Source organism: Apodemus sylvaticus, chromosome 1, assembly GCF_947179515.1.
Source record: "Apodemus sylvaticus chromosome 1, mApoSyl1.1, whole genome shotgun sequence".
NCBI classification, from domain to species: Eukaryota; Metazoa; Chordata; class Mammalia; order Rodentia; family Muridae; genus Apodemus; species Apodemus sylvaticus.
In genome coordinates, this window is record NC_067472.1 from 181,422,522 (window position 1) to 181,494,610 (window position 72,089).

The following is a 72,089-nucleotide window of genomic DNA, read 5'->3' on the forward strand; positions in this document are numbered from 1 at the left end:
GATGAGGTAGTCTCTGGATGATCTTTTTTTCAGAATATGCTCCACACTTTGTCTCTGTATCTCCTTCTGTGGGTATTTTATTCCCCCTTCTAAGAAGGACCAGAGAATCCATACTTTGTTCTTCCTTCTTCTTGGGCATCATTTGATATGTGAATTGTGTTTTGTGTATTTCAAGCTTTTTAATAGCTGAGTAGTATTCCAGTGTGTAAATATACCACATTTCTGCATTCATTCCTCTGTTGAGGGGCATCTGGGTTCTTTCCAGCTTATGGCTATTATAAATAGGGCCACTATGACCATAGTGGAGCATGTGTCCTTATCACATGCTGGGGAGTTCTCTGGGTGTATGCCCAGGAGGGGTATAACAGGGTTCTTTGGTAGTATTATGCCCAGTTTCCTGAGGAATTGCCAGACTGATTTCCAGAGTGGTTGTACGATCTTGCAATCCCACCAGGAGTGGAGGAGTGTTCCTCTTTCTCCACATCCTTGACAGTACCTGATGTCTCCTGAGTTTTTGATCTTAGCCATTCTGACTGGTGTGAGGTGAAATCTCAGGCTTGTTTTCATTTGTATTTCCCTGATTAATAGCGATATTGATCATTTCTTTAGCTGCTTCTCAGCCTTTCGATATTCCTCAGTTGAAAATTCTTTGTTTAGCTCTGTACCTCATTTTTAATAGGGTTATTTGATTCTTTGGAGTCTAACTTCTTGACTTCTTTGTATCTATGAGATATTAGCCCTCTGTCGGATGTAGGGCTGGTAAAGATCTTTCCCCAATTTGTTGGTTGCCATGAATCCTGAATTATCACCTGCCTGCTGCTTCTCTGTGGTTCAATGACTGAATCCTTTTATGAAGTTACTGTGAAAACACCAGAAATATAATCTGACATTTTTGGAGTTTTGTCTAGATTTTGAGATTTCCTCCATGTGATTGATCCATGTGGTGCTTGGCAATTGGGTCAGCAGTGTTGTGCAGTTTGGAGGGCTGCTGGAGGAGTAGGATGTGTCTTGGGTCTTGGACATTTCAGATCCTTGGATTGGGCCCATCCTACTCAGAAGTTACCCTTATGTCATGGAGGAGACAGCAACAGCCATGACTCAAGCACTGTAGAAATCTGAGAAATCCAAGTATCACTCACATGTTTTTGGCCTTTGTTTTACTATTATCCTCATGGTGGCCTGTTTTGGCTATGCTTTCCTGGTTTTGGGAAAGCAGAAGCAGATATAGATTTTATCCAAGGACAGCATAATGGTTAGAGAAGTGGATTTCCTGAAAATAGTTTATGTGTCCAGGATGTTGTATTTTCAGTTGAACATAATTGTACCCAGCAGGATAAACACCACCATACAGACTCCTTGGCTGGCTCCCATTGTGTCGGACATGACTGTGTAAACTGGAAACTTGAACCAGAAATTCAGAATGTCACTGTTGGGCTATTTGTGTTTGCCATAGGAGAATACATAGCCTTCCTAACCGTGTTCCTACAGACCACAGAGATAGACTTCATGAAAGGACACAGAGTAAAATACTATATTTTCACTGACCAACCAGGTAGCATTACTACCTTGAAGCTCTTGAAGGCAGATGATAATTCTGGAAACTGAGGCCTTTACCCACCAGCTGGACCTTTAGGTATACATAATGGATATAATCTAATCAGCCATTTCCCCCACCAGTGCTTTGTGAAGTCTGTGGTCTGCCTGGCCTGTACTCATGAGAACATCATCTTCTGCAACAGTGTGGGTGTGGATATCCTGTCCTCCTTGCTAGGCATGCTGTATTCTTCCCTCATTGGATTCCCCAAAAAATCCTTGGTCTATGAAAGGCAACATCAGTCACAAGCCTACATTTCTAAGAATGAGGGAGACTTTTGCTATTCAGGAGCCTTCTTTAGGGGAAAGGTACTGGAGGTTTACAGGCTCACCAAGTTCTGTTACCAGGTGGACTGGCTGGTTTTGTGTGTCAACTTGACACAGGCTGGAGTTATCACAGAGAATGGACCTTGAGTTGGGGAAGTGCCTCCATGAGAATCCAGATGTGTGGCATTTTCTCAATTAGTGATCAAGTGGGGGAGGGCCCATTGTGGTTGGTGCCATCCCTGGGCTGGTAGCCCTGTGTTCTATAAGACAGCAGGCTGAGCAGGCCAGAGGAAGCAAGCCAGTAAGAAACATCCCTCCATGGCCTCTATATCAGCCCCTGCTTCCTGACCTGCTTGAGTTCCAGTACTGATTTTCTTTGGTGATCAACAGCAGTGTGGAAGTGTAAGATAAATAAATCCTTTCCTCCCCAACTTGCTTCTTGGTCATGATGTTTGTGCAGGAATAGAAACCCTGGCTAAGACGCCAGGCCATGATATTGGAACAAGCTCATCCAGGCCATGCTACCTGATGAAAGCTCCTTGAAGAAGAATCTTCTATACAACAAGCCCACAAAACTACTATCTCCTGAGTATATGTGGCTTAAACAACTTTAGAATAGACACATTTTCCAAAACACATTGATAAACTGGGACATGCATGTGAAAGTCAGCAAAAATCTATGTACTAATCCCAACCAAGTCTTCCAGAGAGACTTCAGACAGGGTTAGTGGCAGGGATGTTCAGTCTTTTCATGTGGTGCCTGATGTCATAACCACTTTGCACTCGTGTAAGAACCTGCTTCGCATTTCCACATGGTTGGGAGAAAATGTTCTGGCATTTTTGTATCCTGAGTTCATCTGGACTACTTCACATTCTGTTGCTTTGATAAAACCCACCAAACCCAGTTTTGAAGGAAAGCATTTATTACTGCTTGGAGGTTACAATCTTCTGTCACCAAAGGAACTCCGGGCAGGAATTCAAGTAGAGACCACAGAGGAACACAGCCTGCTGGATTGCTTCCATTGGCTTGTTCAATTTTCCTTTTTATACTTGGCTTGATGGCACTGCCCACAGTGGGCTGAGCCCTCCTAATGCATTGTCAATTAAGAATATACCCCACAGAATAATGATGGAAACAATTCCTCCATCGATATCCATCTTCGTAGGTGATTCTGTAATGTGTCAAATGACAGCTGATGCTAACTATGACACAATCAGCTGCTTCAATTCATGAGACACAATGGCACCCCACCTGCAATCACATATAGGAAGTTGATTTCTTAGGTTAGTCCCATGTTTGTCTTCTTTTAACACTGCTTTGGGTTGAATTATGCTGGTGGCTTCATCTTTTCCTGGTGAGCAAAATATTCCCAAAAGAACTTTTCTAGGAGTATTGAACTTCTCGTTCATACAACACCACATTGCATGGCACAGTCATACAGGACCTACATTGGTCTTCAGCCAAGATTAGCTAGGTAAATCACTTCCTCTTCAAATTTGTTGTGACAGTTGAAGTGTTCACTTGAATGCTGACTTAGAAAAGAGATGTGATGTTAGATGAGAGCTTTTTTTCCTCATGCTGGCGCCTTGTGGATCTCAGAACACTCAGTTGACTGACAGCAGTGAACATGTCTGCTAGTTGCTCACAGCCCCTGTTTTCAGTTTTTCTATGATTCTCTAGTGGATGAAGATGACTTCTTGAGAAAAGAATCTTTTGTCTTTCTTTTACTTAAAAGTTATTTCTGTGCTCTTTAGGAAGGGCAGTTGTTCCATAAATCTTAGATTTTGTGGCTTTGTTTTAGTTTTTCTTTCTTTTCCCTATCCAGTGCAAAATTGGTGAGTGTCACACAGGAGTAGCCTTTGGTTTTATTCTGTGGGTGAAAAATTACTTAATTATTTGTCCTTACTCTCTTAAGTTTCCAAATTTAAGAATTGTCTTTGTTGTTGTTGTTGCTGTTTGAGATAAGGTGTCACACTATAGCCCTGGCTGGTCTAGAACTCCCTCTGGAGACCAGGCTTTCTTCAAACTCAGAGATCCTCATACTTCTGCCTCCTGAGTGCTGGAGGATTATGGGCATAATCCACCATGCCTAAGCTTGTAAATTGTTTACTTCTCTAGAGGCAGTGGGACCTGGAGAATGGAGTCAATAAATGAGGTATACCAAAGTCTCATACAATAGCCAACTTTATTCAGAACATCAGACAATTTACCAGGGCTAAGATGAATCATGAACACTGTGCACAAGTACAGGGGTGAGATGTATGGTGCTAAAACACAGTTTTCCATAGAGGCATATAAACAAATAACAATTGCCAGTTGTAATGAACAATCTGAAGTAAATTTACTCATAACTGCTACACCTGGAATGGGCACAAAAGCACAGTCCAAGAACAATTCAATCTGTGGTTTTGAAGAAACTGATGTCATAAGACTTTGTCCTGTTTTGTTTTTTTTTTGAATCTTTTTTTTATTCGATATATTTTTTATTTACATTTCAAATGATTTCCCCACTCCCAAAGAGTCCCGTAAGCTGTCCTTTTTTTTTTCCTGAGGTTTTCTCATACTCATAATTCTCCACACAGGACTCCATTCTTAGATTGTTCTGACAGCAAAATACATATATATTTCATATCAGTGCTGAGAAGATATTTATACAAAAGAACAATTTAGCAAAGTGTTGTTCCTCCTCCCCCCTTTTTGAGACAGCATTTCTCTGTGTAACACTTGCTGCCCTTGTATTTGCTCTATAGATGAGGCTAGCCTTGAAATCACAGATATCCACCTGCTTCTGCTTCCCAAGTGGTGGGAAGAACAAAATACACTATCGTCACTTGGCCTGTTATTTCCTTTATAGTGAAAGTTTATAAGTGAAAATATAGTCTTAGTATTCACAGTGGTCCAGTGGCCAATCAGCAGCACAGTGGGCCCTGAGGCCTGGATCATTTCTTCTCAGTTCCCCATAAGAGTCATAGCTTTGACTTCAGGCCCACTGTCGAGCCAGCTTCTCAGACTGTGCCATGCTCCCTCTCAGCAGGTGCCATTCCAGTGCCTACAACTGAGCAGTAAGAAGACTGTGTGTAGTTTGTGTCATTTCTAGGTTTTCCTGTTGGGTCTTGCATGGTGCTGTACTTCTTCATGGACCTGTAAAGCATGGTCATCTCCAAGTCATGATCTCTATTTGCTGTTGGAGAATGCAACTCCTAACTTCATTTAGCATGTGGGAACCCTGGGTTCAGTTCCCAATGCCACAAAGAGAAAAGTCTCGCTGTTTAAAGATAATGGAGCCTATACAAATGTGGCTTCTCTCTGTCATGGGTCCCATGGGATGTTTTAATTTGAAAAGATGCTCTGAAGATCATTGCCTATTAGGTCAAAGTTGTGTTAAAATCTTGTGGACCAGAGCATTAGAATGTGAATCAAGGACCTATGGCTGCTCTTCTGAGAGGATTGAGAAGGCCTTCCTGTAACCTAGTACATATTAGGAAGGGCTCTAGAATCCTCAGTATCTTTCGATCACTTAAACAAAGTAACAGGGAAAAAAACCAATTTATTTTGGATCACGGTCTTGTAGCTTCCATCCTTTCATTACTTGGCCTCATTGCTTCTGTCCCGTGGAGCATGGTAGAACAAAAACAGCTCTTCAGGAATCCTTTCCAACAGGATTTCTGATTTTAGTCAGAAAATCCATTGAGAGCAAACACAGGTTTTTGAGAATCATTCAAATCTTTTTAATTTTTTTCTCATAGGATTTTACTAAAAGATCTGACACAGGTCTTTTAGAATGTTTTCTGACAGATATCCCAAAAAGTCTGTCTTAAGAGCTAAAACTATCCAGTGGAAAAAGAGATAGCATTTTTTTCACAAATGGTGCTGGTTCAATGGGTGGTCAACATGAAGGAGAATGCAATTTGATCCACTCTTATCTCCTTGTACAAAGCTCAAGTCCAAGTAGATCAGAGACCTCCACATAAAGCCAGTACACTGAATCAGTAAATTAAACAGAAACACAGAAATTAAACAGGGACACAGTGAAACTAATTGAAGCTTTGGACCAATTAGATTTAACAGATATATATGGAACATTTCATCCTAAAGCAAAACAATATTCCTTTTTTCTCAACACATGATACCGTCTCCAAAATCGAGACTATATAATTGATCATAAGACAGACCTCAACAGGACATCGGTACAGGGAGAAAGTTTCTGAACAGAACACCAATAGCGTATGCTCTAAGAGCAAGAATTGACAAATGGGACCTCATAAGGTTACAGAGTTTCTGTAAGGCAAAGGACACCATCAAGAGGACAGATCGGCAACCAACAAATTGGGAAAAGATCTTCACCAATCCTACATCAGATAGAGGGCTAATATCCAATATATATAAAGAACTCAAGAAGTTAGACTCCAGAAAACCGAACAACCCTATTAAAAAATGGGGTACAGAGTTAAACAAAGAATTCTCACCTGAAGAACTTCGGATGGCGGAGAAGCATCTTAAAAAATGCTCAACTTCATTAGTCATTAGGGAAATGCAAATCAAAACAACCCTAAGATTTCATCTTACACCAGTCAGAATGGCTAAGATTAAAAATTCAGGAGACAGCAGGTGTTGGAGAGGGTGCGGAGAAAGAGGAACACTCCTCCACTGCTGGTGGGGTTGCAAATTGGTACAACCACTCTGGAAAGCAGTCTGGCGGTTCCTCCGAAAACTGGGCACCTCACTTCCAGAAGATCCTGCTATACCACTCCTGGGCATATACCCAGAGGATTCCCCACCATGTAATAAGGATACATGCTCTACTATGTTCATAGCAGCCCTATTTATAATTGCCAGATGCTGGAAAGAACCCAGGTATCCCTCAACAGAAGAGTGGATACAAAAAATGTGGTATATCTACACAATGGAGTACTATTCAGCCATTAGAAACAATGAATTCATGAAATTCTTAGGCAAATGGATGGAGCTAGAGAACATCATACTAAGTGAGGTAACCCAGACTCAAAAGGTGAATCATGGTATGCACTCACTAATAAGTGGTTATTAACCTAGAAAACTGGAATACCCAAAACATAATCCACACATCAAATGAGATACAAGAAGAAAGCAGGAGTGGTCCCTGGTTCTGGAAAGACTTAGTGAAACAGTATTTGGCAAAACCAGAACGGGGAACTGGGAAGGGATGGGAGGGAGGACAGGGGAAGAGAAGGGGGCTTACGGGACTTTCGGGGAGTGGGGGGGGGGGCTAGAAAAGGGGAAATCATTTGAAATGTAAATAAATTATATCAAATAAAAAAAAAAGACAAAAAAAAACAAAAAAAAAAAAACAAAAAAAAAAAAAACAAAAACAAAAAAAAAAAAAAAAAAAAAAAGACAGACCTCAACAAATATAAGAAGATCAAACTAATCCCATGCCTCCTATCAAATCACTATGGAATAAGAGTGGTCTTCATTAGCAACAAAAACAACAGAAAGCCCACATATTCATGGAGGCTGAACAATACTCTACTCAATGATACCATGGCCAAAGAAGAAATAAAGAAAGAAATCAAAGACTTTTTAGAATTTAATGAAAAAAAAGGCACAACATACCCAAATCTATGGGGCACAATGAAAGCAGTAATAAGAGGAAAACGCATAGCCCTGAGTACCTCCAAAAAGAAAATGGAGAGAGCATACACTAGCAGCTTAACGGCACACCTGAACGTTCTGGAACAAAAAGAAACTAATTCACCCAGGAGGAGTAGAAGACAGGAAATCATCAAACTCAGGGCTGAAATCAATCAAGTAGAAACAAAGAGAATGATACAAAGAATCAACAGAACCAGGAGCTGATTCTTTGAGAAATCAATAAGATAGATAAACCCTTAGCCAGACTAATCAGAGGATACAGAGACAGTGTCCCAATTAGTAAAATTAGAAATGAAAAGGGATATATAACAACAGAAACTGAGGAAATTTAAAAAAAATCATCAGATCCTACTACAAATGCCTATACTCAACCCAACTAGAAAATCTGGAGGAAATGGACAATTTCCTAGACAGATACCAAATACCAAAATTAAATCAGGATTGAATAGATCATCTAAACAGTCCCATAACCCTTAAAGAAATAGAAGGGTTCATAGAAAGTCTTCCAACCAAAAAAAAAAAAAAGAGCACAGGACCAGATGGTTTTAGTGCAGAACTCTCTATCAGACCTTCAAAAAAGACCTAACACCAATACTCTTGAAACTATTATAGAAATAGAAACAGAAGGAATACTACCCAACTCATTCTATGAAGCCACAATTATGCTGATACCAAAACCACACAAAGATCCAACAATGAAGGAGAACTACAGGCCAATATCTCTTATCTTATATCAATATCTCAATGCGAAAATAATCAAATTCTTGCCAACTGAATCCAAGAACACAAAAAAATGATCATCTACCATGATCAAGTAGGCTCCATCCCAGGAATTCAGGGATGGGTCAATATATGGAAAACCATCAATGCTATACACTACATAAACAAACTCAAAGAAGAAAACCACATGGTCATTTTATTATATGCTGAAAAAGCATTTGACAAAATTCAGCATCCTTTCATGATAAAAGTCTTGGAAAGAACAGGAATTCAAGGCCCATACCTAAACATAGTAAGAACAATATACAGCAAACCACTAGTCAACATCAAACTAAATGGAGAGAAACTTGAAGCAATCCCACTAAAATCAGGGAGTAAACAAGGCTACCCTCTCTCTCCATATCTTTTTAATATAGTACTTGAAGTTCTATCTAGAGCAATTTGACAACATAAGGAGGTCAAAGGTCTACAAATTGGAAAGGAAGAAGTCAAACTATCACTATTTGCAGATGATATGATGTATACTTATGTGACCCAAAAAACTCCACCAGAGAACCCCTACAACTGATAAACAACTTCAGCAAAATGGCTGGATATAAAATCAACTCAAGCAAATCAGTAGCCTTTCTATACTGAAAGGATAAACAGGCTGAGAAAGAAAGTAGAGAAATGACACCCTTCACAATAGCCACAAACAATATAAAGTATCTTGGGGTGACTCTAATCAAACAAGTGAAAGATCTGTATGTCAAAAACGTCAGGTCTCTGTTGAAAAAGACCTCAGAAAATGGAAAATTCTCCCATGCTCCTGGATTGGCAGGGTTAATATAGTAAAAATGGTCATCTTGCCAAAAGCAATATACAGATTCAATGTAATCCCCATCAAAATCCCATCTCAGTTCTTCATAGAGTTAGAAAGAGCAATTCTCAAATTCACCTGGAATAACAAAAAACCCAGGATAGCTAAAACTATTCTCAACAATAAAAGAACTTCTGTGGGAATCAGTATCCCAGATCTCAAGTAGTACTACAGAGCAATAGTGTTAAAAACTACATAGTATTGGTACAGTGATAGGCAGGTAGATCAATGAAATAGGATTGAAGACCCAGAAATGAACCCACACCGATGGTCACTTGATCTTTGACAAAGGAGCTGAAACCATCCAGTGGAAAAAAAGATAGTCTTTTCAACAAATGGTGCTGGCTCAACTGGAGGTCAGCATGCAGAAGAATGTGAATTGATCCAAGCTTATCTCCTTGTATTAAGCTCAACTCCAAGTGGAACAAGGATCTCCACATAAAACTAGACACACTGAAACTAATAGAAAAGAAACTGGGGAAGATCCTTGAGGACATGGGAAAAAGGGAAAAGTTCCTGAACAGAACACCAATAGCTTATGCTCTAGGTTCAAGAATTGACAAATGGGACCTCATAAAAGTACAAAGTTTCTGTAAGGCAAAGGACACTGTCAAAAGGAAAAAAATGGCAACCAACAAATTGGGAAAAGATCTTCACCAACCCTACATCTGTCAGAGGGCTAATATCCAATATATACAAAGAACTCAAGAAGTTATACTCCAGAGAGCCAAATAATCTTATTAAAATTGGGGTACAGAGTTAAACAAAGAATTTTCACCTGAAGAACTTCAAATGGCTGAGAAGCACCTTAAATGTTCAGCATCATTAGTCATTAGGGAAATGCAAATCAAAACAACCCTGAGATTTCACCTCACACCAGTCAGAATTGCTAAGATTAAAGACTCGGGAGACAGGAGTGTTGGTGAAGATGTGGAGGAAGAGGAACACTCCTCCACTGCTGATGGGAATACAAGTTGGTGCAACCACTCTGGAAATCAGTCTGGCGGTTCATCAGAAAAGTGAGCATGACACTTCCAGAGGACCCTGCTATACCATTCCTTGGCATATACCCAGAGGTTTCCCTGGCATGCAATAAGAACACATGTTCCACTATGTTCATAGCAGCCTTATTTATAACAGCCAGAAGCTGGAAAGTACCCAGATGTCCCTCAATGGAGCAATGGATACAGAAAATGTGGTATATTTATACAACGAAATACTACTCAGCAATGACAAACAATGACTCCATGAAATTCCTAGGCAAATGGTTGGATCTGGAAAATATCATCCTAAGTGAGGTAACAATTACAGAAGAATACATATGGAATGCAGTCACTGATAAGTGGATATTAACCCAGAGGCTGAATACCCAAGACACAATTCACATATCCAATCAATCCCAAGAAGAAGGAAGTAGAGGACCCTGATCCTGGGAAGGCTTGATGCAGCATTGCAGGGAATTTCCAAGACAGAGAAGTATGAAGGGTTTGATTGGAGAACGGGCAGAGGGAAGAGGGCTTATGGGACTTATGGGGAGGGGGAAACTGGGAAAGGGAAAATCATTTGGAATGTAAACAAAGAATATAGAAAAAAACAAAAAGAAAAATAATAATATGTACCCTCAGAAATATCTCCATAATAAGGAGGATTTAAGTATACAGAGATGCATAAAATATCGTGGCTTTTTATCATAAGTTATAAATCAAAAAGCAGGAAGAAAAAGCACAGTCTCAATGGTTAATATTTGTTTAGCTTACTTTACTTGTTTTGTTTTATTTTTTAGTCATCAAAATGTACGTGGTAATGAGTTTGGTGGCTATATTAAAAATCTTCTGGAAGAGAGGTCTAGCTGTACCTTTAATGATTTCTAGTTACTGGACCAATGACATGCTATTTTTAGAGAGAGGCTTTGTATTTGTGTTGACAGGAAAGGAGGAAAGGCTCTGAACTCCTTCCAAAGTGATGTGGATCAGATATGACTGAGGAAGACCACGAGAAGACCTCCAAAAACTCAACAAAATCAAACAAGTCAGGTAAATTGATCTGCTTATTTCTCACCATGGGAACAGTCCAGTAACTGGCTTAGATATAAAAATGTCTCCAGCCAAAACTTCTGCTAAAAGAAGACAATAAATCTTATTGGTTATGTAATCCTTAAGATTCTTCATGCATAAGATTCTTTCATATGGCACGAATGAGGATTTATTATAATTTGTTATTGATTGAAATAATTCATAATAACACAGTTGTCTTTTTTCTGCCCAAACAAGGAGCAAAATTTCATCCTTAACTGATCTGTACACCCTGAACAATCCATACAATTATCTTTTTTGTAAAAAAAAAAAAAAAAAAAAAAAAAAAAAGATTTATTTATTTAATACAAGTGAGTAAAGTGTTGCTGTCTCCAGCCATACCAGAAGGGGGCATCAGATTTTATTTGTTAGTCATTGCTGGAAATTGAAATCAAGGCATCGGGAAGAGTAGTTAGCACTCTTAACCACTGTGCAATCTTCCCAGGCTCCATACGAATACCTCAATGGTTCTAAATTTTTGACTGTGAGATTCATATATTGGAGAATGTACAGCTTTGGCAAGATCTATCCTCAGGGATGCTGAACTCACCTGCTGGTCCAGCCCCCTGCTTCCTGATGCTGCCCACACACTTGCTTCCAAATGAGCTTCAGAAATTTCTACTGATTGAAGAGGACTTTGCCTCATCCAACCTTTCAGGTGTATCCAGCCAAAACTTCAGTCAAGCCCTGAGCATTCGAAGCATACAGAGACTGAATTACAAATGCTAAAGCTAGGTTTCTAAAGTCTAACCAAGTTTATAATTTTCCTACCCCTTGCCACCCCTTTAAAATTTTCTCATCACCCCTATTCAGCAGGAAAAATCCATCAAGGGCTTTCAGCTCAATTCTCTGTGTTTGGAGGTCTGTTAATAGTTATTTTACAAATTATAGATCGGTTGTCATTTTAAGGAATAATTTGGAATGGTCATAATTCTGAACAGGAAGGAAATAGATGGGATTGATTACTAAATTTATACTTGAACAAAGCATTGTATAACCATAATCTTTGCAATTGATGTAAAATTGATGTTATACTCTCTTACATTGGTACAGAATTTATATATTGATGCCATAGGGGCTCCAGAAAACTCTGTGAGACAGCGTTTTACAGACTGAGGCAAGAAATGTCTCCCGGAGCTCTCTTGAACACCTCTATTCAGAAACGGAAAATCTCACTTGGCAATTTGTTTTGCTCCTCAACTCTCCCCCTTCTTAGTATCTGGGACTAAGAAAAACCAAGCAAATTAAGATGTAAAAGAATCCATCTTGAAGTAAGTCACTAGCCAGAAAATTCTGCAATGCTTTGCTCCAGTCGTTTACATAATTACATTTACCTCCCAACAGTATATAAATGAAGTATGGTTCTGACACTATGGTATGAAAAGCATTAATTAGCACAGTGGTATAAATATATTTCACATGTCTTGACTGTATATTAGCTTATAAGTCATTGGACATAATTGAAAAGATATAATTGTTATTAAGAAGAGTTTAGTTTAACCAGAGACACATGAAAAATACAAGTTTCTTTTGTTTTTTTGACCCTCATAGTCACCCCAGCAGGACAGGTGGATTTGAAACAATTGGCCCAGACTAGAAGTTATTTACATCTGAAGAACCTTATACAATGTCCTAGCCGAACAGGTGGGTGTTGGGCAAATTAGAAAGAATTTACATTTTAGTTGGTACAAAGCTCAGAGCTGCCTCAATGGAAGCTTGTGAGGAACTGCTTTTGTCTTGCAGACCCCACCTAGGGGGTCTTTGGCCAAAACAACATTCTTAACTTATCCAGGTGTGATTCAGGATGCTTATTACTCAAGGAGACTCATTTAGACTCAGGGAGTTTGACAAAATGTCCTTTAAAGTCTCTTTAAATTTTTATATCAAGAAGATTGATGTTGTCTGTGTTTGAGCTTCTAAATTTGTTACATGGAAAAATGTTTTACCTGGTGGATTTTATATTTCCATGTGCCAAATGGTTATGCTAATTGTCCCTTGTGCCAATGGATACATCATTTGATATGTAAATGTCAATCCCTCATGCTTAAAGGCTCATGCCCCAAAACAGGAAAATACATCAGATTCAAACCGCCTCTGTGTGTGTGGTTGTGTATGTCTGTCATCTCGCCAAACCTGTGCCTTTTCCTGAAATCCAAACGTTCCCCCTCAGATCTGAGTTTTCCTGGCTGGGACCATCTGCGGCATATTGATATAGAATTGAAGTTTTCATTGGTTTGAATTTGTATGTTGATACAAAATTTGAAATTGATATTGTGACTGTTAGATAGGTACTGTGCCCTTGAAACACTTTAAGAACAAGATGATTAAGTGAGGCAAGTTAAGGGCCAGATAGTAAAATTATGATTAGGTTAGATTCTAATTTAATTATAATAAGGTGCTTTCAATTTAGTCAAATAGAAATTGCTAAGAATAGCTAAGGTTTAAGAGTTCAAATATACTTTATATAGACAGAGTGTCTTCAAAAACATCAGAAATCCACAGAATATGACAGTTAATGTTATTTCATTTTTAAGGATCATTTGACAATGAGACATGTCTGCACCTGACAGCTTCCCCATTCTCCTTCAGAGAAGACTTGAGCATCTACACCTCCAGGTGAGGTTGCTTATCATGGCAAGATAGTTATGGCACAGGAACTGCCTATTTCATCTTCAGAGAAAAATATTTTCCAGAAAAAGGGCATACTATGTGGAATAGTGGATTGATAGCTCTGCCAAGCAGGGTAAGCAGTCCTTCATAGTTCTGCTTTGCAATGGTCTCTCAGATGACCCTGGGCTCAAAGGTTGAAGACAGATGCTCCAACATCCTGCACACTCAACTAAGAAATTAGCAGAGTGTCCAGGTATTCAGCTGTCTCTACAATTATTTAAGTTTGTGAAACTTTGTTTGGTACTTCCTATATACCCAGGGAGTGTTTCATTCATTCTTAGATTTCTGACCACATTGAAGACTAATTATAGTCCCATAAGGAAATCTAATCTGTGTGACATTAAAGATATGATATAGAATTTAAAACATGGTTTTCAGATGGTATTACAGCCTAAATCAAAACTTAATTCAGATATAAAATTATAAGCTCTTTAAATTAAAAGTGATGATGGAATAATTTATCTAATTGACAAATACAATGGACTGAATGCTAGATCAACCTCTATGATTTACCTAATTGTTATGGTTGCACTCAATTTATATCTGAGAGAAGAGTTTTTTTTTTTTTATTTAACTGAAAAGGTGAGATGTTGGAAATTGGTGCTAATGTTTTGAATCTGTGTGTCCAGACCCTAGAGGTCCTTGCCGCCCATTGAATTTTGCTGTATCAATAAAGATACCAGTGTCCAATGGCTGGACACAAGGAGTTACACTTAGAGTTGTGGATATAGGATGCAGAGAGAAGAAGCAGGACTGGGAGAAGAAGGGAAAGCAAAAGATAAAGCCAACCAGCTTTGGGCCTGGGTTGCCAGGGGAAGATTTAGGAATGCTCAAACTTTGAGGTAGCCAAGGCATTTTAAAATTAACTAGTATATGTGTGTGTGTGTGTGTGTGTGTGTGTGTGTGTGTGTGTGTGATTTCCATTTGAAGATTCAGAGAGCTCTTGGGTGTGTGCATGCATCTGCCCAGCTGCGAGCACAAACCGGTACATCCCAAAATTCCCACAACAGACTTACTTTTAGAATTTTTCTAACAGTATTTTTGATGAGATATCAAGATCCAAGAATTTTTCTATAGCCACTTTTCTGTATTTGGTCAGAAAACTCATGACCTCTCCAGAGCCTTTTTAGAGTTCTTACTAGCAGAGAGATCTTTCACAACAATAGAGTTTTTATAATATTATAATACCAAGATAAAGTTTTCAACATCACAGCAACACCCACTACACATGTGCACGTGCACATGCACATGCATGCAGAGAGAGAGAGAGAGAGAGAGGAAAGCCATTTCTCCTGGACCTAGGCTGCCAGATTAGACAAACAATTTGACTGTGAATCCATTGTTTTCACTGCCCCGAAACACCACTTTCTCAGGAACACAGACATAGCCATGGGTGCTTCTTGGCAGTTTAAACACTGAAAAAAATGGGCATGCATATACAATAGACTTCTGTAGAATCATGAGGAAGAAAATTTTCTCATTTGCAGAAAATGAGTAAAAGTAAAGATCACACAGTATTTGGCAGGCTGTTTTATCTTTCTAGTCTGTTACTCATTTGTAAAGTAGGCTTTTGCATTTTTGTCTTTATTATTTTTTAAATTAATTTATTTTGTGTGTATTAGTCTTTTCCCTGCATGTATGTTTGTGCACCATTTGATGCTTGTTGACTCTGGAGGACAGAACAGGCCATCAGATCCCCTGGAACTGGCGGTACAGTTGGATTAGCATATTTTGCTCTGCTAATTGAGGTCAAAGTGTACCAATCTTCAGATAAACTTCTGGTGCTCTGTGCAATATGGAGAAATCCCCTTCATTGGCAGGGCTTCTGCTTCTCTAATTACATGTCTTTCAAAAACATATTAAAACTTTTACATACCTCTACTTGCATAATGTCACACAGCCTTGCATAAGATTACAAGTTCAATTTCCTTCTGTTAAGAACCCATTCAGCTGGTACTAGCTGGTACTAGCTGGTACTAGTTCTGCAATGCTTCCCAAATTAACGAGGCATTTTGGTACCTTCAGCCTTAAACCAGTGACCCTTGCCCATTCTGGATGTTTCTAGCCCCTATTCCACAAAACCATATAAGCCTTAATTACCCCAAGTAATGTTGATCTGCCTCTCTGCATCTGGTCCCAGGGAGTCTTCACAACTGGGCATACTCACAAGGCTTCTGAACAGTCCAGTCTGTTGTCTCTGCTCTGTTTGCCCTTCTGGAACAACATCAGCCAAGGATCCCCAAGGGCAGGGAGGGTCACAATTATGTATTATCTGTTATTGTGTATTATGATGTTTTGTGGGTTGTGAGATGCCATGTGGGAGCTGGGACTCAACCTGTGTCAGTGCTCTTAACAATTAAGCTATCTCTTAAACTCCATAAAGTGAACATTTTAAGAATTACTATTTTTTTTTTATGACAGGGTGCTCTGTAGCCAAGGGTGGCCTCAACTACTATGTGGCTGAGGATGACTTTGAACTTCTGATCTGTAGATAGATACCCTTCAAGAAAGTATACATAAAAAGTCATTAGCATTTTACAAAATCCCAACTAACCAAGTGGAGCTGTGCCCCAGATGGAGAAGCTCTGAGGTTTTTTAATCTGTAGAAAGAAGCATGGTAGAATAACCTTCTGTGACCCACATGTGTAGCGAGGAGAGTTAGGTAACAGCATTTTCATAGTTCCTAGACCACCCTTAGCTCCAAATAGTCAGGAGGCCTCCTTCAGAAGCAAGCTCTGGCTACACACTGGTGAGTTGGACTGGGTCAAGACATCAGGCTTCAGTCTATGCAAGATGGCCTCCTAATGTGCTGTTTGGTTTGAATCTGGTTCCTTGAGTCCCTTAAGAGTTCCTGTGCAGGAAATACAGTTTCCATCTTAGAGTCTCAAGATATGATGTGATGGAGAAGCAGAAGACAAGTGGAAATGTGATTAGGTCTCTGGGGTGTTGCCACTGGAAGGGACAAATGCTAAAGACTCTGTGAGTGCTGGAGATAACCCATGCAATGACTTAGACATGTGACCCATTCTATTTTCTGTCTCTCTGCTGGTGAGCAGGTCCTCAACGGAGGCTAAAAAGTGAGGCTACAGGACTTTGGACCTGGAAGCTAATCATATTAGCTTCAATATGATTAGTTTTTCTTTGTTTTATCACAGCCCTATGAAAAAATATAATGTTCAACATTTTTAGTTATCAGAGAAATGCAAGTCTAAAAAACTCCAAGATTTCACCTCATACCAGTCAGAATGGTTAAGATCAAAATCTCAGGTGACAGCAGGTGCTGGCAAGGATGTGGAGAAAGAGGAAAACTCTTCCACTGCTGGTAGGATTGCAAGCTGGTAAACCACTCTGGAAATCAGTTTGGCGGGTTCTCAGGAAATTGGGCATGATACCACCGGAGGACCCTGTTATACCACTCCTGGGCTTATATCTAGAGGATTCTCCAGAATGTAATAAGAACACATGTTCCACTATGTTTATAGCATCCTGATTTACAATATCCAGAAGCTGAAAGGAACCCAGATGTCCTTCAATGGAGGAATAGATACAGAAAATATGGTATATTTACACTGTGGAATACTACTCAGCTATTAAAAATAATGAATTCATGAAATTCTTAGGCAAATGGGTGGAACTGGAAAATATCATCCTAAGTGAGGTAACTCAATCACAAAATGAAACAGATGGTATGCACTACTGATAAGTGGATATTAGCCCAGAAGCTTGGAATACCCAAGACACAATTCACATATCAAATGATGCCCAAGAAGAAGGAAGAACAATGTATGAATACTCTTGTCTTTCTTAGAAGGGGGAACAAAATACCCACAGAAGGAGATACAGAGACAAAGTGTGGAGCAGAGTCTGAGGGAAGGACCACCCAGAGACTATCCCACCTTGGGATCCATCCCATATACAGTTACAAAACCCAGACATCATTGTCGATTTCCACAGGTACTGCTGACCGGAGCCAGATATAGCAGTCACCTGGGAGCCTCTGTTAGTGCATGACAAATACAGAGGGGGACACTCTCAGCCAGCCATTGAACTGAGCACAGGGTCCCCAATGTGGGAGCTAGAGAAAGGACTCAAAGAGCTAAAGGGGTTTGCCATAGGAGGAACAACAATATGAGCCACCCAATACTCCCAGGAACAAAACCATCAACTGGATAGTACACGGTGTTACCCATGGCTCCAGATGCATAGGCAAGAGAGCATGGCCTTATTGGACATAAAAGGGAGGAGAGGCCCTTGGTCCTGGAAAGGCTCAATGCTGCAGTGTAGGGGAATACCAGGACAGGGAAGCAGGAGAGGGTTGATTGGGGAAAAGGGAGGGGAGGTGGCTTATGGGATATTTTGGGGGATGGGAACCAGGAAAGGGGAAATCATTTGAAATGTAAATAAAGAAAATATCTAATAAAATAAAAAATGAAAGATTTGTACAAAATTTAAAAAAGAAAACAAATATAATACTCTTTACTCTTTTCAGTGCATGCCCTATAATGAGAGAGCCTGCAACTTCCTGGGTACAGGAAGAAAGCCTGGGCCTTCCATAAGCCTCTGCATCACAAGGAATGTATATCTATTCTTCTGGGTATGCCAGGTGGTGTGAAGCCTGGAACCCATGTGAGGATGTGGGTCATTAATGGAGCAGTAAGGCACATGGCCTTAGGACTGGCCACAAGGCAACTGTTTGCTGACCGGTGTGGGAAAGGACTTTCTGCCATGTCCACAGAGCAGAGACACAGGACAGGTCCTAAAACTCTAGCACCCTGGGTCCCACTCCGTGTAACACCCAGTGGGGAAGTAACTGAGTTAAGAACTGGGTAGCTGATATTAGGATAAACTGAGTTCTGATTCTGGCCAGGTTCCACACTGATTTCCAGGCTGAACTTCTGTTCACTGTGATGGGTGAGAAGCCTCACCACAACCTTGGAGATAGTTTTATTTTTGTCATCTAGATGGGGCACAGAAGCCAAGACAACCACAGATGCCCAGATTCATGCACACACTGCACAACTGGCTCATGTCCCCACACTGGGGAGCAGGGGCAGAGTCTACTGCTTAGAGCCTGTGCAGTCCTCAACAGACTCTTGGTGTCCCTGGTCCTACTCAGTTCCATGTTCCTGGGGAGTTCATTCTGGGAGGTCATGTATGTGCCCTGTGGATCCGTTTCCATGAGAGTGGCAGACACTTTGGTGTAGTGAGTATGGTCTCTTAGCATTCTCCAATGCTAAGGCATTTTGTCAGCACCACAATTGAGTGATGGCAATTCAAAGTCCCACTGCTTGTCCCTGCAATATCCTTCAACCCAATCAGACCCAAACTGGGATCCAAAAATCCAGGCTCCCCTGTGAATTGCAAGGATTTTATTGTTGGATTCCTGTTTTTAGACACCTGGGGGAGAAGGGGTAGGGCTTGCTGTATCTATTCAGGCGAACAGGCAAGTGGCCTCCAGGAGAACAGCGATGGACCCATCAACATATTGGGCTCACATCTACTTTTTCCTGCAAAGAGAAAGCCAACTGAGGTCTCAGAAGTAAAGGAAACCTCATGCACGTGGACACCTCCTGGAAGAACCTGCAGTCAGTCTACAATTGCTCTCGTGTCTGACCAGGACAGGGGAGACTTGTCCCCAACCAGTTGAGACTAGCTCTGTAAAGTGCCTTCAATCCAGTCAGATGGGTGAAGCCACCTTGTGTGATACCATAGGCACCTGTGGGACAGGTAGGGGAGGAGCTGACAGGGATCCATGTGGGCCTGTGGGAAGCTGGGGTCCCACAGGGAACTGACTCCTGTCACATGATGATGATGACCTTCTGAGTTCTGCAGCTTAGGCAGTGACTTGTTCAACCAGTTCTAAGGACAAGATGGGTTCACTTTAATTCTATCCTCGAATGCCCCAGGCCTGGCATCCACACAGTGGCCTTGGAGGTACAGAGAACAGGAAAACAGAGGACTGTTTTGGGGCTGGGATGGTAGGTTTGAAGGGTTAGGATAAAAGACCCAGGCTGGGGAAGGGTGACAGGCCCCAAGCTTGTGCAGCTAGACTTGGGAGGTTGTGTCAGGAAGACTGATGGAGGCCACACTTGAGCAGGGATCTAGTGTGGCTTTTCTGAGCTGAGCAGCCCGGCCCCATTCAGGCAGCCTGAGAGTCCCTTCCTGCCCCATCCTCCTCCCTTCCTCAATCAGGTGTGTTACATTTCTGTATCCATAGAGAAGCTTCAGAGGTGGGGAGGACCACAAGGCATGCCCCAAGTCAGACAGAGAGACTCACAATGAAGGTGGTTGCATTTGCCTTGTCTTCCTCAGTCAACTTCCTATCGATACATATCTTGAGTTTTTTAGTATTTTCCACTACGAGAGGGTCATCATTGTATGTTTTCACATAGTCAGTATACTCTTCTGGGGTCCCGTAAAGAAATAGATGAACATCCGCTTTTATAGCTGGGCAAATGCCACAATCTGGAACACAAAGACAAGATGACCCTCCCTTGAAAGACAGGCATCAGCATTGCCCAGGGAATAGAGGGTGTGAGAGCCTGGAGAGCCGGTATCCCTGCCCCCCACATAGCAATACCCACCTCCCTCTGAAGTCAGGAGTAGGGCAGCCCCGAGGAGCACCAAAGCACCAGCGAGCTTCATGGTAATGATGGTAGGTGCTCCCTCCCAGCTTGGCATCCTTTAATACCTGCCCTGGTCTGCTTAGTGCCCAGGTTTGACCCCCTCCAGGCTCCTCCCAGGACACATCTTGGGTCGTCCCGAGGATGTGTGTTTGTATAATTGGGAGATATGTATTTTGGCAAGATCCTGGTCAATAACCTGGTTCAGCTTATTCCCCTTCTTCTTAAGGTCATTTGTCATTTGGCAGCCAAAGGAAAAGATGACAAGGGAGAAAGTCCAATGTCACCTCACTCAGACCACCAGAGTGAGGCCTGGGTTCCTTTGTCATATTGAGGACTTCAATGTTTAGTTAAGAGCCTTACTCACAGTCAGTTTCTAAACAAGGCAGACTTCAGAACACTGACCATCTTATACCTGCCCTCTCTTTGTACTGCCCCTGTCTTCCATTTGCTTTGAGGCTTCTCTTGAACCAGTCTCTTCAACCCAAGCTTCTCCCACTGTTGTAGGCTTCCTTCAATTCGACCTTTTTGTTGTTGGTTGGTTTTTTAAGATAGATTCTCTCTACACAGCCAAGGCTGTCCTGGAAATATGTAGACCAGCTTAACCTTGAATTCACAGAGGTCTTTGTGCCTCTCTCTCATGTGAATGCCAGAATTAAAGGCAACTACTGCCACATCTGCCTAAATTTGACTTCTTAAACCTGTGGTTGAGGTTTTCTGTTTTTGTGGGGTTTTTGTTTTCTGCTTTTTGTTTTTGAAAGAGGATCTTGCCCAGCTTGGTCTTGAGCTCATAATCCTCCTGAGAAAGGTGTGTGTGTGTGTGTGTGTGTGTGTGTGTGTGTGTGTGTGTGGTGTGTGTGTGTGTGTGTGTGTGTGTGTGTGTGTGTGTGTGTGTGTGTTGGATTCAGCTTTCCTTGGGGATGGTGGTTAAGAACTGTCAAACTCTCTTAGCAATGGCCAGCTATGGTGATTCACACCTTTGATCCCAACTCTTACGTGGCAGAGAGAGGTCTATCTCTGTGATTTAGAGGCCATCCTGGTCTACACAGCGAGTTCCTCACCTGACAAAATTACACAGGAAGACCCTGTTACTAATCATCATTAGTGTGTTCATAAAGTTCACACTGTAAGTGCCTGGTGTTCATTGTCTCATAGCTAAAGTTATTTCAGTTTGGAGTGACCTGGCCCTCTAATTGGCCACTGCAAGACTTTGCATTGCTGCTCTAGCTACTCTGTCTCCTGGTCAAAAACCTAGCATGACAGCCATTTTGATTATTCAACAGTACCCTGCTAAAACTAGAATCCAACCTCAGCTGGTTACCCTGGCTCAGCGTCAGTCCATCTGTGCCAGTGTTTCTAGCTATGTTGTGCTTCTACAGAATTAAAGATGACCCTTTAACTATCTCTGCCTTGCTCAGAAGGGAAGCATCCCCCACTGTATGGGCATAGTAGAGGAACTATTATGAAGGGTGCTAAGAGCCAAGGCTATGGTAGGCTCCCACATGTGGAAGCAGATGGCTTAGGTCCATTACTCAGCCAGGAGACACATCGCAGCTGTCTCTTCTGGCATTGCCATTTTAGGCCTCATGAAAAGCTTTTCTTGGTAGTCCCTTTGTCCTTCTTTAGGAACTATGGGCTGAACAGACAGTGATGTGAAAAATAAGTGAGCTGAGCTGTGAAATAGGCCAAGCATTTGTTGCCCTGTGGTAGCTGAAGCATTTGACAGGCATGCAGGGCAGGAGACAGAAGGGTCATTATAAAGAAGAGAGGGCAGAGACAGACTCTGAGGAAAGATAAATGGGATCCAGAGGACAGAATCTTTAGGCCCTGTTTGTGAGAAGAGGTCTGGGGAGCTGTACAGTCTTTGGAGACTCCACCAGGGTCTAGAGCCATCTCACTGCAGAGTGACAGGGAGGCTCGGCTTCCTGTCCATGCTGTGGAGGATCTGCAGCATAGGTAGGCCTCAGGGTTCCATGCTAGTGTAGGACTGCTCACCCTAGGGTAACACTGCTGCATCTACAACCTCCAGCTGTTGGGGTTGATCTCCTGCTTCTTGTGCATTCAAATGCTAAGCATGGACCCTATAATCAGTATGTCCCCACCCTCTAATTCTTTGGTAATCTGGTAAGCAAATTCTCATATACACCAAATGCTGCTTTATAAACTCTGTTCATCATAATCTCTGACTGGTTAAAAATATGTTTCTTCCTGGAGAGAAGAGGGGCATTCTGGGTTTTGTTTTTTCACTAGGTCGGGGGTCATAGGTAGGCATTAGAAGACAAGAGAAGAGGAGAGAGGGGGAGAAAGAGGACAGAGAGAGAGGAAGGATGCCATGAGGCCTGATGGCTCCAGAGCACATGACCAGAAGCAGCAGGCCACGAGGACAGGCTGATGGAGCAGGAATAACAGGGAGCAACACTGAAAGAGCAATTAACATGGAGCCTATGAATTGGATGTAAGTTAAAATAGTACAGAACCTGCCCAATGTAGGCTTACAGTTCTTCAAATAATATACCAAGTCTTTGTGTCCTTTATAGAGGCTAGCTAAAATATGCACTTCATTTACAGCCAGCTTCTACTCACTCTTGCCAAACATGGAGGACAAAGAAGAGGCAGAAGCCGGCCCCAGAGGGAATCCCCCTACCTTATCACAATTTCTATCTTTGTGCTTAAGGGGATCCCAGACTGTTAACTGGGACACACCTGCCTCAGCTTCCCACAAGTGTGGATCATAGGTGGGAAGCACCATGTCTTCACCTCATTTCTTTGTACTTTTCAGTCATCTGACTGCTCTGTGTACACATGAACCTGGAATTTACCATGTTTGTCATTTGCAGAGTCTCTATACTAGTTAGGACAACATTTCTCCATAAGTATGACTCTAGCAAGGACCAGGGCCTTCATATGTTTTGCCTTCATTGCCTGAAATGCTTTCCCTTTACCTGCCTGGGAAATTAGTCACCTAAATCCCAGACTGCATCAAAACCCAGCATATCTGAGGGAGAGCCAGGTATGGTTTCAACATGTGTAGGGCACACACAAAACACCTGTGTTGAGCCTTGGTCCCCATTGTGGCAGGGCTGAGCACAGTATGTTGGGTGCTTGAGAAGCAGGGTGGAGCCTCTGCCCTCTGTATTCCACAATCCCCTGTTGCCCTTCTGCTGTGCACCCTGTGTACAGACAACACAAGGTCCTGGCTATCTGAGTTTCCTCTATCTTGGACTTTCAAGAATCCAGACCATGAAGCAAATTAACTTCTTGTTACCTAGTCTTGTGTCTTTTGTCATAGCAACATAACACAGATTAGAACCTGCAGTGCATATGGGTCCCTTGAGTATATGAACACACCTGACTTCCACCACATTGAAGTCTCTGAACCCTGATTCCTCTTCCCTGGCTCACCTTGTATTAGCTTACTTTTGGTGTTCTTCAGATGTCTGAAGGCTCAGAAGAGCAAGGTCTTCCTCTCTCCCAGGGTCAACACACATAAGAGGTCTTCACAAATGCTAGATAGACTAGTCGAAGGGCTATCTCATTTCTCAAGTCTATAAACAAGACCCTTTTTTAAATGTGCAACACCATCTTCCCATATAACTCAGGCTTGGCTTAATCCCTCCCCCATGCATTTATTATATAAGTGCCAGTGTTTATGTAATTTGGCTGGTATTTAATTTTAAAAGTAAAGATTATACGTGTTTTGATAAGTCAGTTTGTTGTAAAAGGCACTTGGCTGTCACTTTCTGTACATCGCCTGATGACACAGTGAAGTTTGCTTAAGACTTAGAAAGACCTAAGCCTTTGACTTTTACTGGTTAGCTGAGCCAAACAGGATTTATATCTGGTAACTGAACAATTAGGTGCCAAGTACTGAGATCTATTTTTGAGCCCTCTGCTGAGTCCACTGGTCTCTGTTTCTATGACCTTGCAGGTCATGAGGGCTGTGGAGGCCTGTAGAATGTGCCCACTGGGGGCTTTTCCCTGCTGTACAAGATTGGGAATGAAGACAAGGGCACAGTGTGGCTAAGCAAGTGTCTACTGCCGGTTGATCCCACACTACTCTGCTTTTGGTCATGGTGTCTTATCACAGCAATAGTACTCTTAACTAAGACACAGAACACACATATGTGTATGCACAAAGTGGCCAGAGAAAGATAGTGAGTTGCCTTCACTTGTTCTCCACCATATAGATGTATGTGTATATACATTACATGTGTGTGTATATGTACATAAATATATGCATAAGTACATGCTTATTTGGCATTTTATTTAGTTTTATTTTGTGTGTGTGGGTACTATGCCTGCATGAGTGTTTATGCAGTCACGTTTGCAGTGCCTGTGGAGGTCACAGGAGAGCACTGGATCCTCTGGAACTGGAATTACAGATGGTTGTTAATTGACCTGTGGGTGCTGGTAAGTGAATCTGTGTCCTTTTATAGCCGAGACCACCTTATATTTTTGAGACAGGGCCTCTTACAGGAGCTTGCTAATTTGGCTAGATGGGCGGACCAGTGAGTCCTGGGTGGGCTCTCTGGTGCTGGAGTTAGCAGGATGCACTTTGTGCCTGGCTGTCCTCATAGTTTCTAAGGGCTGAAACTCATGGATTCAAGTGTGTGCACCCAGCAATGCTTCACTGACTGAGTCATTCCCCAATCACAGTCAGCTGTTTACATGAGAACATGTAGTTCACACTGGAGGACTGAAGGGAGGTAAACTGCCATGGGGAACATCTACAGATCCTCTGGACTTCTTCTGTAAGATGCAAAAACACTGACTTTCATCCATGTTCATTTATCTGCCATGCCACATTTCACACCAGAATGGGTTTATAGGTGATTTCACTATTACAGTACAATCCAATATAATGTTATTTAGTTTTTTGTACAAACTGTTTGATATGCATCCACTAAGACCTTGTTGGAAACAGTATAAAGTATCTTGGGGTGACTCTTACCAAACATGTGAAAGATCTGTATGACAAGAACTTCAAGACCCTGAAGAAGGAAATGGAAGAAGACCACAAAAAACGGGAAAACCTCCCCTGCTCATGGATTGGCAGGATCAATATAGTTAAAATGGCCATTTTGCCAAAAGCAATATACAGATTCAATGCAATACCCATCAAAATCCCAACTCAATTCTTCACAGAGTTAGAAAGAGCAATTATCAAATTCATCTGGAATAACAAAAAACCCAGGGTAGCTAAAACTATTCTCAGCAACAAAAGAAATTCTGGGGGAACAGTATCCCTGACCTCAAGCAATACTACAGAGCAATAGTGCTAAAAACTGCATGGTATTGCTACAGTGACAGGCAGGCAGATCAATGGAACAGGATTGAAGATCCAGAAATGAACCCACACACCTATGGCCACTTGATCCTCGACAAAGGGACTGAAAACATCCAATGGAAAAAAGATAGTCTTTTCAACAAATGGTGCTGGTTCAACTGGAGGTCAGCATGCAGAAGAATGCGAATTGATCCATCCCTGTCTCCTTGTACTAAGCTCAAATCCAAATGGATCAAGGACCTCCACATAAAGCCAGATACTCTGAAGCTAATAGAAAAGAAACTGGGGAAGACCCTCCAGGACATCGGTACAGGGAGAAAGTTTCTGAACAGAACACCAATAGCATATGCTCTAAGATCAAGAATTGACAAATGGGACCTCATAAAATTACAAAGTTTCTGTAAGGCAAAGGATACCATCAAAAGGATAAATCGGCAACCAACAAATTGGGAAAAGATCTTCACCAATCCTACATCAGATAGAGAGCTAATATCCAATATATATAAAGAACTCAAGAAGTTAGACTCCAGAAAACCAAACAACCCTATTAAAAAATGGGGTACAGAGTTAAACAAAGAATTCTCACCTGAAGAATTTTAGATGGCGGAGAAACATCTTAAAAAATGCTCAACTTCATTAGTCATTAGGGAAATGCAAATCAAAACAACCCTGAGATTTCACCTTACACCAGTCAGAATGGCTAAGATTAAAAATTCAGGAGACAGCAGGTGTTGGCAAGGATGTGGAGAAAGAGGAACACTCCTCCACTGCTGGTGGGGTTGCAAATTGGTACAACCACTCTGGAAATCAGTCTGGCGGTTCCTCCGAAAACTGGGCACCTCACTTCCAGAAGATCCTGCTATACCACTCCTGGGCATATACCCAAAAGATTCCCCAGAATGTAATAAGGATACATGTTCTACTATGTTCATAGCAGCCCTATTTATAATTGCCAGAAGTTGGAAAGAACCCAGGTATCCCTCAACAGAAGAGTGGATGCAAAAAATGTGGTATATATACACAATGGAGTACTATTCAGCTATTAGAAACAATGAATTCATGAAATTCTTAGGCAAATGGATGGAGCTGGAGAACATCATACTAATTGAGGTAACCCAGACTCACAAGATGAATCATGGTATTCACTCACTAATAAGTGGATATTAACCTAGAAAATTGGAATACCCAAAACATAATCCACACATCAAATGAGGTACAAGAAGAACGGAGGAGTGGCCCCTTGTTCTGGAAAGACTCAGTGAAGCAGTATAGAACAAAATCAGAACAGGGAAGTGGGAAGGGTTGGGTGGGAAAACAGGGGGAGGGAAGGGGACTGATGGGACTTTCGGAGAGTGGGCGTCCAGAAAAGGGGAAATCATTTGAAATATAAATAAATATATCAATAAATTAAAAAAAAGAACAAAAAAAAGACCTTGTTGGAGCTCCCTCATTCCAGTTTCCACAGACATTTGTAGGTGTGTGTTCATGTGTTTGTGTGCTTGTGTGTGCGTGTGTGTGTGTGTGTGTGTGTGTGTGTGTGTGTGTGTGTGTATGTGTGTGTCTGTGTATGGGCAGAGATGCTAAGGTATGTATGTATGCACATGAAGGTCAGATGACAATTTCAAGGAGTTAATCCCTTCTACCAGGTGTGTTCTGGGATTTGAACTCAGGTCTTCACCTTTTTTTTTTATTCGATATAATTTATTTACATTTCAAATGATTTCCCCTCTTCTAGCCCCCCCACTCCCCGAAAGTCCCGCAAGCCCCCTTCTCTTCCCCTGTCCTCCCACCCACCCCTTCCCACTTCCCTGTTCTGGTTTTGCTGAATACTGTTTCACTGAGTCTTTCCAGAACCAGGGACACTCCTCCTTTCTTCTTGTACCTCATTTGATGTGTGGATTATGTTTTGGGTATTCCAGTTTTCTAGGTTAATATCCACTTATTAGTGAGTGCATACCATGATTCACCTTTTGAGTCTGGGTTACCTCACTTAGTATGATATTCTCTAGCTCCATCCATTTGCCTAAGAATTTCATGAATTCATTGTTTCTAATGGCTGAATAGTACTCCATTGTGTAGATATACCACATTTTTTGCATCCACTCTTCTGTTGAGGGATACCTGGGTTCTTTCCAGCATCTGGCAATTACAAATAGGGCTGCTATGAACATAGTAGAACATGTATCCTTATTACATGGTGGGGAGTCTTCTGGGTATATGCCCAGGAGTGGTATAGCAGGATCTTCTGGAAGTAAGGTGCCCAGTTTTCGCAGGAACCGCCAGACTGATTTCCAGAGTGGTTGTACCAATTTGCAACCCCACCAGCAGTGGAGGAGTGTTCCTCTTTCTCCACACCCTCTCCAACACCTGCTGTCTCCTGAATTTTTAATCTTAGCCATTCTGACTGGTGTAAGATGAAATCTTAGGGTTGTTTTGATTTGCATTTCCCTAATGACTAATGAAGTTGAGCATTTTTAAGATGCTTCTCCGCCATCCGAAGTTCTTCAGGTGAGAATTCTTTGTTTAACTCTGTACCCCATTTTTTAATAGGGTTGTTTGGTTTTCTGGAGTCTAACTTCTTGAGTTCTTTATATATATTGGATATTAGCCCTCTATCTGATGTAGGATTGGTGAAGATCTTTTCCCAATTTGTTGGTTGCCGATTTGTCCTCTTGATGGTGTCCTTTGCCTTACAGAAACTTTGTAATTTTATGAGGTCCCATTTGTCAATTCTTGCTCTTAGAGCATACGCTATTGGTGTTCTGTTCAGAAACTTTCTCCCTGTACTGATGTCCTCAAGGGTCTTCCCCAGTTTTTTTTCTATTAGCTTCAGAGTGTCTGGCTTTATGTGGAGGTCCTTGATCCATTTGGATTTGAGCTTAGTACAAGGAGACAAGGATGGATCAATTCGCATTCTTCTGCATGCTGACCTCCAGTTGAACCAGCACCATTTGTTGAAAAGGCTATCTTTTTTCCATTGGATGTTTTCAGCCTCTTTGTCGAGGATCAAGTGGCCATAGGTGTGTGGGTTCATTTCTGGATCTTCAATCCTGTTCCATTGATCCTCCTGCCTGTCACTGTACCAATACCATGCAGTTTTTAACACTATTGCTCTGTAGTATTGCTTGAGGTCAGGGATACTGATTCCCCCAGATTTCCTTTTGTTGCTGAGAATAGTTTTAGCTATCCTGGGTTTTTTGTTGTTCCAGATGAATTTGATAATTGCTCTTTCTAACTCTGTGAAGAATTGAGTTGGGATTCTGATGGGTATTGCATTGAATCTGTATAGTGCTTTAGGCAAAATGGCCATTTTAACTATATTGATTCTACCGATCCATGAGCATGGGAGGTTTTCCCATTTTTTGAGGTCTTCTTCCATTTCCTTCTTCAGAGTCTTGAAGTTCTTGTCATACAGATCTTTCACATGTTTGGTAAGAGTTACCCCAAGATACTTTATACTGTTTGTGGCTATTGTGAAGGGGGTCATTTCCCTAATTTCTTTCTCAGCCTGCTTATCCTTTGAGTATAGGAAGGCCACTGATTTGCTTGAGTTGACTTTATAACCTGCCACTTTGCTGAAGTTGTTTATCAGCTGTAGGAGCTCTCTAGTGGAGTTCTTTGGGTCACTTAGGTAGACGATCATGTCGTCTGCAAATAATGATAGTTTGACTTCTTCCTTTCCAATTTGTATCCCTTTGACCTCCTTATGTTGTCGAATTGCCCGAGCTAGTACCTCAAGTACAATATTGAAAAGATAAGGAGAAAGGGGGCAGCCTTGTCTGGTCCCTGATTTCAGTGGGATTGCTTCAAGTTTCTCTCCATTTAGTTTGATGCTGGCTACCGGTTTGCTGTATATTGCTTTTACTATGTTTAGGTATGGGCCTTGAATTCCTGTTCTCTCCAAGACTTTAAGCATGAAGGGATGCTGAATTTTGTCAAATGCTTTTTCAGCATCCAATGAAATGACCATGTGGTTTTGTTCTTTGAGTTTGTTTATGTAGTGGATTGTATTGATGGATTTCCGTATATTGAACCAACCCTGCATTCCCGGGATAAAGCCTACTTGATCATGGTGGATGATCGTTTTGATGTGTTCTTGGATTCGGTTGGCAAGAATTTTATTGAGTATTTTTGCATCGATGTTCATAAGGGAAATTGGTCTGAAGTTCTCTTTCAGGTCTTCACTTTTAATCTCAACACCTTTAATCACTGAGCTCCCTCAACAGCCTTCCACCTTATTTTTTTGAGACAAGGTCTCTTATTGAATCTGAAGCTCATATGGGATTAGGCACACACACCGCCACTCTCACAGGTGCTGGGGATCTGAACCCAGGCCTTTATGCTTGCATAATAAAAAATTTGCACACTTATTCATCTCTTTGGCTGCCCCTGTTTATGTGTGGGGTGCTGTGGGATAGATAATTAAAGGGCTTTGCACTTGCTAAAAAAATACTTCAGCACTGTTGTAGGGAACTAGTAGACAAAATGCCAGGGGAGAAGTACCTTTCAGTTCACAGTTTGAAGAGACACAGTCCATCACGGTGAGCTAGGCACAGTGAGGAACTTGAGGTGGTTGACCATATCTACAATCAGGAAGCAGAGAGGCACAAATGGTTGTGCCCAGCTTGTTTTCCTCTGTCCACCCCTTCTATGACCATAGTCCATGCTGACACATGAAAGTCAGTCTATGGTCATCAATTGACCAATATTTAAAACTCCCACACAGAGCTGTGTTTCCATGGCAACTCTCAACCCAGTCAGGATGATCATCAAGATGAACCATCACACTGCAAGCAGGGTGAGCTTGGACTGAAGAGCTTCCTGTCTAGAGAAGCGTGTCCTACAACACACATCTGACACCTCATTTGTGCTGAAAATGTCTTCCTTGGGGTAAGTAGGTTGTTCTGAACTTGAGATAGTCTACACACACAGAGCACTGCCTGTGTCCTGTGGAGCACTGTAGTTTACAGCCAGGCAGTCCACACTAGCCCGTGGGGTTGTGGACAACTAAGAGCTCATGTAGAGGGGTGAGTCCCTCACTCTACCACTCACTGCTCTCACCACATGGACTCTACTGATCAAACCTCTTAGAGACATGGTTCCTGACAGAGCTGAGAGGGGACAGGGTGAGCAGGACAACAGGATTGAACTACCATGGAGTGAAGCCAAATTGGTGATACAAAACTATCATCAGCCCCAGAGGATACCCACATGGCCAAAGAGCTGGGGATTATCCTGGCTGAGAGTCACCAAGAGTAAGATGGTAACTTCATGTCCTCAGGGATCCAGTTCAAAGGCCTCAGCAGCTTGGACAATAGGAGCATGGAGAGGTGAGGATTTGACCAGGAAGCACAGGTGACAAGTAGAACAGGACCACAGGGCATTTGGCTCAGCACTCAAGCTGGTAACAAAGGTCAGCTCTAACCCTGTTTGCAAAGGTACAAACAACTTCTCTCCAAAAACTGATGAAATCAGGCCTTCTCAGGCTGTTTGTTCTTCAGAGTGGGAGGGGCCCCATGCTCCTGCCTCTGTGCAAGTGGGAAGGGAATTCATAGGTGCTAGGTTCTTGCCCAAAGGTATTTGGAGCTCCTGGATGTAGGGTTGGGGGTGGGGTTTGCTCAACTCAGGGCTATAATGGTTTATAAGGAAGAGTATCTGCTCTGAGCAGTGCATTTAGCACTCTCCACCATGAAGGGGGCACTTCTGCTGCTGGCCTTGCTGGTGATTGGAGAGTTGGGCTTCCAGACAAGTGAGAGTGGGACCCTCACTCACCCCCATCTCAGTCCCATGTAGATCTCTATGTGGGGCCTGAGACAGACTTAGGGGTCTTTAGGAATCCACAGGCAAGGAACTGTAAAAGACCCTTGACGCTTTTTGCTCTGGGTTACAACAGTTGGGGTGGGTGGGATGGGGAGGCAGAATGGTGCTGGTGGTGATGCTCATGATGAGGGCCCTTAGATGCACAGTTGCAAGTGTGGGGCTTATGTGAAGCTCAGGTATGCAGGCCTGTCCACTCATGTATCTTTTTCTATTAGAAGTGTGTGTCTCAAGGAAACCGTGTTGTATCTGGGAGGCTGCAGCATTTGGGAGGGTGGGACTGTGGCCAAGGTTAGTTAAGACATTTGTAGATGAGGCAAGGTAATATGAGCCTCTAAGTCAGTCAGCCTAAGCTCTCTGTCTGTCTCTCTCTCTCTCTCTCTCTCTCTCTCTCTCTCTCTCTCTCTCTCTCTTTTCTCACCCCCTCTCTCTCTCATGATGTAGTTGTTCATTTTTACATATATGAGTACATTGTAGCTGTCCTTAGACATACCAGAAGAGGGGATCATATTCCATTACACACACAATGTTATTGCTGGATATTGAAGTCAGGACCTCTGGATCTTTTTTTTTTCTTTTTTTTTTTTATTCGATATAATTTATTTACATTTCAAATGATTTCCCTTTTCTAGCCCCCCCACTCCCCGAAAGTCCCATAAGCCCCCTTCTCTTCCCCTGTCCTCCCACCCACCCCTTCCCACTTCCCCGTTCTGGTTTTGCCGAATACTGTTTCACAGGACCTCTGGATCTTAACCAATGAGCCGTCACTCCATTTCCCAACTTGTCATCTTTTAACCATGTTTTACTGTGTTTGCAGCAGAAGCATGCATTCCCTTCTTTGGTATCTATGTCGGCCTTGTCTCTGGAAACAGGGATTTGTTGCATGTGGAACTTTCTCCATTCCATCCTACGGATGAAGAAAAGGTAGCCTTTGAAAAAATCCAGGACTGCTATGAGGAATCAGGACTAAAAACTACAATTCAGGATATGAGACTTATGGTAATGTTCTCCCCACCTCCACTCAACCATGCATCAAATGATAGAAAGCTTTGTATAAATGATCAATGCAACCATTGATACATGTTAGGCAACCAGCAACTAAAAACTCAAACCCTTATGCATACTAGCACATATTAAAGCAGCATGCCAGGTACACATCCAGCCTGTTGCATGCATGATCCTGCAATTCACTCGCACATGCTGGGTAAACCTTGGGTTCTCGCCTATAGTAGGAACAGGGGAGTCCTTGCTCTAGCCTCTGCACAGATTTGGTACCCCAGCTCTACTCTAATGTGCTTGAAACTTTTGTCTACTGTTCAGTGTCTTCTTTGTAACCTCCCTCAACTCTACTCCCATGCCTCAGATGATTCCCACTTCTGCTGGTATCAACTGAGCTATAACCAAAATCTTCCTGCATGACTGAAATGCCACCACAACCCCAAGGGTGTGCCTGCAGCTGCTCACCAGAGCTGTCTCCTGCTGCTTCATCTTTCAAGCATAACTGGATTGTAGAAATGAATATTTTGAACAGTGCATTTCTTGCCCTGTCATCAAAGTACTTTTAGTTGAGTGTCAGGTCCTGCAAAACCACAGTGCTAGCCAAAAATAAATTTATTCGAACAAACCCACACAGGAGATGTATTTTTAACATGGCCATACAGTCAATGTGCCTGGAGAGATGTGCTCAGGTATTGGAGAAATCACCAAACTTATACTTAGCTATCTTGTCCCTATTTAGACCTAGCACCCATCATGCCTCCCAGAACCTTCTCCCCTTCTTCCCTGCCTGGGTATGGTGGCTTTCAGGTTTCCTCCTGAAGGCTGTGGGTGGGCTCCAGTTACTTTGAGGCAGAGTCTGTTGCTGGAGACCTGAATCATTGCAGGGGATTTTCTTTCCTGTACATGAGGAGTGGTCTCATCCTTGGTGCCTGGGGAGCCCTGCTAAGGTCTTGCCCCTTGCCTGTAGTCACCTCTGTCCATGTCTGCCTTTTTGTTTTCCAGACATCCATACTCACCAGCCCAGAATGCCTGCAATACTATGGCAGTGATATCGTCTCGAAAATTGTAGAAAATTTCCCCAAGTTTAAGGCCGTTACAGACTAATGGTCTTAAGCAACCCATGTTTGCACCATGTCTGATCTGAGTGCCATCTTGCTGACCTGTCCTCTTTCTTGAAGTTGAATTCCTGACACCTGTGCCCTCATCCTTCAGTCTCTTTGGCTGATTCTAATAAATGCTTGCAGCTCTGTTCTGTGCCCAGTGTCTGTGTGCTGAATAGGAATCCTGTGAGGTCTTCAGAGGATCTGGGAGACAGTGAGAGTAATGACTTGTGTGGTCACTCTGAGCAGAGTGACAGCCCTTGATTATCCAGGTGATCCTGGGAGAGCCATTGCAGCCTTCTTTTTATGTTGCTATGCAGTCCAGGCTGGCCTTGGACTCACAGAGATCCATGTGACTCTTCCTCCCAAGTGCTGGGATTGTAGGTGTGCTCACCCATGTTCAGTTTACTGCAGCTGTGTGAGACTGTGGAGACTGGGGTTTTCTGAGGGCAAATAGCATATAAGCAGTCTTAGGCTTCACCAGATGGCAGGACAGAAAGGAGGTGCACAGATACTATATGTGTTGCCTTTGGGCTTTATCACAGGACTGTGGGATACTTGTGTCCAGTTATAACAGGGGAGTAACTCAAGGATCTTATCGGTGTGCTTCTCAGATTCTCTAGGTTTGCTAGTGAGAGTCACCACTTGCCACAACCTCATTGACTTAGCAAGTTCCATGACAGGCAGGTCTACATAGAGAGACCCTTATCAAAAACAAAACCAGGGGATGGAGGGATGGCTCAGCAGTTAAAAGACGGCTGCTCTTCCAGAGTTCCTGAGTTCAATTCCCAGCAGCCACATGGTGACTCCCAACTATCTGTGCTGCCTTCCTCTGATGTGTCTGAAGACAGTGATAGTGTAGTCATGTCATGAAATAAATAAACCTTTAAAAGGAAGCTAAAATTTAATTAGAAACAAAACACCTTCATTGGGAAAGAGATAGATGTCCATGACTAATGAAAGGAAAAAGAGTGAAGGGCTGTGAAGAAGGTTTAATGGGCAGAGTGCTCCTATGTGTCATTGGGGACATGAGTTCAACTCTCAGAACCCATGTAAAGCCACACTTGTTAGGATGTACCTATAGTCATAATATTCGTATCAAGAGATGGGAGGAGACAGGTAAATTCCCAGACATTTGTAGGCCAACTACCCTGGAAGTCCACAATGTCAGAGTGCCAGAGAGCTGTCTTAAATGATGACTGAGGATTGTCCTGTGATCTCCATGCACACTGTTCTATGTGCATACCCACTCTCCTACATACACTCAAACTCCCAACAGCAGCCACACAGCTAAAAGGGAGAGGAATGGCAAGCAGTATAAAGACAAAGGATGAACTCCACCAGTTATAATGGACATACATCACAATACCACAACTCTTATTCTGTATAAGAGTGGTAAAAATTGAGAAGACTCATTGAACAGAGCACAAATGCTGGTGAGCAGGCTGAGGGACTGAAAGTCATACCAACAGTACACATAGGTCAGTGTGTAAGGTTGACAAGCATGAAGCCATTGCTCTGTTCATCTGTTTCCTGATGTGACATGACAACACCTATGGGTTCCTAAGGAAGGCAGCTGCTCCTTAGGAAGACCAAATGTCATGCCCAGGGACAAGGCTCTCACAGGCAAACCAATGACTTCTGAGTAAACAGACCATCTCCACCTTTTAATACCCAAGCCAGTATTTTTTCCAAAATACAATCTCAGGACAAGTCATGGTCCTGAATCTAAAACCTGTCAGGATTATTCAAACAAATAAATCTTAGAATTGTTTGCTGTGCCCATGGAATCCTCAAGGAAAGGGTGAGGCCTCGTCCTCATGTTTTTCTGTCTCACACTCAACACTGGTCTCTTACATAGTTCTGTGTGGCATGACATGTTCCTTCTCTTGGGACATATAACTACTATGTTCCTTCATTGTTGACCTGTAGCATCATGTCTAGAAGGTATAGTCTCAGATGTAGAAATGAGACATGCAGGCCTTGATGTCTGGATGTTGACACATAGAAGAGAGGAACAGGTGAATGCTCAAAGCAGATTTATTTGCAATATCCCATTACAAATGAGGGAGTGATGGAAAAAAATGAACGTCACATCTTCCCTGTCAGTCACCCATGCTTGTTCCTTTAGCTCCAGCTGGACAGGTAGGTGATTCCTTGAAGGTACAAGACCTACTCAGAAGACAATGCAGCAGCACAAGGTGACCCATCCCCACCCTAACATTGCATAGGACAAGAAAGTAGTAATGGTAAAGGATCTTAAATGGTTGGGGGTGCAGTTCAATAATAGAATACTTGTCTAGGACATACTGAAGAGACAGAGAGGTTAGCTTAATAGTTTCTGAAACCAGGCATGGCAAATATGTCTGTGGCAGGGGATTGGCAGCATGTGGCAGAAGGACAATTCCAGAGTGTGTTCCTGCCAGGATGAAGATTTGCCTGGTATGATGTCTGGATTGTGGGCAGAGTCATATCCTGCATCATTCCCTGGCAGGCTTCTGAGTCCTAGGTTGAGGAATCCATGATGATAAAGGTAGCCCATGGTCTACAGCACTTATGCTTGAAATCCAAGAAGGAAGTAGAATCTATGGATGAACCCAAGAAGCAAAGTTGTTCCTGTAAGAAGGGATAGAGGCCAGCCCAGGAAGCAGGAGAAGCAAGATGGTCTGCCAGGACAGAATCCTCCAGCATCACACCATGGTACAGAGTTTCTATCTCTCATCCAGAAGCCTTCAGAAGTGCACAGACACATGCTGAAAGGTCACACTGCCCTACCAGGAGGAAAATAAAAACAGTGTCCTTCAGCAGGCTCTCTAACCCTAGTTTATCCAAAATGTCCCAAAGCAGGTAGCTGCCCCAACCCCCACCATGTTTTAGCTTACTTCACTGGTGAGTATGTGACTGGTGAGAGGCTGCCCTGCTCTATCTTCTGTTGGTCATCCTATCGCCCACCTCCAGGAAGTCACACGAGCAGATAAATGTCATCTTAAGCTCTGGGCCTGGCCTGAAGGCCCATTCCCACTCCCTGCCTTACACTCATTCCCTTTATGCTTCTCCTGTTCTCACACAGACCCAAGCCTGCTTTTGTCTCTTGGTCCTTGGAATATCATTTTACACTCCTTCAAGAACATCATTCACAGATCAACTCTCTCCTGTTTTTCTCCTCTCCCATGCTATAGCAACCCCGTGGCTCACAGCAAAGGCATTCTGAGTACTCAGACATGTAGCCATGAAGGCCATCCTGTTCTGGCTCTCAGTACGTGGGGAAGCTTTGCCTTATTGCTAGCTTCAACCTCAGCCATCTACATGTACTTGTAGCTGGTACCTACGTGTCTTCCAACTCTACTGCACAGGCTATCTGTTAATATCTCAGCATTCAAAGCCTATAGGCATAATGCTTTTTGCACTCTACAAAGCTTGCAATTGTGTTATTCAATGATGAGCTCATCTCTCTGCTCCCATATCTGGTTGTAAACCAGACCTGGCATTGTAATGCTTATTCTAAGTATCTTCTGTTTCAATTTTGTATAAACTTTGCTTCCCATTTATTCTTTGATTTTTTAATAAAAACTGATGCACCAATGGTTGAACAGAATACAAAATAGGGCTGCACTGCCACCAGCCAGGGGAGGGGAAGAGAGAAGATATAGAGAATTCAGCTACCAGGAGAGGGTCTTAAGGATACACCATGGAAAAACACCTGGAGCAGAGACAGCCAGATCAATAGTAAAATATAAGTATCTCAGGGATTGTCACTGGGAGGTAGTCAGGTTACCTTAGAGGATTAGAACGGATCAATGACTGCACAAATATTCTGTTATAATGCTTGATTAAATAACTAGAATAGTCTCTGTCTCATTTATTTGGAAGCTAGCCCAGACCAACAAGAAACAGCTATTGTAAAAATTGCATTAACAAAAGCCCAGCTTCCATAGTCCCGTAGTCTTCAGTAATTCTCTTATTTATCCATCAGCTTATCTACCAGCCCAAGTGCAGATCTCTATGTCCCAACCAGGGTCAACACAACATTCTGGGCAATGTTTGCAGTTATAGGGTCCCGCCTCACAGTCAGTCACCTACTTCACAATTAGTCACCTGCCTCACAGTCACTAACCTTTCCATTGTTCTGATTTCATACCATCCCAGGAGCAGTGTCTTTTGGCAGTCTTGGCTAGCTACCAAACACAGTTCTAACCCATGAACATGACTAAACTTCATCTGCCTTTTGTGACAGCCATCTATTTCAACTGTCTTTAATCCCCTCAATGGACATTTACTACCAGCCTTATCTGTAGCTGCCTTAATATCTTTGTAACTTTTAGAATGTATTGTATTTCAGTTCACTAGCTTCCCTTAATCCTGATGGTAAGGAGGTTACAATCTTGTCCCTGCGGCTGCATCCTATATATCTTCCTGACCATGTAGTTTGGAAAAAGCATTGACTCATGACTCTCCTCTCATTTGTAGATATAAAATGCTAGAGAAATGCTGGGCAGTGGTGGCACACACCTTAAATCCCAGCACTTGGGAGGCAGAGGCAGAGGCAGAGGCAGAGGCAGAGGCAGAGGCAGAGGCAGAGGCAGAGGCAGAGGCAGAGGCAGAGGCAGAGGCAGAAGCAGAGGCAGGCAGATCTCTGAGTTTGAGGCCAGCCTTGTCTTCAGAGTAATTTCTAGGACAGCCAGGGATATACAGAGATACCCTGTCTCAAAAATACAAATAAAAATGCTGGAGAGATGGCTTAGTGGTTAAGGGTTTGGCTACTCTTCCAGGAGGCACAGTTCAATTCCCAGAGCCCATATCAAAGCTCATTCTGGTCTCTGGGGCCATTGAACATGTGCATAGACATATATACACAGGAGCAAAATACATACATCCATACAAAGTATAATAATAATAATAATAATAAATGTAACAGTAAAGGTCATGAAACTCCTTCCACAGTGGAGTTCTCTCTCACATTCAACTCTAAGTTCTATTTCTTTCTGAGCAAACTTTAGGGATAGTTTCTAATCCTGTCTAGAAAGGAGTCTCCTCAGCTCTGTATGATGCCACCAGCACCCTCAGAATCAAAGTCCATCTGCTCAACTGCCCAGTATCTCATCTCTTCTCAAGCAAATCTTCAAGCCTCTCCCATACTCAGGACTCCATGTAGAGAGAACTTCTTTGTTCCTCCTGGCACTTGGTGACAGAAACAGAAACCCCCTCCAGAAAGATTCCTTGGCCCTTAAAAAAGTGAGTGCGGTATGGGGATTGCTCATTACCATTTTTTTTCCAGGACTTACCTGCCTCGTGTTCATCAAAGCTTGTTGTATGGTGCTATGGGCCCTGATGCAAGATATATGGTATATATGCATGCATTTCAAGCCTGAGGTCCTCCTCCTTCTTTAGAGTGTTGGGATTATGATCATGTAGATGATACATGGCCTGAAAAGATACACATTTGAAAAGACTGAATGCAGGGGCTTGAGGGATGGCTCAGTGGTTAAGAGCATTGGCTGTTCTCCTGAGAACCTGGTTTTGATTCCCAGAACCCACTTTCTGACTCACAACCTTTTGATACTTCACTTCTGGGGGATCTGACACCCTCTTCTGGCCTCTGTAGGTGCCACTCACTAATGTGACACACACATAGGTGAGGCACCTATACACACAAAATAAAATAAATAAAAAAGCAGCCATTACCAAGGCACTAGCACATTTCCCCACAGATGTATACTAACCAGATGTCCAACCTCTCCTACCTATTGCTGGCTTTTTCAGAAGATTGTGGAATTTGCTAAAATAAAGATCCAGTCAGCATAATTTGGAAGAATAAAAATAGTCCCATCAACCTATTAACATACTACCTCATAAAAAATACACAGCTAGAAGTCACTGTGCTGTCAATAAGCCCTGCCATGGGCACCTGCCCCAGTCTCCCTGTGAAGCTCTTGCTGTGCCAAGTTAATGTGTGCTTCACTTTTTTTACAGCCTCAGTGGGGTGGTGGAGTCTCTTCTTTGAGACAAATGTGAAAAGACGACCTCCCTTGCTTCTCAGGCTGAGGCTGACTGTCCACTGACTAAAATTCTGAAGTTTGAATATTTTTTCATGATTTACAGATGTTTCTCCAGGACTCTGTTTCCTATCATTAAATAAATACAGTCATTATACTTTTAGTTATTAAATATTTCATAACCAAATTTTTAAGTTCATTGCTTAGTTTCTCCTTTCATTGTTTGCTTTTTGAGACAGGGTTTCTCTAAATCATGGCTGTCCTGGAGCTTGCTCTGTAGACCAGGCTGGACTTGAACTTAGAGACCTGAGCTTAGACTCTGGGAACCTTGGTACCATTCAAGTTACTATTATAAAAGATCCCTGGAGCTCACAGAAAAACAGACTGAAGATCCCGGAGCTAGCGTTGGAGGTGGTGATAATATGGTTGATGTGGATGTTGGGAACAGAACGATGGTCTTCTGCATTCATAACCTGTTGTGCTCTGAGCCCCCCACCCCTCCAGCAGAGCCGCAGCCATTCTGTTCTGTGCCTGCCAGCAATTTCCTATAATTGCTGTTGAAAGGATAGAAAATAATACAGCCTAACTCTAATGACCCCAAGAAATCAGGAGTTTAAAATGCTATCTCGTTTTGTTAGAAACTAGGTGATTTGCGGGCTCTGTCGTAAACTTATAAAAGCTGTCGCAATTTGGCACTCGGAGTCCATAGTCCACTAACCCTGCGTGGTGCACGGCTATGGAACCCAGAATTCTGGAAATAAAGAAATCCTCATGCTATTGCATCGAGACTGTTTCTCGCGAGTGATTTGGGTGTCACCTTCCAGGGTGTGGGGTGCTGGGGCACCCTCGGTTTTTGGGGTCTTACACTGTAACATGCCTGCCAGTCATTGACACAGAGAAGTGACTTGAACCAGAGCAGGATCCTGCTGACCACATCCCCTGTTATGTTCTGAATATTCGGAGGTTTGCTAATCTTAAGATTCCACAAAGCTTTACATAGGACCCATCAAGTCAATGTGGACTATTATGTCTAAAATATCTTGAGTCAGAGCTGACCGCCAGGCAGCAATTCCTGCACCTGCAAAAGAGCTCATTGTGGTTTGTGTGTGTGTGTGTGTGTGTGTGTGTGTGTGTGTGTGTGTGTGTGTGTGTTTTTAAAAGTTGATAGAAAAAGGTGTTCACTGTTATAGTTCAGATAATTCTGAACTGTATCCCTGGCCTTACCAGTATTAGTGTATTCATTCAAGAAACAATCCCTGTCTCGTTGAAATTAGTGTTCATGTGCTTTGTGGAGCGACTCTTAGACCACAACATTTGGTGTGTTGGCCAGGAAGGAAGCTCCCTACTCTCGAGCACACCTCAGATCCTGACAGTGAATGCCACCAAGCCAGGTGGACCATTTGTAAGGAGGGAAGACTTTTTTTAACCTTTGATTTTCAATATTCTTTGTTTACATTCAAAATTATTTTCCTGGGGACTTGGGGTGGCAGCGGTGGCAGCGGCAGCAGCAGCAGCAGCAGGAGCAGCTGGTCCAGCGGGAGGGCTATCAGCAGTGGAACCAAGGTGGCAGGGTCCAGGCAGGCCTTGCGCCCCGCTACCACTGACCTTCACTGGCCAGCCGAGCTGCAAGCAGTGGCAGATTTATAGCACAGAAGCTGCATCAGAACTCTGCCTCCCGCCAGTCAGTTATGAGAGTCTCCCCGCCATCTTGGATCTTAGGTACCAGGGAAATCAGACAGACTGAGGCACACAAACATAACCCAAGGCCAACATCGCGGGGGTCTAAGCCCGACAGGCATTGGCCTTCACCCAGGCCCAGGGCTGTTCAGGGGGCCATTGGTGTGCAAACCCGGCCAGGAGGTTGTTTGCCCAGCCCAGCGTGTGCTCCGCCATCTTGACTACAGGGCGCCAGAGAGTTCTAGCAGGCAAAGTCAGCTAAGAGTTATAGCCCGAGGCTAACATAGTGGAGGGGGGGTCTAAGATGGACAGGCCTTGGACTGACCCCAGGCCCTGGGCTGCTCGGTGGGCCATCTGTGTGCCAACCCGGCCAGGAGGTTGTTAGCCTAGCAGACTCTCCCGGCACTTTCAGGGAGCACACGCAAACTCCACCATCCTGGCCACCTGACAGAACCAATTAACAGTCATAGCCCAAGGGGAACTTTGCTCAGGCCTTAGCCTGCCAGGCTTTTGCCTAGACTCAGGGCCTCAGCAGCTAGGCTAGCCTTGTGTATACCAACTGGGTTGGGAGATAGGCTGCCCAGCAGAGTGACCAGCACTCAGAAAAGGTCCTGCAACATAGACCATCAGCACTCACTGAAGGAGCAAACGGGCACCGCCTGGTTCACACAGACAATCTGGGGCAAGACACACTAGGTCTGCAAGGGCACCCAAGAGGAGGACAGCACATCAGCAATCTATAACAGGGGAAACCCAGCCATCCGGTGTTGCAGAAATAGCTCTATAGCCTTACAAGAGGCACAAATACCAGAAATAACAAGAAAGCAAAGGGCAAACGCAGGAACACTACTAACAGAAATCTAGGCAATATGGCAGCATCTGAACCAAACTCTCCAACATCAGCAAGTCCTGGTTACACAAACACACCAGAAAAACAAGATTTGGATTTAAAAATCACTGTTCATGATGCTGCTAGAAGAACACAAAAAGGACATAAATGAATCTCTTAAAGAAATACAGGGGGACATGAATAAGCTAGAAACCCATATAATGGAAACACGAAAATCACTTAAAGAAATTCAGGAGACTAAGGCTCAAGAGCTAGAAGCCAATAAAGAAGAAACACAAAGAAAACTTAAAGAAATGCAGGAGAAAGTGAGTCAACCAGCAGAAATCATGAAAGAGGAAACACAAAAATATCTTAAAGAATTACAGGAAAACACAAACAAGCAAGTGAAGGAGCTAAGCAAAACCAACCAGGATCTAAAATCAGAAGTAGAAACAACTAAGAAATCACAAAGGGAGACAACTTTGGGGATAGAAAACCTTGGGAAGAAATCAGGGACCATAGATGCAAATATCAACAACAGAATACAAGAAATGGAAGAAAAAAATCTCAGATGCCTAAGATACCATAGAAGCCATTGACTCAACAGTCAGAGAAAATGCAAAATGCAAAAAGCTTGTAACCCAGAACATCCAGGAAATCGAGGAAACAATGAGAAGACCAAACCTAAGGATTATAGGTATAGATAAGAGTGAAGATTTACAACTTAAAGGGCCAGCAAATATCTTCGATAAAATTATGGAAGAAAACTTCCCTAACCTAAAGAGAGAGATGCCCATGAATATACAAGAAGCCTACAGAACTCCAAACAGAATGAACCAGAGCAGAAATACCTCCAGTCACATAATACTCAAAACCCCATATGTACTAAACAAAGAAAGAATATTGAAAACAGTAAGAGAAAAAGGCCAAGTAACATATAAAGGAAGACCTATCAGAATCACACCAGACTTCTCACCAGAGACCATGAAAGCTAGAAGATCCTGGGCAGATCTCATGCAGACTCTAAGAGAACACAAATGTCAGCCAAGACTACTATACCCAGCAAAACTCTCATTCACCATAGATGGAGAAACCAAGATATTCCATGACAAAACCAAATTTACACAATATCTTTCTACAAACCCAGGTCAGCAAACAATAATAGGAGGAAAACTCCAATAAAAGGAGGGAAATGACACCCTGGAAAAAGCAAGATAGTTACCTTCTTTCATCAAACCCAAAAGAAGATAACCACTCAAATATAAAAATAACATCGAAAATGACAGGAAGTAATAATCACTATTCCTTAATATCTCTTAACATCAGTGGACTCAACTCCCCAATAAAAAGACATAGACTAACAGAATGGATAAGCAAACAGGACCCCACATTTTGCTGCATACAGGAAACACACCTCAATGTCAAAGACAAAAACTACCTTAGAGTAAAAGACTGGAAGACAATTTTACAAGCCAATGGTTTCAGGAAACGAACCGGAGTAGCCATTGTAATCTCAGATAAAATTGACTTTCAACCTAAAGTCATCAAAAGAGATACAGAAGGACACTTCTTGCTGGTCAAAGGAAAAATCCACCAAGAAGAAATTTCAATTCTGAACATCTATGTGCTAAATGCAAGGGCATCCTCATTCATAAAAGAAACTTTACTAAAGCTCAAAGCACACATTGCACCTAACACAATAATTGTGGGTGACTTCATCACTCCACTCTCCTCAATGGACCGATCAGGAAAACAGAGACTAAACAGGGACACAATAAAACTAATTGAAGCTTTGGATCAATTGGACTTGACTGATATTTGTAGAACATTTCACCCTAAAACAAAAGAATATACCTTTTTCTCAGCACCTCATGGTACCTTCTCCAAAATTGACCATATAATTGGTCACAAGACAGACCTCAACATAAAAAGATTGAACTAATCCCATGCCTCCTATTGGATCACTATGGAGTAAGAGTGGTCTTCAACAGCAACAAAAACAACAAAAAGCCCACATACACATGGAGGCTGTACAATATTCTACTCAGTGACACCTTGGCCAAAGAAGAAATAAAGAAAGAAATCAGAGACTTTTTAGAATTTAATGAAAATGAAGGCACAACATAACCAAATCTTTGGGACACAATGAAAGCAATGCTAACAGGAAAACTCATAGCCCTGAGTGCCTCCAAAAAGAAAATGGAGAGTGAATACACTAGCAGCTTAATGACACACCTGAAAGCCCTGGAACAAAAAGAAGCCAATTCACCCAGGAGGAGTAGAAGACAGGAAATCATCAAGGAAACAAAGAGAACCATACAAAGAATCAACTAATCCCAGAGCTGGTTTTTTGAGAAAATCAACAAGATAGACAAACCCTTAGCCAGATTAACCAAAGGGCACAGAGAAATTATCCAAATTAACAAAATTTGAAATGAAAAGGGGGATATAACAACAGAAACTGAGTAAATTCAAAAAATCATCAGATCCTACTACAAAAGCCTATACTCAACACAACTGGAAAATCTGGAGGAAATGGACAATTTCCGAGACAGATACAAAATACCAAAATTAAATCAGGACCAAATAGATAATCTAAATAGTCCCATAACCCCTAAAGAAATATAAGGTTCATAGAAAGCCTTCCAACCAAAAAAAGCACAGGACCAGATGGCTTCAGGGCAGAATTCTATCAGACCTTCAAAGAAGACCTAACACCAATACTCTTCAAACTATTCCACAAAATAGAAACAGAAGAAACACTACCCAATTCCTTCTATGAAGCCACAATTATGCTGATACCAAAACCACACAAAGATCCAAAAAAGAAAGAGAACTTCAGACCAATTTCCCTTATGAACATCGATGCAAAAATACTCAATAAAAATCTTGCTAACCGAATCCAAGAACACATAAAAACGATCATCCACCATGATCAAGTAGGCCTCATCCCAGGGATGCAGGGTTGGTTCAATATATGGAAAGCCATCAATGCAATCCACTACATAAACAAACTCAAAGAAAAAAACCACATGGTCATTTCATTGGATGCTGAAAAAGCATTTGACAAAATTCAGCATCCTTTCATGCTAAAGGTCTTGGAAAGGACAGGAATTCAAGGCCCATATCTAAACATAGTAAAAGCAATATACAGCAAACCGGTAGCCAACATCAAACTTAATGGAGAGAAACTTGAAGCAATCCCACTAAATTCAGGGACTAGACAAGGCTGCTCTTTCTCTCCATACCTTTTCAATATAGTTCTTGAAGTCCTAGCTAGAGGAATTAGACAACATAAGGAGGTCAAATGGATACAAATTGGAAAGGAAGAAGTCAAACTATCACTATTTGCAGATGATATGATAGTATACTTAAGTGACCCAAAAAACTCTACTAGAGAACTCCTACAGCTGATAAACAACTTCAGCAAAGTGGATGGCTACAAAATCAACACAAGCAAATCAGTAACCTTTATATACTCAAAGGATAAGCATACTGAGAAAGAAATTAGGGAAATGACACCCTTCACAATAGCCACAAACAGCATAAAGTATCTCGAGGTGACTCTAACCAAACAAGTGAAAGACTTATATGACAAGAACTTCAGATCTCTGAAGAAGGAAATCGAAGAAGATCTCAGAAAATGGAAAAACCTTCCATGCTCATGGATTGGCAGGATTTATATAGTTAAAATGGCCATCTTGCCAAAGGCAATCTACAGATTCAGTGCTAACCCCATAATAATCCCAACCCAGTTCTTCATAGAGCTAGAAAGAACAATTCTCAAATTCATCTGGAATAACAAAAAACCCAGGATAGCTAAAACTATTCTCAACAGTAAAAGAACTTCAGGGGGATTCAATATCCCAGACCTCAAACTTTACTACAGAGCAATAGTGATAAAAACTGCATGGTATCGGTACAATGTCAGGCAATCGGATCAATGGAATAGAATTGAAGACTCAGAAATAAACCAACACACCTATGGTCACTTGAAACTTCTTGCTAGTCAAAGGAAAAAATCCACCAAGAAGAACTCTCAAGTCTGAACATTTATGCTCCAAATGCAAGGGCACTCTCATTCATTAAAGAAACTTTACTAAAGCTCAAAGCACACATTGCACTTAACACAATAGTTGTGGGTGACATCAACATCCTACTCTACTCAATGGACCGATCAGGAAAACAGAAACTAAACAGGGACACAGTGAAACTAATTGTAGCTTTGGACCAATTGTATTTAACACACACACACACACACACACACACACACACACACACACACACACACACTCACTCACACCTATATAACATTTCATCCTAAAGCAAAAAAAAAAAAAAAAAAAAATTACCTTTTTCTCAGCACGTCATGGTGCCTTCTCCAAAATCGATCATATAATTGGTCACAAGACAGACCTCAACAAATATAAGAAGATCAAAGTAATCCCATGCCTCCCATCAGATCACTATGGAATAAAAGTGGTCTTCAAATGCAACAAAAATGAGAAGGGGGGGCGGCTGTAGCAGTGGCAGTGGCATCAGCAGCTCGTCCAACAGAGAAGGCTACCACCAGTGGAATTAAGGTGACAGGGTCCAGGCAGGCCCTGCGCCCGCCACCACTGGCCACCACTGGTCAGCTGAGCTGTGAGTGGCAGCAGAGTTACAACGCTTTCCACTGCACTGAAGCCACATCAAATCTCTGCCTCCCGCCAGCCAGTTACGAGAGGCTCTCCCTCCTCTTGGCTCCTGGATGCCAGAGAGATCTGACAGCCCCAGGTACACTGAAATAGTCCGAGGCTAACATTGCTTGTGTCTAAGCCTGACAGGCACTGGCCTGCACCCAGGCCCTGGGCATCTCGGTGGGCCATCTGTGTGCCAACCTGGCCAGAGCATTGTTTACCCAGCAGACTGTCCTGGCACTTGCAGGGGGCGCATGCACCACCATCTTGACTACAGGACACCAGAGAGCTCTAACAGACAAAGCCAGTTAACAGACATAGCCTGAGTCTAACAGCTCAGGGGTCTAAGCCCAACAGGTGTTGGCCTGCACCCAGGTCCCGGGCTGCTTGGTGGGCCATCTGTGTGCCAACCTGGCCAGGACGTTGTTTACCCAGCAGACTGTCCGGGCACTTGCAGGGGGCACATGTACCACCATCTTGACTACGGGACACCAGCGGGCTCTAACAGACAAAGCCAGCCAGCAGACTTAGCCCGAGACAAACATCACTTGGGTCTAAGCATGACAGGTGTTGGCTTGCACCCAAGCCCTGGACAGTTCGGTGGACCATCTGTGTGCCAACCCGACAAGGACATTGTTTACCCAACAGACTGTCCGGCACTGGCAGAGGGCGCACACTGCCATCTTGACTATGGGACACCAGAGAGCTCTAACGGACAAAGCCACTTAACAGACATAGCCAGAGGCTAACAGTGTGGGGGTCTAAGCCCGACAAGCGTTGGCCTGCACCAAGGACCTGGGAAGTTCAGTGTGCCACCTATGTGCCAACCCAGCCAGGATGTTGTCTGCCCGGCAGACTGCCCAGCACTTGTAGGGGCATGCAGCACCATCTTGGCTACCTGACAGAACCAGTTAGCAGACATAGCCCAAGGCGAACATTACTCAGGCCTAAGCTTGTCAGGCCTTTGCCTGGACTCAGGGCCTGAGCAGCTAGGCTAGCTGTGTGTGCACCAACCCGGTTGGGGGATCAGCTGCCTGGCAGAGTGTTCAGCACTTGGAAAAGGTTGCAGCAGTATTCACCATCATCACTCCCTGAAGGAGCAAATGGGCATCACCTGGTTCACAGAGACAACCTGGGGCAAGGCACACTAGGGCTCCAAGGGCACCCAAGAGGAGGGCAGCACATCAGCAAGCTGTGTCAGGGGAAAGCCAGCCATCCAGGGTTGCAGAAATAGCCTTACAGTCTCACAGGAGTTTCAAACACCAGCCAGTGACAAGACTAACTAATGCCAGAGATAACAAGATGGCAAAAGGCAAATATTGGTACACTACTAACAGAAATCTAGGCAATATGGCAGCATCTGAACCAAACTCTCCAACCACAGCAAGTCCTGAATACACCAACACACAAGAAAAACAAGATTTGGATTTAAAATCACTGGTCGTGATGCTGCTAGAGGAACACAAAAAGGACATAAATGAATCTCTTAAAAAAATACAGGGGAACATGAATAAGTTAGAAACCCATTTAATGGAAACACAAAAATCACTTGAAGAAATTCAGGAGAATAAGGCTCAAGAGATAGAAGCCAATAAAGAAGAAATGCAAACAAAAAACAAAAAACAAAAACAAAAACAAAACAAAAAAATTAAAGAAATGCAGGAGAAAGTGAGTCAAATGGTAGAAGTCATGAAAGAGGAAACACCAAAGTCTCTTAAAGAATTAAAGGAAAACACAAACAAACAAATGAAGGAACGGAGCAAAACCATCCTGGATCTAAAAACAGAAGTAGAAAGAACTAAGAAATCACAAAGAGAGACAACTTTGGAGATAGAAAACCTTGGGAAGAAATCAGGGACCCTAGATGCAAATATGAACAACAGAATACAAGAGATGGAAGAAAAAATCTCAGATGCCTAAGATACCATAGAAGCCATTGACTCAACAGTCAGAGAAAATGCAAAATGCAAACAGCTTGTAACCCAGAACAGCCAGGAAATCCAGGACACAATGAGAAGACCAAACCTAAGGATTATAGGTATAGATGAGAGTGAAGATTTACAATTGAAAGGGCCAGCAAATATCTTCAACAAAATTATGGAAGAAAACTTCCCTAACCTAAAGAGAGAGATGCCCATGAATATACAAGAAGCCTATAGAACTCCAAACAGAGTGGACCAGAGCAGAAATACCTCCAGTCACATAATAATCAAAACCCAATATGTACCAAAGAAAGAATATTGAAGGCAGTAAGAGAAAAAGGCCAAGTAACATATAAAGGAAGACCTATCAGAATCACACCAGACTTCTCACTAGAGACTATGAAAGCTAGAAGATCCTAGGCAGATCTCATGTAGACTCTAAGAGAACACAAATGCCAGCCAAAACTACTATACCCAGCAAAACTCTCAATCACTATAGATGGAGAAACCAAGATATTCCATGACAAAGCCAAATTTACACAATATCTTTCCACAAACCCAGCTCTACAAAGAATAACAGGAGGAAAACTCCAGTACAAGGAGGGAAACTACACCCTGGGAAAAGCAAGATAGTAACCTTCTTTTAACAAACCCAAAAGAAGATAACCACTCAAATATAAAAATAACATCAAAAATGACAGGAAGTAATAATCACTATTTCTTATTTTCTCTTAACATCAATGGACTCAATTCCCCAATAAAAAGACATAGACTAACAGACTGGATAAGGAAACAGAACCCTACATTTTCCTGCATACAGGAAACACACCTCAGTGTCAAAGACAAAAAGTACCTTAAAGTAAAAGGCTGGAAGACAATTTTACAAGCCAATGATCTCAGGAAACGAGCCAGAGTAGCCATTCTAATATCAGATAAAATTGACTTTCACCCTAAAGTCTTAAAAAGACACATGGAAGGATACTTCTTGGTGGTCAAAGGAAAAATCCACCAAGAAGAACTCTCAATTCTGAATATCTATTCGCCAAATATAAGGGCACCCTCATTTGTTAAAGAAACTTTACTAAAGCTCAAAGCACACATTTGACCTAACACAATAATTGTGGATGACTTCAACACCCCACTCTCCTCAATGGACTGATCAGGAAAACAGAAACCAAACAGGGGGACACTGAAACTAATTGAAGTTCTGGACCAAAGGGATTTAACATGTGTGTGTGTGTGTGTGTGTGTGTGTGTGTGTGTGTGTGTGTGTGTGTGTGTGTTAAATATATATAAAACTTTTCATCCCAACGCAAAAGAATATACCTTTTTCTCAGCACATCATGGTACCTTCTCCAAAATTGGTCATTTAGTTGGACACAAGACAGACCTCAACACATATAAGATCGAAATAATCCCATGCCTCCTATCAGATCACTATGTAGTAAAAGTGGTCTTTAATAACAACAAAAACAACAGAAAGCCCACATACACATGGAAACTGAACAATACTCTACTCAATGATACCTTGGTCAAAGAAGAAATAAAGAAAAAAATCAAAGACTTTTTAGAATTTAAGGAAAATGAAGACACAATATACCCAAATTTATGGGACACAATGAAAGCAGTGCTAAGAGGAAAACTCATAGCTTTGAGTGCCTCCAAAAAGAAATTGGAGAGAGCATACACTAGAAGCTGAATGGCGCAACTGAAAGCCCTGGAACAAAAAGAAGCTAATTCACCCAGGAAGAGAAGAAGACAGGAAATCATCAAACTCAGGGCTGAAATCAATCAAGTAGAAACTAAGAGAACCATACAAAAAAATCAATAAAACCAGGAGCTGGTTCTTTGAAAAAATCAACAAGATAGGTAAACCCATAGCCAGACTAACTAAAGGGCACAGAGACAGTATACAAATTAACAAAATTAGAAATGAAGAGGGAGATATAACAACAGAAACTGAGGAAATTCAAAAATTTATCAGATCCTACTACAAAAGACTATACTCAACACAACTGGAGAATCTGGAGGAAGTGGACAATTTCTTAGACAGATAACAAATACCAAAATTAAATCAGGATCAAATAGACCATCTAAACAGACCCATAACCCCTAAAGAAATAGAAGGGGTCATAGAAAGTCTTCCAACCAAAAAAATTCTATTAGACCTTCAAAGAAGACTTAACACCCAAACTATTCCACCAAATAGAAACAGAAGGAACACTACCCAACTCGTACTATGAAGCCACAATTACGCTGATACTAAAACCACACAAAGATCCAACAAAGAAAGGTAATTTAAGGCTACTATGCCTTATGAGTATCAATGCAAAATACTCAATAAAATTCTTGCCCACTGAATCGAAGAACACATCAAAACAATCATCCACCATGATCAAGTAGGCTTCATCCCAGGGATTCAAGGATGGTTCAATATATGGAAATCCATCAATGCCATCCACTACATAAACAAAATCGAAGAAAAAAAAACACATGATCATTTCATTAGATGCTGAAAAAGCATTTGACAAAATTCAACATCGTTTCATGCTAAAAGTCTTGGAAAGAACAGGAATTGAAGGCCCGTATCTAAACATAATAAAAGCAATATACAGCAAACCATTAGCCAATATCAAACTAAATGGAGAGAAACTAGAAGCAATCCCACTAAAATCAGGTACTAGACAAGGCCGCTCTCTCTCTCTCCATATCTTTTCAATATAGTTCTTGAAGTCCTAGCTAGAGCAATTAGACAACATATGGAAGTCAAGGGATACAAATTGGAAATTAAGAAATCAAACTATCACTATTTGCAGATGATATGATAGTATACTTAAGTGACCCAAAACACTCTACCGGAGAACTACTACAGCTGATAAACAACTTCAGCAAAGTGGTTGTTTACAAAATCAACTCAAGCAAATCAGTAGTCTTTCTATACTCAAAGGATAAGCAGACTGAGAAAGAAATTAGGGAAATGACACCCTTCACAATAGCCACAAACAGCATAAAATATCTTTGGGTGACTATAACTAAACAAGTGAAAGACCTATACCACAAAAACTTCAGACCTCTGAAGAAGGAAATCGAAGAAGACCTCAGAAAATGGAAAAATCTTCCATGCTCATGGATTGGCAGGATTAGTATACTTAAAATGGCCATCTTGCCAAAAGCAATCTACAGATTCAATGCAATACGCATCAAAATCCCAACTCAGTTCTTCATAGAGTTAGAAAGAGCAATTCTCAAATTCATCTGGAATAACAAAAAACCCAGGATAGCTAAAACTATCCTCAACAGTAAAAGAACTTCTGGGGGAATCAGTATCCTGGACCTCAAACATTACTAGAGAGCAATAGTGATAAAAACTGCATGGTATTGGTACAATGTCAGGCAAGCAGATCAATGGAATAGGACTGAAGACCCAGAAATGAATCCACACACCTATGGTCACTTGATTTTCGACAAAGGAGCTGAAAACATCCAGTGGAAAAATGATAGCCTTTTCAGCAAATGGTGCTGGTTCAATTGGATGTCAGCATGCAGAAGAATGCAAATTGATTCATTCTTATCTCCCTGTACTAAGCTCAACTCCAAGTGGATCAAGGACCTCCACATAAAACCTGACATCCTGAAAATAATAGAAAATAAATTGGGAAAGACCCTTGAGGACATGGGCACAGGGGAAAAGTTCCTGAACAGAACACCAATAGCTTAGGCTCTATGATCAAGAATTGACAAATGCTCACCTTCATTAGTCATTAGGGAAATGCAAATCAAAACAACCCTGAGATTTCACCTCACACCAGTCAGAATGGCTAAGGTCAAAAACTCAGGGGACAGCAGGTATTGACGAGGATATGGAGAAAGAGGAACACTCCTCCATTTCTGGTGGGATTGCAAGATGGTACAACCACTTTGTAAATCAGTCTGGCGGTTCATCAGAAACCTGGACATGACACTTCCAGAGGATCTTGCTATACCTCTCCTGGGCATATACCGAGAGGATTCTCTGGCATTCAATAAGGACACCTGCTCTACTATGTTCATAGCAGCCTTATTTATAACAGCCAGAAGCTGTAAAGAACCCAGATGTCCCTAAATGGAGGAATGGATACAGAAAATGTGGTATATTTACACAATGGAATACTACTCAGCAATTAAAAACAATGAATTCATGAAATTCTTAGGCAAATGGTTCGAACTGGAAAATATCACCCTAAGAGGGGTAACACAATTAGAGAAGAATACACATGGGATGCAATCACTGATAAGTCGATATTAATTAGCCCAGAAACTCTGAATTCTCAAGACACAATTAGCATATCAAATAATACCCAAGAACAAGGAAAGAGAGAGCCCTCATTCTGAAAAGAGTTGATTCATCATTGTAAGGGAGTACCAGGACAGAGAAATGGGAGGGGTTGACTGGGAAATGGGTGGAGAGAAGAGGGCTCATGAGACCGATGGGGAGGGGGGAACTGGGAAAGGGGAAAGCTTTCGGAATATAAATAAAGAATATAGAAAATAAAAAAAACACTATTGCTCTGTAGTATTGCTTGAGGTCAGGGATACTGATTCCCCCAGAATGTCTTTTGTTGCTGAGAATAGTTTTAGCTATCCTGGGTTTTTTGTTATTCCAGATGAATTTGATAATTGCTCTTTCTAACTCTGTGAAGAATTGAGTTGGGATTTTGATGGGTATTGTGTTGAATCTGTATATTGCTTTTGGCAAAATGGCCATTTTAACTATATTAATTCTGCCGATCCATGAGCATGGGAGGTTTTCCCATTTTTTGAGGTCTTCTTCCATTTCCTTCTTCAGGGTTTTGAAGTTCTTGTCATACAGATCTTTCATATGTTTGGTAAGAGTCACCCCAAGATACTTTATACTGTTTGTGGCTATTGTGAAGGGGGTCATTTTCCTAATTTCTTTCTCAGCCTGCTTATCCTTTGAGTATAGGAAGGCCACTGATTTGCTTGAGTTGATTTTATAACCTGCCACTTTGCTGAAGTTGTTTATCAGCTGTAGGAGTTCTCTAGTGGAGTTTTTTGGGTCACTTAGGTAGAATATCATGTCATCTGCAAATAATGATAGTTTGACTTCTTCCTTTCAAATTTGTATCCCTTTGACCTCCTTATGTTGTCTAATTGCCAGAGCTAGTACCTCAAGTACAATATTGAAAAGATAAGGAGAAAGGGGGCAGCCCTGTCTAGTCCCTGATTTTAGTGGGATTGCTTCCAAGTTTTTCTCCATTTAGTTTGAGGCTGGCTACCGGTTTGCTGTATAGTGCTTTAATGATGTTTAGGTATGGGCCTTGAATTCCTGTTCTTTCCAAAACTTTAGGCATGAAAGGATGCTGAATTTTGTCAAATGCTTTTTCAGCATCCAATGAAATGACCATGTGGTTTTTTTCTTTGAGTTTGTTTATGTAGTGGATTGCATTGATGGATTTCCATATATTGAACCAACCCTGCATCCCTGGGATAAAGCCTACTTGTTCATGGTGGATGATCGTTTTGATGTGTTCTTGGATTCGGTTGGCAAGAATTTTATTGAGTATTTCTGCATCGATGTTCATAAGGGAGATTGGTCTGAAGTTTTCTTTCTTTGTTGGATCTTTGTGTGGTTTTGGTATCAGCATAATTGTGGCTTCATAGAAGGAATTGGGTAGGGTTCCTTCTGTTTCTATTTTGTGGAATAGTTTGAAGAGTATTTGTGTTAGCATGGTATTGGTACAGTGACAGGCAGGTAGATCAATGGAACAGGATTGAAGATCTAGGAATGAACCCACACACCTATGCCCACTTGATCCTCGACAAAGGGGCTGAAAACATCCAATGGAAAAAGATAGCCTTTTCAACAAATGGTGCTGGTTCAACAGGTGGTCAGCATGCAGAAGAATTCGAATTGATCCATCCTTGTCTCCTTGTACTAAGCTCAAATCCAAATGGATCAAGGGCCTCCACATAAAGCCAGATACTCTGAAGCTAATAGAAAAGAAACTGGGGAAGACCCTTGAGGACATTGGTACAGGGAGAAAGTTTCTGAACAGAACACCAAGAGCATATGCTCTAAGATCAAGAATTGACAAATGGGACCTCATAAAATTACAAAGCTTCTGTAAGGCAAAGGACACCATCAAAAGGATAAATCGGCAACCAACAAATTGGGAAAAGATCTTCACCAATCCTACATCAGATAGAGGGCTAATATCCAATATATATAAAGAACTCAAGAAGTTAGACTCCAGAAAACCAAACAACCCTATTAAAAAATGGGGTACAGAGTTAAACAAAGAATTCTCACCTGAAGAACTTCGGATGGCGGAGAAGCATCTTAAAAAATGCTCAACTTCATTAGTCATTAGGGAAATGCAAATCAAAACAACCCTGAGATTTTACCTTACACCAGTCAGAATGGCTAAGATTAAAAATTCAGGAGACAGCAGGTGTTGGCAAGGATGTGGAGAAAGAGGAACACTCCTCCACTGCTGGTGGGGTTGCAAATTGGTACAACTACTCTGGAAATCAGTCTGGCGGTTCCTCCGAAAATTGGGTACCTCACTTCCAGAAGATCCTGCTATACCACTCCTGGGCATATACCCAAAAGATTCCCCAGCATGTAATAAGGATACATGTTCTACTATGTTCATAGCAGCCCTATTTATAATTGCCAGAAGTTGGAAAGAACCCAGGTATCCCTCAACAGAAGAGTGGATGCAAAAAATGTGGTATATATACACAATGGAGTACTATTCAGCCATTAGAAACAATGAATTCATGAAATTCTTAGGCAAATGGATGGAGCTGGAGAACATCATACTAAGTGAGGTAACCCAGACTCACAAGATGAATCATGGTATGCACTCACTAATAAGTGGATATTAACCTAGAAAACTGGAATACCCAAAACATAATCCACACATCAAATGAGGTACAAGAAGAACAGAGGAGTGGCCCCTTGTTCTGGAAAGACTCAGTGAAGCAGTATAGAACAAAATCAGAACAGGGAAGTGGGATGGGTTGGGTGGGAAAACATGGGGAGGGAAGGGGACTGATGGGACTTTCAGGGAGTGGGGGTCCAGAAAAGGGGAAATCATTTGAAATGTAAATAAATATATCAATAAATTTTAAAAAAAGAAAAAAGAAAAAAATTAAAAATCAAAAAAATAAGTAGCAGACTGAGACAGAAGCAGATATTTACATTTGACCAATGGTGTGAGGTCAGAGATCCCTGTGGCTGAATGAGGGAAAGCCTGGAAGAAGTTAAGGAAGAGGGCAACCCCATAGGAAGACCAGCAGTCTCAAAAACCTGGACCTCTGAGATCTCTCAGACACTGAGCCACCAACCAGGTAGCATACCCTACCTGGTCCAAGGCACCATGACACATAAACAGCAGAATACTGCTTGGTCTGGCCTCAATGAGAGAAGATGCAAGTAACCCATGAGAGACTTGGGGTCCTAGGGAATGGGGAGGCCTGTTGGGGTGTGAGGGTATGTGGGAAGTGTGGGCGTATGGGGATATCCTCTTGGAAAATGGGGAGGAAGAATGGGGCGGTGAACTGTTAGAGGGCAGAATTTGGATAGAGGGGATAATGAGTGGATTGTAAGAAAAGATTAAAGATAATAAATAAATAAATAAATAAATAAATAGATAGATAGATAGATAGATAGATAGACAGATAAATAAATAAATGAATGAATAAATAAATAAATAAATAAATAAATAAATAAATAAGAATGTGAGGCACCTTAAATCAGCTTCTGCTGTATAAACTGAGACTGACAGGACTGCCAGCAGATAAAGTTTTTTTTTTTTTATCATTTTTTTCCTTTTAACATCAAACATCAACCAATAGTCATTCAGGGACAAACATAAATTAAATATAAATTGACACACACATGGACAGGTTTTGGTTCACCAAAGACAGACAATAGACAGAGAGGGAAGAGAACTTAATGCCCCAAAGAGATCTAAATATCCTAACCAGAACTAAGGATATCTCCAGTAGGATCCAGAGAGGAAGCAGGATGTCTCCTACTTTCCTCTCCTCCTCAGGAGAGTTTTGAAATAGCTTTTAACCATTTTTTTGATACAACATCCCAGACACAGAACAACTGCTTTTCTGAAACCTGCTTTTTCTTCCCCCTTTTTTTCTTGTTTAAGATTTAACTCTTTGTGTAAATATACCACATTTTCTATATCCATTCCTCCTTTGAGGGGCATCTGGGTTCTTTCCAGCTTCTGGCTATTATAAATAAGGCTGCTATGAACATAATGGAGCATGTGTCTTTATTGCATGCCGGGGAATCCTTTGGGTATATGCCCAGGAGAGATATAGCAGGGTCCTCCGGAAGTATCATGTCCAGTTTTCTGAGGAACTGCCAGACTGATTTCCAAAGTGGTTGTACCATCTTACAAGCTCCACCAGCAGTGGAGGAGTGTTCCTCTTTCTCCACATCCTTGCCAAGACCTGCTGTCTCCTGAGTTTTTGACTTTAGCCATTCTGACTGATGTAAGGTGAAATCTCAGGGTTGTTTTGATTTGCATTTCCCTAATGACTAATACTACTCAGCAATTAGAAACAATGAATTCACAAAATTTTTAGGCAAATGGTTTGATCTGGAAAATATCATCCTAAGTGAGGTAACCCAGTCACAAATGAATACACATGGAATGCAATCTGTGATAAGTGGATATTAATTAGCCCAGAAGCCCTGAATACCCAAGGCACAAATCGCATAACAAATGACTCCCATGAAGAAGTATGGAGAAGGTCCTTATCCTGGAAAGAATTCATCTAGCATTGGAGGGGAATATAAGGACAGAGAAAAAAGGAGGGAGGTGATTGGAGAATGGATGGAGAGAAGAAGGTTTATGGGACATATGGGGAGGGGGATCCAGGAAAGGGGAAATCATTTGGAATATAAACAAAGAATATAGAAAATAAAAATATTAAAAAAAAAGATTTAACTCTTTGTCTCCTACTTCTTTTGGGAATTCTGCCAAAGAAGGGAGGGGAAGCACAATGGCAGCTACTGATAGTTGCTCCCCAGCACCCTGCTTTTTTAACCTCTGCTGTGTTCATAAAAAGAGAAAGAGGTTTAGAGAATGTGGTATATGGTGGTGTAGGGAAGGGGGGGGGTGCCTGCAGGCACATACAGACATGGTATAGAATAGAGTTTATTCATGACAGAGGATGAGAGTTAATGGGGTAGTAGAGGCAGAGAAACCAAGAAAGAGAGAGTGTGTAGAGAAGTACAGGCTGGCCATGACTGTGTGGAGAGAGCAGTGGGGGGAGGAGAGCCCAAGAGTTTCATTGCAGTCCAGGACTTACACACTGCCCATGAGCAGTTTTTACTTTCGATTTCTCTGGCCGCTTCATCTGCCTCTGATGTCCAAAGAACAAATTCTCCCCCAGAGAGTGTCGCTCGGGCAAGCTGGATAAATTTCTTAGGTGTGAGCCAGCCCTCAGTGGAAGATTCTAAGGAGTCCCAAAGGAGCAATTGGCCCATAGGCAGTAACTGCGGACTTTACTTTTTCTAAAATTTTAAAGTCAAGGAGATAATATGAGTAATTTGATTTATGACCTTCCCTGCCCTCATTTGGGGTCAGAGTATCCGGGGGAGGGTGGGAGTGGAGATTGATGTCCTATTTCTCCTCTCCTTCATTCTCGCCATGACTCTCCTTGTCATGGTCAGGAGCTGCACAGGGAATAGTGGCCCCACTGCATAAAGAGAGTGCGAAAGCCAGGACTGGACTTTTTCCAAGGGTTTTGGTTGTGGCTTTTTCTGGGTTTCTGTCTTTGAAATAAATCCTGAAGTTAGAGCGACCATTTGTCCCTCTAAATCTCATAGCACTTTTAGGAGGGCTACTTGCTCCCTGTGGCTCTCTACTATTTGGTGGAGAGAAGAGATTTCTTCAGTGGTTCTCCAGGTGGGCAGCTTTCTCCTCCAAGCTGGCTTTCTCCCTGGGAGATAGAGTGTCAGCACCTGAATTATGACTAGATTTCAGAGTTTGTAGAGAAGGATAGAGTTTCCTGATACATGATCTTTTTGAGAAATTAGGGGAAAGAACAGACATAAACAGAGACCATTTTAAATGTCCCTTCTCCATATCAATCATAACAGAGGCAGGAGGGGTAAGAGAGCACAGAGAGTGTCCAGATGAGCGTTTTTTCAGAGAACACTCTCCCTCAGAAACTAGATCCTGGAAGAAGGAGGAATTATGAATAATATCATTAATCAAAGACCAGTAGCTAAAGGCAGTAACCAGAATTTTTTCCAGACCAAATGTTGCATAGTAATCTCTCAAACAATCACCTACTCTAGCCCTAGTTTTCTTATCTATTGTTCCTTCCTTCGAGAACCAGGGACAAATTTGTCTGACTTTTTTTCCCTTTACCCTAGCCCCTCACATCTTGAGAGATTCCTTACACTCTAAAACAGGCTGAGTAAATGCTTGAGCATCTCACCTTCTGAGATGGTCGCTGTGGAGATTATTCCCTGCACAAGTGCCAGAGGGTCAACCATGCCTCAACCTATCTGCACCTGGAGCTGTGCTTGAAGGGCCCTTCCTTCGTATCCTAAGGCATTCCTCTCCTTGGTGACTCCAAGAGGACCTCACTTTTGGGCATCAGAGTGTCCCGACCCACAGACAATTAACAGGGTCCCTGGACTACCTAGGAAAGGACAAGAGACAAGAGATGTGAAAGATGGATGGCAAGACAGTATTCTGATCAAGCTGTCAGACTTTATTGTTTTACACACCGCAATATAAAGGAAAGCAAGCAGGATGTAGGAAGGGGGTATGAGGGAGTAAACATTGTCTCTAGGGAACAGTCTCTCAGGGGGCAAGCACTGTCTCTAAACATTGTCTCTAGGAAGTAGTCTCTCAGAATTTTCTCTCAGAATCTCATGACAAAGCTGGCTTGGGCTTCAAGGAAGCTGGCAAACTAAAATGATCGCGAGGAGGTGAAGCAGAAAGAGATTGTTATAGTAACCTAACTGAAGGTGAGCTCTGTTTGTTCTAACCAGCATGAGCTCTATATGTGCTGACCAACTTGCTATTTGGCAAACCTGAAAGTTAATATTTTTTCTTCTAAATGCAAGCTTGAGTATGTAAGATGGCTGGAAGGAGGAGGTTTTGAGATCTAAGTGAGAATGGCTCCTGGCATCTGGGAGGATGCAAGGGAGCATCTGATCTGCAGGGTTTCCTGCTGTTAGAGGGAGCCCTGAAATCTGAGGTTGCCACCATCTTGGCTCCTGTGACCAAGCAGACAGCTCAGCCAGGTATGCAGGGAACAACAGGGTGAAAGATCACTCAGGACAGAATCTGCCTGGGTTCCTTGTGCACGTAGGAGCTGGGCAGCTCTTCAACTGTCTGGGCATGTATCCCGCAAGGGAGCATTTGACCTGCAGGGAGTCCTGCTCTCAGAGACCTGTGCCACATCTGACACAGGGAAGATCCCACTTCCTGATCCTCTCTGGAGAACTGTCAGGAGCAGGTTAATTGCCACTGCCCTGTCCATCAGATGTGGTAGACCTGTGCCACATCTGACATGGGGAAGATCCTGCTTCCTGATACTCTCTGGAGAACTGGCAGGAGCAGGTTATTTGACCTGTGCCCATTCTGACATGGGGAAGAGCCTACTTCCTGATACTCTCCAGAGCAGGTCATTAGAGAACTGGCACCAGTAGGTGCATTCGAACTGGTAGAAGCAGGGCATTCAAGAACCAGCATCAGTACAGCATTTGTAATCTGGCAGCAGAAGAACATTTGAGAAATAGCAGCCTTCAGGGCATTCGACCCTTGCCAAGTCTACCACAGGAAAGACCACATCACCTGATATTTCCTGGAGAACCAGCTGCTTGCAGGGCATTGGTGAGGAAAGGAATCCCAGGAGTACAGAAACACAGGCCAGCAGGACAGAGAAGATAGAGACAGCAAGACCAGCTAACACCAGATAACAAGATGGCCAAAGGCAAACACAAAATCATTATCAACAGTAACCAAGGCAACATGGCCCCATCAGAACCCAGTTCTCCCACAACAGCAAATCCTGTATACTCTATCACATCAGAAAAGCAGATGGAGGACTTCAAGAAGGACATGAATAATTCCTTTAAAGAAATACAGGAGAACATGGGTTAACAGGTAGAAACAAAATATCCCTTGAAAGAAATACGAAAGAATATGGATCAAAAGTTAGAAGCCCTTAAAGAGGAAACACAAAAATCTCTTAAAGAAATAAGGGAGAACATGGGTCAACAGGTAGAAGCCCTTAAAGAGGCAATATAAAAATCCCATAGGGAATTATGGGAGAACATGTGTCAACATGCAGAAGCCCTTAAGAATCACAAAAAATCCCTGAAAGAAACACAAGAGAACATGGGTCAACAGGTAGAAGCCATTAAAGAGGAATCACAAAAATTCCTTAAAGAATTTCAGGGAAAAACAAACAAGTGAAGGAACTGAACAAAACTATCTAGGATCTGAAACTGGAAATAGAATCATCGAAGAAATTGCAAACTGAGACATCTCTGAAGATAGAAAACCTTGAAAAGAATTCAGGACTCATAGATGCAAGCATCAACAACAGAATACAAGAGATAGAGGAAAGAATCTCAGATGCTGAAGATTCCATAGAAAACATTGACTCAACAGTCAAAGAAAATGCAAAATGCAAAAAGCTTGTAACCCAAAACATCCAGGAAATCCAGGACACAATGAGAAGATCAAACCTTAGGATTATAGGTATAGAAGAAAGAGAAGATTTACATCTTAAAGGCCCAGTAAATATCTTCAACAAAATTATAGATTAAAAACTTCCCTAAATAAAGAGATGCCCATTAACATGCAAGAAACCTACAGAACTCCAAACAGATTGTACCAGAGCAGAAACACCTCCCATCACATAATAATAAAAACACCAAATACACTAAACAAAGAAAGAATATTAAAAGCAGTTAGAGAAAAATAGCAAGTAACATATAAAGGCAGACCTATCAGAATTACACCAGACTTCTTACCAGAGACTATGAAAGCCAGAAGAGCCTGGGCAGATAGCATACAGACCCTAAGAGAACATAAATGTCAACCTAGACTACTATACCCAGCAAAACTTTGAATTACCATAGATGGAGAAAACAAGACATTCTATGACAAAAGCAAATTTACACAATATCTTTCCAGAAATCCAGCTCTGCAAAGGATAATGGGTGGAAAATGCCAATGCAAGGCAGCAAACCACACTGTAGAAAAAAACAACAAGGTAATCTTTCAACAAACCCAATAGAAGATAGATATACAACCAGAATTTCACCTTTAACTAAGAAGATAACAGTAAGCAACAATCACGTTTCCTTGATATCTCTTAATATCAATTGTCTCAATTCCCATAAAAAAGATATAGATGAACAGACTGGATATGTAAACAGGACCCAACATTTTGCTGCATACAAGAAACCAACCTCAGTGACAAAGACAGTCACTATTTAAGAGTCAAAGGTTGGAAAACAATTTTCCAAGCAAATGGTCCCAAGAAACAAGCTGGAGTGGCCATTCTTATATCAGATAAAATTTATTTTCAACCAAAAGTTGTCAAAAGAGATAAGGAGGGACACTTCATACTGGTCAAAGGAAAAGTCTACCAAAGTGAACTCTCGATTCTGTACATCTATGCTCGGAATGCAAGGGCACCCACATTCATTAAAGAAAATTTAATAAAGCTCAAAGCACACATTGCACCCCACACAATAATAGTGGGAGACTTCAACACCCCACTCTCAAAAATTGACAAATCATGGAATCAGAAGCTAAACAGGGATACAGTGAAACTAACTGAAGTTATGGACCAAATGGATCTAACAGATATTTATAGAACATTCCACCCTAAAGAAAAGGAATATACCTTCTTCTCAGCACCTCATGGTACCTTCTCAAAAATTGACCATATAATTGGTCACAAACGGGCCTCAACAGATACAGAAATATTGAAATTATTCAATGTATTTTATCAGATCACCACAGCCAAAGGTTGGTCTTAAGTTCAAACAAAAGCAATGGAAAACACACATAAACAAAAGCAATGGAAAACACACATACACATGGACTTGAACAATGCTCTCCTCAACAATATCCTGGTCAAGGAAGAAATAAAGAAAGAAATTAGAAACTTTTTAGAATTTAATGAAAATGAAGACACATCATACCAAAAGTTATGGGACACAATGAAAGCAGTGCTAAGAGGAAACCTTATAGATCTGAGTGCCTCCAAAAAGAGAATGGAGAGAACTTACATTAACAACTTGACAGTACACTTGAAAACTCTAGAACAAAAAGAAGCAAATACCCCCAAGATGGCAGGAAATAATCCAACTTAGTGCCAAAATCAACCAAACAGAAACAAAAAGAACTATCCAAAGAATCAACAAAACAAGGATATGGTTCTTTGAAAAAATCAACAAGATAGATAAACCCTTAGCCAGACTAACCAGAGGACACAGAGACAATACCCAAATTAATAAAATCAGAAATGAAAAGGGAGACATAACTACAGAAAACTGTAGAAATTCAAAAAATCATCAGATCCTACTAAAAGAGCTTATATTCAGCAAGGTTTGAAAACCTGGATGAACTGGACAAATTTCTAAATACATAGCAAGTGCCAATGTTAAAATAGGATTAGATAAATCATCTAAGTAGTCCCATAAGCCCTGAGGAAATAGAAGTAGTCATTAACAATCTCCCATCAAAAAAAGGCCCAGGGTTTAGCAGGAAATTTTATCAGATCTTTAAAGAAGAGTTAATACCTATACTCTTCAAACTTTTCCACAAAATAAAAACTCAAGGAACACTACCCAACTCATTCTATGAAGCCACAATAACACTTATACCTAAACCAAACAAAGACCAAACAAGGAAGGAGAACTTCAGACCAATCGCCCTCATTAACATTGATGCAAAAAAAATATTAAACAAAATCCTGGCCAATCGAATCCAAGAATACATCAAAACTATAATTCACCATGATCAGGTAGGCTTCATCCCAGGGATGCAGGGATGGTTCAATAGACAGAAATCTGTCAATGTAATCCACTACATAAACAAACTAAAGGGAAAAATACACATGGTCATTTCGTTAGATGCTGAAAAGACTTTTGACAAAATCCAGCATCCCTTCATAATAAAAGTCTTGGAGAGACTGGGAATCCAAGGCCCATACCTAAACATAGTGAAAGCAATATACTGCAAACTGGTAGCGAACATCAAGTTAAATCCCACAAAAATCAGGGACAAATCAGCTGCCCACTCTCTCCCTATCTATTCAATATAGTACTTGAAGTTGTAGCCAGAGCAATCAGACAGCAAAAGGAGTTCAAAGGTATATAAATTGGAAAGGAAAAAGTTAAAATATCACTATTTGCAGATGATATGATAGTATACTTAAGCGACCCTAAAACTTCCACCAAAGAACTCCTAAAGCTGATAAACAACTTCAGCAAAGTGGCTGGATATAAAATTATCTCAAGCAAATCAGTAGCCTTACTCTACTCAAAGGATAAAGAAGAGGAGAAAGAAATTAGGGAAATGACACCCTTCACAATAGTGCCAAATAATATGTCATACCTAGGTATGACCCTAATGAAGCAAGTGAAAGATCTATATGACAAGAACTTTAAGCCTCTGAAGAAAGAAATCAAAGAAAGTCTCAGAAGGGGACAGATCTCCCATGTTCATAGATTGGTAGAATCAATATAGTAAAAGTGGCCATCTTGCCAAAAGCAATCTACAGATTCAATGCAATCCCCATCAAAATCCCAAATCAATTCTTCATAGATATAGAAAGAGCAATTCTCAAATTCATCTGGAATAAGAAAAAACCCTGGATAGCAAAAACTATTCTCCACAACAAAAGTTTTCTGAGGGGAATCACCATCCCTGACCTCAAGCTCTACTACAGAGTGGTAGTGATAAAAAAACTGTTTGGTATTGGTATGCAGACAGGAAGGAACATCAATGGAATAGAATTGAAGACCCAGAAATGAACCCACACATGTACTGTCACTTGATATTTGACAAAGGAACTAAAAACATCCAGTGGAAAAAAAAGACAGTATTTTTAACAAATGGTGCGGGATCAACTGGAGGTCGGCATGCAGAAAAATGCAAATAGACCCATTCTTTTCTCCTTGTACGAAGCTCAAGTCCAAGTGGATCAAGGATCTCCACATAAAACCAGACACACTGAAGCTTATAGAGGAGAAAGTGGGGACTAATCTTGAACATGTGAGCACAGGGAGAAAGTTCCTGAACAGAACACCAATGGCTTATGCTCTAAGAACAAGAATCGACAAATGGGACCTCATAAAGCTGCAAAGCTTCTGTAAAGCAAAGGACACAGTCAATAGGACAAAACAGTAACCAACAAATTGGGAAAAGATCTTTACCAAATCTACATCCAATGTATACAAAGAACTCAAGAAATTAGTCTCCAGAGAGTCCAATAACCCTATTAAAAATGGGGTACAGAGTTAAACAGGGAATTCTCAACTGAGGAAACTCAAATGGCTCTAAAGCACCTAAAGAAATGTTCAGCATGCTTAGTTATCAGGGAAATGCAAATCAAAACAACATTGAGATTCTACCTTACACCAGTCAGAATGGCTAAGATGAAAAACTCAGGGGACAGGAGTTGATGAAGAGGATGTGAGGAAAAAGGAACACTTCTCCATTTTTGGTGGGTTTGCAAGCTGGTAAAACTACTCTGGAAATCAGTTTGGTGATTCCTCAGAAAATTAGACATAGTACTACCTGTGGACCCAGCTATACCACTCCTGAGCATATACCCAGAAGATACTTCTACATGTAATAAGGACACATGCTCCACTATGTTCATAGCTGCCTTATTTATAATATCCAGAAGCTGGAAAGAACCCAGATGTCCCTCAACAGAGGAATGGATACAGAAACTATGGTATATATACACAATGGAGTGCTGCCAGGAGCCAAACTGTCCTAACTTTATGTTTAGAGTCCATTTTAAAGATAAGCTTAGGTTTTGACTTCTCCTCAGCTACAGACCTTGGAGAGATCGGGTGGTCAATGGTCACTGTGCCCTCCCAGAAGAAGAAAACATCTTAGAGCTGCCAGAGATTTGTCTTGGCAGAATGCCCGGGTTACCTGGAAAATCCCACTTGCCTTATTTCTTTCCCTGCCTGTATAAGTTCCCTGAGAAAATACAGTTTTGGGGGCCTTGGACAAAGTTCGTCTTGGCCTCATTCTTTGTGTCTCCTGTCTCTATTTCTCTGCCCTTCTCTCCTAGGGTCTCCTGTCTAAAACCCCTGCAGGCTGGGGCAACTGGCCCGACATGGGGTCCCTTCCTGAGTTAGGATCACAGAGAATGTAGTCTTCAAGAAGCAGCTGCTCATCATTTGGAACCACCGACACATCAGGTCATAGTTGCTCACCACGTAAACACTCGTCTGTGGAAGATCTGGGATAATTGGTCACCACAGCGCTGCATGTTTGTGGGAGATCTGGGATAGTTGGTCACCACAGAAACATCCATCTGTAGGATATGTGGGGTAATCGAGGCAATGCATTATGGGACAGGTATTAAGTAAAGCAGGAGGCTTTTCTTTATGGTCTCAGTGAAGCCCTCAAGGCACGAAGAATAAGGGTTAAAAAATAAGATCTTCCCAAATATTTTATTTTTATATAAAATAAAAAGACTAAAAAACAAAAAACACAAAAATAAAAAACAGATGCTAGAAAAATTCTTAGCTCAAGTATATTTATACTGTGCATGGCTCTCAGAAGAAGAAATGGCAAATATATTAATGAAAAACTCATATATGTTGAGAAGAAATTGAAGAGGTTAAAAAATCAGGGTGCTGGAGAACAACTATCAGTAAATGCTGCTGTGTCTCCTCTCACTTCTCTGACAAAATTCCCAGAAGAAGGAGATAAAGAGTCAGATCTTGAACAAGAGAGAGAGAGAGAGAGAGAGAGACAGAGACAGAGACAGAGACAGACACAGAGAGAGACAGAGAGAGAGACAGACAGAGACAGAGACAGACAGACAGAAAGACAGACAGAGAGAGAGAGAGAGAGAGAGAGAGAGAGAGAGAGAGAGAAGGTTTCAGAAAAGCAGTTGTTCCATTTCTGGGACATTGTATCAAAAGAAAGGAAAAGGGTTATAAGGTATTTCAGGTGTCTCCTGGGGACGAGAGGAAAGCGGGAGACATCCTGCTTCCTCTCTGGATCCTACTGCATATATCCTTAGTTCTTGTTAGGATATCTGGATCTCTTTGGGACAAGTTCTCTTCCCTCTCTGTCTATTGTCTGTCTTTGGTGCACCATATGTCTGTCCATATGTCTGTTAATTTATGCTTGTTTTGTTGTTTGAATGAATGATTGTTCTGTGTTTCATATTAAAAAAATATATGGTTAAAACTTTATCTACTGGCTGTCCACCATTTGATTTAGTTTAACTTGTTTAAAAGGCAGTCTCAATTTGCACATGAGAAACTGTAAGTTACCCTGCACTGTGGCTGGGAGTCAAGTGCAGCTGGAGAAGCCCTGGTCGGGGCTGGTTATCTACACACGCAGCTCTTGTAGGAGCCAACAGCTTTTCATCTTTGGTAAGAGAGCTGATGGCTGTTTTTTCCTAGGAAAAAGTTCTGTGATTGTCTTTATTGGATTCAACAAGTGACAAGGTGCTTTCCTCTTGAAATTACAGTTAAAAAATGTAAGAAACTTTTGTCTGGTTTAAATAAGTATATGTTTACAGCAGCTTCACTTTTGTTCCTGGCTTGTTTTTAAGATATAAATATGTTTTAAATGTCTTGGTTATAGAGTATTGACTTATAAGTTATTAGGTATGATTAAAAATTTATAACATTGGTATCAGAAAGTTAGCTTAAAATTGGTAACTCAGGGTTGGAGTCATTCTAGAGAACAGGTGACATAAGCCATCCCAGAAAAACAGGTCTCTAAAGATACTTTCTAAATTGAGATAATATTTTATGTAATTCTTATCCTAGAAACTAGACTTATAAAAGATAAAATTTAAAACAATGTCTCTTTACTAATGCATTAAAAGCTACACTGCCATGAATTTGTAAGTAAGAACTGGCAGTCAAACTTTATATGTGAAAGTAATGCTCTTGATATTAATTTTAAAGAAAATAGATTGTTTAAAACTTAGTTTTGTTCTTCAAAATTATGGGCATGCTCTAATATTACAAAAGAAATTTTAAAATATAGTTAAACTGTCAATGTCCCATTAGTTGCAGTTTACAATTCAATCACAAGCTCAGGATTTTAACTCATCCATATTTGTAATTAAGAAAATAAATCAGACAAGTGGATCAGTTATATCCTAAACAAACTGTGGCAAAGAAAATTCAAATAAAAAAAGACAGTTTATTTGATTTAAATGATTTTCAAAAGCTTTGAGAAAATGTTAATTTGTTAAGACCTTACCTTAAGCTTGCCACAGGAGAATTTAAACCTCTGGTAGTCTCAAGGGAAATGCAAATCCTAATCGCTTGGACAATTAACTGATGAGGGATAAATAACTTTACAAAAAGTCAATTGTTGGCTGTTTCACAGCAGTGCTTTGGCAAAAGGGACCGTTAATGTAAATTCATGTTTGTCTCCAGGTAGAGTTTGAGCACCCTGTTGTGGGTCTGTTAATAGGAAGTTGTTATGTTAATAGGAAATTGTAGGATAGAATCATGGAAATATTTTGTGGAAGATCTTGATGATGTATTTGTTCCTTGGTCCAAGCAACATTTGCATTGGTTATTGCAGAATACTAGTATTTGGCCTATTGCATAGCAAACTTTTTAGGCAAACATGATAATCATTATTCCAAAGACAAGGTTTTAGAATCTGCTTCTGTGCATACTTTTGTAAATATATACATGCAGCCAATGAAAATACATTTACTATATTTATAAACAGTTCCTCTAATGGTAGAGAAACATATATAATTAGATCACATGTTTATTATCTTAAATTTTCCTCCTGCTTCAGAAATAATTAAATTATGTGCTATAGCCACTGTTTTTAAAATGTTAAGTAATCAAGCTTTTAATTTGTAGACTGATAATTAAAATAGATAGCCCATGGCTAACAATTTCTGGAAATTATATTTTTTATAGATATTGCTAATTTTCAAATTTTATACAAATTTAAGAAGCTTATACTGTTTCTTGCTTTTAGGACACTTAAAAGCTCATACTAGATTGTCCAGTCTTCTTAATGAGGACAATGCCACAGCAAGTTTACATATTAGGCAGATTATAGACTTTCCATAAAAACAATTAGTCAAATGATCTCAGTCTTTACATCATCAAAATAATAATAGCTTAAGACAATAATTTGATATTTCTAGAAAATATACAAGTCTAATTATAAAGACTTGTCCTCAGTGTCATCAAGTTCTTCATGTACCACATAATAGTATTAATCCTTGAGGATTTGTACCTAATCAAGACAAATAGATGTAACTCATATTTCTGATTAAAAAATTAAAAAATAAACATGACTATTAACAGATTTTTAAGCTTTCTAGTTTCAGCTGCTATAACAAGGGAAACAACTAAAACTAAAACTATGTTGTTTTTCTATACTAGATGTTTCAAATAAGATTAAGACAAATATTATAACTGACTATTACAGTCAGCCATTTGAGATGTTTTGTTAATAATTTAATATTAGTCATATTACTGAGATTCCTTATAATCCTCAAGGACAAGATATTTTGGAATAGACCAATAAAATTTTAAAACAATATTTTTATAAATAAAAGAGGGGAGAATCATATCTCTGTACACCACAAAAATTTTAAAATTTCAATGCCAAGGACCTCTCTGAGTGTGGGGAAGAGGGTTTGTTTGTGTTTTTTTTGCAGGATGCTGAAAGAGCATGCTAGCTGCCAGAGTGGTTAATGAGATATGCTGATTGTTGAAAACGGCCGCAGTCCTTGACACTTTTAGACACCTCCTGCTAGTGCTGACACTATGGACATCTGCAGATTCAATATTCCCCTGCAGAATTTTTGATGTCTTCTGGACATTTCAGAAGATAGAAATGTACATTATTTTTGCCCTTTTTAATTGGCCTTTCCCTGACTACCTCTGTGGTGGCTGCTGGATTGGCAGGTAGATCATTGGGACATTCTATTATTGCCACCAATAAGTTAGCTAAACAATTTCAATTAGTTATAGAGCCTTCTGCTGAATCTCTGGCTTCCCTGCAAAGGCAAATAACCTCACTTGCCCAAGTTACCTTGCAGAATCACCGGGCCTTAGACCTTCTTACTGCTGCGAAGGGTGGAACCTGCCTTTTTCTTAAGGAAGAATGGTGTTATTATGTTAATGAATTTGGTATGCCAGAATTACAGGTATATAAACTCCATAAGCTGAATGAGGATGTACAGAGACAGAAATTTTCTAGAGCTGCCACTAATTGGTGGGGCTCCTCCATGTTTTCCCTCCTGATGCCCCTTGTTAGGCCCTTGCTTTGTGTGCTTTTGATAGCTATTTTAGGACCCTTTATTTTAAGTTGATTGATAGGATTCCTTAGACAGCAGGCTGACTCCGTGGCATTCAAAACCATACAAGTACTTTATCATCAACTTGATATGGCTGACTGAGGCCTGGCTGAGCCATGTGATGACATCTCCCCCACAGGGGATGCATAGAAACTCAGAACTCTGCACATTGGTTCAGCACGGAGTAAACTCAGTGTGGACACCTGAAAAGGGTATAAAGCAAATCATTGCAGGGGGAGGAGCCAATTGTCCACTTCTGGGTCCCCTGTGAAGCACACCTGATCTGCATATGGGTTGGTGTCAGTCCTCGAAATTATGTGGCGGTTTCCCACCAAGATTGGCTCTGCCCCTCCTCTCCAAAAGACACCAAGAACAATCCTCTGTTCCCCATGAGAGGGATCGGGTCACTGCTTCTCTCCTTTTGGTTAATGCCCACTCATGCATCAATGAGACCTCACAAAAATTAAATAAAAAGGGAGGAGATGCCAGGAGCCAAACTGACCTTACTTTATGTTTAGAGTCCATTTTAAAGATAAGCTTAGGTTTTGACTTCTCCTCAGCTACAGACCTTGGAGAGATCAGGTTGTCAATGGTCACTGTGCCCTCCCAGAAGAAGAAAACACCTTAGAACTGATGAATACCTTGGCAGAATGCCCAGGTTATGTGGAAAATTCCACTTGCCTTGCTTCTTCCCCTGCCTGTATAAGTTCCCTGAGAAAATACAGTTTTGGGGGCCTTGAACAAAGTTCGTCTTGGCCTCATTCTTTGCATCTCCTCTCACTGTTTCTCTGCCCTTCTCTCCTAGGGTCCTCTGTAGAAAACCCCTGCAGGCCAGGGCAGAATACTATTCAGCTATTAAAAGAATGAATTCATGAAATTCTTAGGCAAATTGATGGAACTAGAAATGTCATCCTGAACAAGGCAACCCAATCTCAAAAGAACACACAGGGTATGCACTCACTAATAAGCAGATGTTAGCCCAAAAGCTCAAAATAAAAAGGTTACAACTCACCAAACTCAAGAAGAAAGAGGACTTAAGTGAGTGTGCTTTGGTTCCTCTAAGAAAGGGAACAAAATAGTCACGGGAGCAATAAGGGAGATAATGTGTGGAGCAGAGACTGAAGTAAAGGCCACCCAGAGACTGCCCTATCTGGGGATTCATTCTACAAATAGTCAGCAAACCCTGACACTACTATGGATGACAAGAAGTGTATACCAAAAGGAGCACGCCATGGTTGTCTATAGAGGGGTGCTTCCAGAGCCTTACAAATACAGATGCTAACAACCAACTATTGGACTGGGCATAGGGTCTCCAATGGAGGAGCTGGAGGATGGTCCAGAGGAGCTGAAGGGGTTTGCAACCCCATGGGAACAACAATGATTTTGGCCACCCAGATGCCCCAAGACTCCCAAGGACTGAACCATTAACCAAGGGGCACCACATGTTTCCAGCCAAAAATGTGGCAGAGGAAGGCCTTGTTGGGCATCAGTGGGAGGAATGGTCCTTGGTCAGGTAAAGTCTCAACAGAGGCCCAAACAAAAGGAAACTGACGAAGGGAGTAGAGAGTGTGTTGGGTGGAGAGTCATATACTTGGAAGCATGCGGAAGGAGGAAGGGGAGGGGATGGGGGTCTTAAGGGAGGGGGGATATCATGAAAGGTTTTACCATTGGCAATGTTGTACCATTGGAAGATGATCTCCAATAAAAAATAAATTAAAAAATAAAAAAAAAGATAGAGCAGGGCAGCTTCTCATCAGCCTCATAATCTCCAGTGAAA

The 72,089-nt window shown here is 41.5% G+C and overlaps 2 protein-coding genes across 2 annotated transcripts; one reads left to right on the forward strand and one right to left on the reverse strand.

Moving 5' to 3' along the window:
* Window positions 1-19,290: 19,290 nt before the first annotated feature.
* On the reverse strand, window positions 19,291-20,458 carry LOC127682761 (major allergen I polypeptide chain 1-like). The gene is made up of 3 exons (XM_052179378.1): window positions 20,398-20,458; window positions 20,091-20,278; window positions 19,291-19,320 (listed from the first exon to the last, which is right to left on the reverse strand). The coding sequence occupies exons 1-3, from the start codon at window positions 20,456-20,458 to the stop codon at window positions 19,291-19,293; spliced, it is 279 nt and encodes a 92-aa protein (XP_052035338.1).
* Window positions 20,459-31,411: 10,953 nt separating this feature from the next.
* Window positions 31,412-33,643, forward strand: LOC127696025 (secretoglobin family 2B member 2-like). The gene is made up of 3 exons (XM_052198505.1): window positions 31,412-31,478; window positions 32,361-32,539; window positions 33,542-33,643. Exons 1-3 carry the CDS (start codon window positions 31,412-31,414, stop codon window positions 33,641-33,643), a joined length of 348 nt encoding a protein of 115 aa, XP_052054465.1.
* The last annotated feature ends 38,446 nt before the right edge of the window (window positions 33,644-72,089 follow it).

Excerpts from the sequence above, each read along its gene's own strand:
- LOC127682761 (XM_052179378.1), bottom strand. The coding sequence starts at position 20,458 with ATGAAGCTCGCTGGTGCTTTGGTGCTCCTCGGGGCTGCCCTACTCCTG. Across the intron at positions 20,279-20,397 it reads ACTCCTGACTTCAGAGGGAG|ATTGTGGCATTTGCCCAGCT; the intron begins GTGGGTATTGCT and ends TTTGTGTTCCAG. Across the intron at positions 19,321-20,090 it reads CAAATGCAACCACCTTCATT|GAAAAAGTAGATGTGAGCCC; the intron begins GTGAGTCTCTCT and ends TTCTCTTTGCAG.
- LOC127696025 (XM_052198505.1), top strand. The coding sequence starts at position 31,412 with ATGAAGGGGGCACTTCTGCTGCTGGCCTTGCTGGTGATTGGAGAGTTG. Across the intron at positions 31,479-32,360 it reads GGGCTTCCAGACAAGTGAGA|AAGCATGCATTCCCTTCTTT; the intron begins GTGGGACCCTCA and ends TGTTTGCAGCAG. Across the intron at positions 32,540-33,541 it reads TTCAGGATATGAGACTTATG|ACATCCATACTCACCAGCCC; the intron begins GTAATGTTCTCC and ends TTTGTTTTCCAG.